Source organism: Haemaphysalis longicornis, unplaced genomic scaffold, assembly GCF_048455015.1.
Source record: "Haemaphysalis longicornis isolate Haplotype H1 unplaced genomic scaffold, Haemaphysalis longicornis Haplotype H1 scaffold_2, whole genome shotgun sequence".
Taxonomy (NCBI): domain Eukaryota; kingdom Metazoa; phylum Arthropoda; class Arachnida; order Ixodida; family Ixodidae; genus Haemaphysalis; species Haemaphysalis longicornis.
In genome coordinates, this window is record NW_027526295.1 from 224,832,220 (window position 1) to 224,903,063 (window position 70,844).

The following is a 70,844-nucleotide window of genomic DNA, read 5'->3' on the forward strand; positions in this document are numbered from 1 at the left end:
GAATGCGTTGTATCAGCAGATTCTTGACGTAGTTTGAATGAGTCAAGGATATAAGGCGCGTTCGTAGCCTTCCATTCTGTGTCGGCTTTGTGGCGCAGTGGGTAGAGCACCATGTACCTTGCGTTCCGCCCGCAGGGTCGTGGGATCGAAACCAGGCGCCGGTAACTATTATTTTTTTATATAGTGTAGGGGGAGGGGTGCGGACCTGTTGTTGAGAGCGAGGAGGGTAGCGTGATGCGGGAGAGGAGGAGCGGGGGAGAGGGAGCACCTGGAACGGCTGTTGCGGACGCCGAGGCACGCCGACAACGCCGGGTAACATCGTGAGTTAAAGAAATGCTCTGCATTTAAAACAATTAAAAAACCGCCGCTACTTAAAACTAAAAGAGGCGAACCAGGGGAAAAAACGCTTGTCGTAGTCGGAATCTAACGTGGGACCCTCGCGTCATGAAACTGGCTTCTGTGCGATTTCGTTCGTGGCATGATCTCTCGCGTGCCGTTCTCGCCAGTTCACGCGCGTTCGCGCCTGAAGTGGGGAGCACAGACGCCAAGTTCGCGCTACGGACGCCAACATAGCGACGCTGGTTACAGCGGCATGTAGCGCGTGCTAACGCGGTCTACTTTGGGGAGATGTGAAAGCGTGGGGACAAATCGATCCATGCCTGCCAGTCATGGAGAACTTTCAGCGCCAAGTTCGGAAATCTATGTGAAGTGCAACAGCTGGGTCTACGACGAAGGGAGAGGGTCCGCCAGCTCCGCTGTTTCCCCGGCCTTGCACGACTAGTGCAAGCTGCGCCCTTTTTTTTTTTAATGCAGAGCATTTCAGTAACTCAGGATGTCACCCGCGTTGACGTCCGTCGTAGTCCGCACCGTCGTTGTCCGCACCCCTCCCCCTACACTATATAAAAAAAATACTATCCGGCGCCTGGTTTCGATCCCTCGACCCTGCGGGCGGAACGCAATGTACATGGTGCTCTACCCACTGCGCCACAAAGCCGACACAGAATGGGAGGCTACGAACGCGCCTTATATCCTTGACTCATTCAAACTGTGTCAAGAAGCTGCTGATACAACGCATTCACTACCACCAACTCCCAAAACACTAAACGTTAACGCAATACACCCACCCCCTATGCGACGCATTTACTCGAGTCCCCCTCGCGGGGAGATGGGCCCAATCTTTTTTTTGTTCGCATCAGGCACAGTAATGCGGAAAAATTCTTTTTCTTACTCTATTATTTTACCCTTTTTTTTTTGATCGTGTGGTTTAACGCGCCGGCGCAACGCAGGCGATGAGGCACGCTGTAGTGGAGGGCTCCGGATTAATATTGACCATGTAGGGATCTTTAACGTGCGCCGAAATCTCGTACACACGGCCGTTTTTGCTTTTCGCCTCCATCAGAGAAACCACCGCCGCGGCGGCCGGGAATCGAGCCCGTGACCTCGTGCTGGGCAGCGCAACGTCTTAACCATTGAGCCACGGCGGCTGGTCCCTTTTTTGAGTATTACGTTTTATTCAGGTGGATTACCTTTTATTACTTTTGTATTACAGTTTATGCAGGCGAATGGCTACACCAAAATTGTCTGAGTTTTTGTTGTAATTTCGAACGGGCTTGTAGTAGAGTAGTTTGAAATATGGCTTAATATGACCTTTGGATTTCTGATATCTGCCTCGATTAGCTCTTTCTTCCTTACTATTTTTACATCCAAATTTCACCACATTTTTATACTTCTCATAAGACTGTAATTTTTATAGCCCTACAAATAGTGCTTCAAGCTGGGGTTACAATGTGCCCAATTCAACATTGATTTGTGTTTTGTTACTTATATTTTTTATGCTTTACCTTCGAACCGCGGTTCCTTTTCAATTTATTATATTGCTGTTTTCTCCACCACTTTGATGAGACCTTCGACTTTCAGAATTTGTTTTGAAAATCTCATTTTGATATATTTCAACACCGCTATTTCGGTTCTCTAAATCTTTCCAACTTCTGTATGTTTGGCTGAGAAAATATAGCGCAGTAAATAGAGGAAGGGCGCCAGCGGGGACATTACCGATCTTATTACTGTGTTCTTTCAGGCGCCCGTTCGACCATTTCAAGCAGGACCGTTTGAGCTTGTCGTGTAGCCCCCTGGTCTTTCATGCTTTTACTGAGCTAGTTCCAGTAAGTCAACATGTAGCTGCACGCCCAAGCATTTCCCCTTCGCGACTTTCATCCCGAATTCTGGAATTGTACATTGCATTGTTGTGATTTACCCCGAATGGATTTGTTCTGCTAATAAATGCATGTATGCCGGTTCAGCTTACCATTACAATCACAATTGCTGAATTGTAATGCAAGTATGCCGATTCAACAAGTATGCCGCTTCAGATTGTAATCCATTGTAATCTACCTTGGTTTCACCCTGCCTCGGCCCTTCGACGTAAAAATTATCAGCAATAGGGACCTCTCGTGTTGTGTGTGATTAGAAAGTCAGTTTTGGATAAATAATGAACCAGCATTTCTACGAGCCGCTGTGTAACTTTTTAACGTTGTTCTCGTGCTCTATTGAGCGCCGTCGAATTTGCGTTACAGAAGCCATTATTATTCCCAAATTATCCAAGCCTTGCCTCTCGTGGCTGGCCTGGGAACCTTGGCTTACCTTGTTCAAGCACTGTCGCTCACAGCTAAGCACCCAGACAATATTTGGGAACTGTTCAGTATACGGGTAATGTGCATGTTTTCTTTTTGCGTCGTGCGTCTTTTTGGACACTGATGGCGGGAAAATTAGCAGCTTAGGCTAAAATCCAGGCCAACATAGCAGTATACTCTGATGTACTTTCGAAGACGTGAGCTTACGTATATTCACTTCATGGCTCGGTACTCGTAGCTCCGAACCACGTAAAATAACTTTTTGTAACACATGGAGGTCCATGGCTTTAGGATATTTCTAGAGTTTGAGATACTTCTTGGTCCACTACCTGCGCATTTGTTTATTCTATGTTCGCCGTATCGAAGTCCCCTTCGATGAAGCAGCTGAAAGCAGACCCAAACCGCTGCGTGGCATATGTATAGCGTCTCTCGGATCCAGCCGTCCTCCGCCAAGGTCGTCTATAGTTCCCAAAGGAGAGCTTTCCTTCTGCTCTCAGAGCACGTAAAGCCAAGCCCTTTTCTGCATTCCGTTCTGCAGTTAGCGCGCCTCCGTGCAGCGTGCACCACTGTTTCTTTTGTGTGTACGTGCGTTTATATGAGACGAACTAAGAAAAACACTCGTTTTATTTAGACCGGGGGCGCAGCTATAAAGATGCTGTTGTGAAACCCACTCCCCTGGAATTTTAACAAAATCTCATATGAGAATACCGTTGGGAATCCTAGTTAAGTGTGATTCTAGTTCTGGTGATTCTAGTTGTGGTAGTGTGATTCTAGTTCTAGTAGGCTGGAACAGAGTTCCAGCCAGTGCACTATACTAAAATTAGATTTGAGGCGCTATTTTGTAATCCATTATCTGCTGCCGAATGTCCTTATCTCATCCCTTCACCAAGTTGCCGGTCTTCTTCCCCCACTAGTCCAGTACCTCGGTAGCCATTCCATTACAGGGGTGGTTCATTGTTGTCCCTCCGTTAGTCGTTTGTATCACATGACCTGCCCAACTCCCCTTCCATCTCTTACATTGTGCTTATATATCTTCTACAAGAGCTACCCATTAAAGGGCACCTTGAGGATTGTGCGTGCGTATGCCAGCCCGTGTTAATAGCTGTATCGGTCTATGCTTTGGGCGTGAAGGAAGAGTCCCAATCACATGAGTATGAAATAAACAAGTGCAATCGCGTTATTATGAGAGGGCTGGCTTCTCGAATAAGGTCCAGCGGACAATAGTAGGATGAAATAACATAAGATAAAGATCAAGTTTATTTGCACGTTAATACATGTGGAGGTCCGAGGAAAAAAATTACTCCATCTTCCCGTGGGGAACCCTGATGAGGATACGAAGCATCATGGCTGTTCCGTGTGGTTCCATTGTGTTGCCGTTATGTTGAGTTATCTGGTGTTTAGTAGCACCACAGGGAATTCCGCGTCTGGGTCCACACCGGTGGCAAAGGCTTGCAAGTACTGTTGTGTTACGGTGAGTAGGCGGTGGTTCTCGAGGCTCCGAAACTCGTCCATCATGTTCTTGTCGATGTTGTCGTCTCTGAGGTAGAATCGGTAGTCTCCGTCAGAGTTGGTGAGGTAAAGGTTGCTGACTTTGGTGCTCCGGCTGAGAGCAACGTACACGCCCTCCTCTTCGCAGTTTTGTCTTCTTCTCCTTCTTCTTCTTCAGCGGTTCTCCTACGGGAAGATGACGACGGTGGTTCAACGCGGAGCTATCTCGTGATGGATTCTTTGGTTGGCCAATCCCTAGGGGCATCCTGCCGCAATCGTCATCAGAGGCGCTGCGGACGGGGCGAGAGCAACGTACACGCCCTCCTCTTTGCAGCTTTGTCTTCTTCTCCTTCTTCTTCAGCGGTTCCCCTACGGGAAGATTACGACGTTGGTTGAACGCGAAGCTATCTCGTGATGGATTCTTTGGTTGGCCAATCCCTACGTGCATCCTGCCACAATCATCGTCAGAGGCGCTGCGGACGGGGCACGGACGTGGGACATCCCCCCGAGTAAAAGATGCTTCGCATCTAAAAATGGTAGCATCTCCACTCCATGGATGATGGCGAGGGTGCGCAGTACGGGGTCTCGAAATGATATCCAGGCTGCGCCCCGAAGGACATACGATTTGCGCCCCGAACGTCATTCGATTTGAGCCGTGAGTTGCACCTTGATTATTCCATAAATGAAACTGCAACTCACGACTCAAATCGAATTTCGCTTGATTTTCGCTTCATGGTGGTGTGCTCTCGGATGGACGCGGATGGACATTCGGAGGTCCTAAGATACTCCGCAGCGTTACAGGCGAGGTAGTAAGCCGTTTGACTCTCGGGTACTGAAGCATCACTGCGAGCCGGCCTAGTGCGATAAACCTTCAAAATGTCTCGGGTACTGACTCACGGTCGTAGCCCGATGGGTAAGATGACTGGCCCAAACTCTGTCTGGTCTACCAGACACAGGCTCGAATCCTGCCGGTGCCTGTGCAACTTTTTGCTATTATATATCCTAGGCGCACGGACGCGGACGGACATTGTGCGGTTTTAAGGTTCTCCGCACCTGAAACCGCCTACCACTAAACATTAAGTCTTCACATTCTATCACAGCTTTTAAAAAATCTCTAAAAAATGTTCTTCTAACCTGATATGTTTCCTTATTTCCTGGTTTTACTGGTTTGACTTTCGTCATTTGCTTGCGCAGTAGTTTTTTGTGTGCTTTTGTAAACCGTTAGTGTTTATTTTTGTATAATGATAATTTGCTTTTTGAATGCCTTTTTATGTACATAGCTTAATATTTTCGTAAACTCTATAGAAACCATGGAATACAGGTGCCTTCACATGTTTTATTGTACTTGTTTTCGCTTCCACTGCTGGTTCTGTAACCTTTTTCGTGTACTTCATCATCTAGGATCCCAGTGCAGTCGCTGACTTCGGGACCCTTGTCTGGGAAATGTTTTGTAACCGTTTTCTTTTGATGAATAAACTTCAACTTGACTTGACTAGAAAAAAAACAGCTTGGCGGGCCCACCAGCACGTTGGGCAAATGGCAGCAGTTGGCAATTAAATAGGAACCTGTAGTTGCAGGCTACTGCAACAACCTTGCTACGCACACACGCGAAAAGAAAGAGTTTGCGTGACATCACATACCATTTCGCGCATGAAAAACGCCGTACAGTTCAACTTAATCAACTGCGCAGTACATAGCAACCCGGAAAATAATATGCGCCAGAAACAAAGCTGACTTGACAGGCTGTGTCGGTAATGGAGATCGTATACGTAAAAATAAACATGGGGCCCTTGTGTCTACGGCACGTGGGAAGACACGTGGTACAAACGGTGGTCTGTCGCCGCAAGATATCGTAACCTCGTGGAACGGAAGGCGGTACTAGACCAGTGCAAGGGGTGGAAGCAGTGCTCGACGGAACTGGGATGCCAGACAGAGCATCCAGGCTTCGTAAAAGCACCCAGAAATGGTGGTCCGTGTATGGTATCTTTTCAAGCTTTTCTTTGCAAGCTTATACAAACGTAATTCGTCAGATCTGATGTCGAAAAATGCTGTCTGAAGCAAAAGGCATTAGAACTGGTGTAGGAGGAATTCCCGTCTTTGCACTTAAATATGAAGCACTTCATAATCTTCTATAAAACCATGTGCACACACTATTTTATTTCTAGAGCGCGGAAATGCATGACGCGCAAAGCCCAATAGCTATTTCATAACGGAGCGCAATAAAACATGCACGTTTTGGGTGACCTCGCGTCCCCATCTTTTACGAAACCTCTCTCCCGAGACCCGTTGGCGTAACGCCCCCTCAGCGTCATGTTGCGCTACCGCATGTCAGCAATGTGCGCGCAACAACCTTGTTCTTAATTGTGACCTCAAGACGCCTTACCCGATTTCTGAGCAAGTGAAGAGGCGTTCTCGAAATGTGTCGTCTTATTAATTGTCCACAATAGTCTATAGACATGGACCTGTTTCTTGCGCTTCTTGCCTATTTAAAGAGGAAGAAAAGTTCTTTGTGGTCCTTCTCTTGGTACGAAAAATGAAATGATGCTGCTATCCGTTACACTTGGGGTCAAAAAAGGCTGCACAGAATGTCAACAATTAAAGCATACCATAAATGCTTTCTTGGCTGCCTTTCCAGTAGTCTAAAAAATGTGTTCTTGAACTGCGTAAACCTGGTTAAAGCTGAATTGACATGATGTTAGCAAGTATATCTGATTTGTGGGCTTGGTGCCAAACCGATCACCTTGCCTAAGCCCCGTCAGCCTCTTTTGGAAGTTTGTGGCGGAGTGTACAGATGCAGAATACATTTATTCCTGGAAGTTAGAGAGTGCAGTCGGGCCCCTGACTTGAACACCGGAGGGTTAGCGCTCAAGCCGAGAAGAAGACGAGGGAGGATGCCGCTGCTCGTGCAAACTCAAAACATCACATTCAAATATATGCACGTGTATTTATTTTAAAATATCTTTCCAACAAAAACAACCAGTACATATGTCTTCTGCGTTAACAACGGAAGCAACAACCATTAGGACATTCTGCACTGCGCCCTGATAGGCCACACTTTGCTCCAAATCATTCACATCGCCTAACCTTTGAAAAGCCATTGCCGTGCACAAGGCATGTGCGTCCTTCTCTAGTTGCCGTCGTTTTGTTCAGGTTAGGAAGTTCGCTGTCTTAGGCGCTCTTTGCCTTGCCGACGGTGAAGGTGACCTGGGGGGCGAAGGCGACGGGGTGGGCGGCCACGAATTGAGCTGGGTGCACGGTGTGGACGGTCACTGGCTTGGCCACGACTGGGGCGGGGGCTGGGGCCACCTCGACGGCGCTGGACGTGTAGAGGACATCAGCGGGGCTGGAAGACTTGGTTCCAGGCTCGTTGGTCTCGACGGTGGCGTGGAAACCGGTGGCATCGGCGGTGTACTTCACGGTACGGGTTACCCCGGTGGCGTCGGTGTAGCTGTAGGATCCGACCTTGAAGTTGTTGGCGTCTCCGGTCTCCTCACGGGTCAGGCGGGTGCCGAACTCGTCGGTGTTGTCGTAGCTGAAGCTGTACGGCTGGGGAGGCTGCGGGAAATGCGAGCAATAGGTGTGTGGGCGGACATAGTTATTCTCTATTCATTCGCTCCAAAAATATTTCTCAGAGGGCGTTTACCTTTGCATCAGCTCGTGCTTGCACGTAAAGTCTTAGTAATGGCCACCTTAATCTCACTGCTCTCTTTCATGACACGACGCGTAGGTCGTGTCATCCACACAAAAAACCCTTGCGTTATAAAATATGGAGCAAATTTTCTGGGTATTCCTCTCTCGTAGATTTAGCATAAAATATCGTTGTATTGTGTTAAGTGAAACACACATAGCAATTAAATACAGGTGCAAGAATATTGGCGTCAACATTGCTTTCTTTTGATTAGTTCAAGTTTACTAGCCCCCTGGACTTACGAGGATAACGAGTCACCAGCCGCTGTTGCTTACTGCAGCTCTGGATTCTAAAAAAAAAAGGCTATTGATTAGACTCTATTCCAAAATATAACACGTTAACACTTTGTATTGGGAGGCTGGCAATAATAACGAACTATTTTCCTTATACCTGCTTGTCACAAGACGCTTACACCGTGACAGGGATGCCTCAATCGATTTGAATCATTTATATTCTTTTTTAGTTTTGACATATTTATAAACAAGGGAGCTGTTAATTGCAGTTGCTTTCTTCTTTGCTGCAATAGCCAGGAAATGGACAATTACAATGTCAAAAGTGTTATGCTCCAATACGTCCTCTACAGCCTTCCGTAACAGTGTTTTGCGCGGATGCTTTGGTTTAAATCGCATGGTGTGAGAAAATCGCCATCAAATCGCTGTTCATTTTCACAAGTATCCTAAGAATACCATACTTATAATAGATTCATTCGAATATTTTATCGCTACAAAATGCGTCACATCCTCCTATGCTTATGTTCGTCCACTTTGCGTCCATTTACAGGCGTGGCACGGATCTGGTTACATTCGCCTCTAATCTACAATACAGATGTGCTTGCTCCTTTTGCCATAAGCAGAAATCAGGCATTCAAGACGGAATGGCAAACTACGCCCGCACTAGTTACTGTTGTATTTAATCGTCGGTGGCAAGCGCTTGTGAAGTTTTATACATCACACGACAATTAATTGTCAGCAATATTTCCCGACAAAGCAAGACAGACGCCCCATGCGCTACAACAAGGCCTTCGTATTACTAGCCTCCCGGAAGATCACGAAATGGAGTGCAGCTTATTGTTGCGGGATATGTATTATAAAAGCTGCCAAAGCAGCATGGGTATCGCTCGTACGCTGGTCAAATTCCAACAATAACTTACGTATTCCTCAACTGGAGCCGCAGCAGCAACAGCGATGAGGCAGCACAGAAGAACCTGCAAACGGAATCCCGTGAAAAACCGTCAACTCTTCGATCGCCACGCTGGGAGCAACGAAATGGAGATGGACTGTCTCCCGGAACAGAACTTTCAAACAGCACCTTGGCGAACATGATTGCCGGTTGAGGGAGCGCTGTTTCTCGTAGCGAGATGAGAACAAGACTGGATTTCCACGCCTGGTGGGTTCGTTTTTATACAGCACCCGCGGCGTGTTCCCAGAGTGTTTTTTTAAGTATACTGGAGGTGGCAACCTATTAGGGGAAAGAAAAATTAATGATGGTCCCACTATGTCGGAGCAACTCTGCCACAATGCAGGTAAGAAGGTCCGGGGTATGGAACGTGCTTCGTATTGCAAGGCAACCGCTTCGCCCCAGGCGCATCGCCTGCAAGTGAAAGTCAATAGCCCTTCTATGGTCACCTCTGACTCCCTCTCCATCCGCGTCTTCTCTCCGCAATATTCGTTAAGTCGGTTCATTAACTTTTTTTGCTAAGTGCAGCCACAGGAAAACCTGAGTGCGCGTAAGCATGCATTGTAGTGCACGCGACCGGATTACTTTTATAGTATTTACGAAAATAACGCTAACAGATTTCGATTGTGTAGTCAATTTCTAAAAATGAAGTTTTCTTATTTCTCCAGTAAGAAACAGATATTTCATATGATTCTAGGGTATTTTCTGCCCCTGAGATCCTCCGGAACAGCGCGTAATTTTGGGAGTCTGTATAACTATAGCTAAAACTACGTAGGATGCGCATGTGACTATAACGCATTCCTGCTCGTTTACAGCAGACATTTCTTAAATAACCGCTTTCCAGCCATCCCGAAAGCAAGTTTTTTTTTTCTCGGATATAATCCGATGTGCAACGATGATATACAAGATTCAATATTTGGGCACCATTCTTTTTCGGAATTGGGGTGCACGTTCGAGACATTTATATTGCCGCGAACCATGCATTGGGTTTGTTTATTTGTGTTTTGCTTTTACCGCCCGGCTGCGCCGGTCTGTGTTATCTCCGTGCCAAGGGAAGCGCGTGTTCCATTCTTTCTTTCTGTGCCGCATGTGTTATCTGTTCTGATAAGGAGGGCATTCCGATTTAACGCGAACATCCCGGAATAATCTTCTTGCGTCTACAATGTTCTCGATGCGAATCGACGGTTCCAGAACCACGCGCGCCGAAAGATAAAAAGCCTGCAGAGCAAACGCCGGGGCATTCGATACGACGACACTCGCCTGTGCAAGTCACTTTGTTGACCGCTGCTTCGCCGCCTCTGTATTCTTTTGAGTTGTTAGGGGAGCACAAGTTCGCTCCAATAAACGTGTTTCTCATTCAAGACAACTGCATCGTTCTTGTCTTCGCGACATCTGGTGGAGGTGCGGGGTACTAAGTCTTTATGCCCTCTACGACATCTCGAAGCCGCCAAGCCAGTCCAAGCAGAGAAAGCCCCCGACTGCAAGGATTGCTACACGAGTTCGGTCTTCTGCCAGAAGGGCCCAAGAGAAGGAACGCTGCAACCAACACCATGGTGCAAGAAACAACGTCGCCAATCATCCTGCAGCAGCCCCGAGAACCGCCATCGTTCCGGGGAGCCCCCGCTGAAGACCCCGAAGAATGGTTGGAGAAGCTGGAGCGCGTCCGCATCTTCAACAGGTGGGACGACGAAGAAACTTTCCGGCATGTCTTCTTTTACTTAGAAGATGCTGCTCGAACTTGGTTCGAGAACCATGAGAGCTCTTTGACCGACTGGACTCAATTCAAGAGGGAGTTACTTAAGACCTTCACTACCGTGGTGAGAAAAGAGCGAGCTGCGCTTTTGCTTGAAACTCGAACGCAGCACCCCAACGAAGGAGTCGTGATTTTCGTTGAGGAGATGAAGCGACTTTTTCGTCGTGCAGACCCTGAAATGACTGAGGAAAAGAAGCTCAGGTTTCTAATGCGAGGAGTGAAGCAAGAACTTTTTGCTTGTCTAGTCCGTAACCCTCCGAAGACAGTGGCGGAATTCGCGTCTGAGGCGGCCGCGATGGAGAAGACGCTAGAAATTCGAACGAGGCAGTACGACCGCCCTGTCAACGCGCTGTTCTCGGAGACCATCGGTGCCGCAAATGGAAGCTCCGATACATTGCGAGAGACCATCCGAGCAGTGGTCAGGGAGGAGCTTCGGAAGCTTTTTCCAACGACGCCGCAACCTCAAGTGGCTTCCCTGACCGACGTAATCCGAGAAGTCCAAAACGCACTGGGAACTTCTACGCCATCGGAAGCACCCCGCGAACCACAAGCCATGACCTACTCCTCGGCTGTTCGTCAACAAGACAATCGCAGATATGCTGTCAATGTACGTTGACGTTGAACATAAGACTTGGGACGAAGTGCTCCCGTATGTCACGTTTGCGTACAACACGGCTATCCAGGAGACGACGCAGCTGACGCCGTTCGAGCTTGTCTACGGTAGAAGGCCGACTACGATGCTCGACGCCATGCTTCCGCATGTAGAAGACGACGACCTCAACGCCGACGTCCACGGATATCTTCAACGTGCGGAAGAGGCCCGCCAGCTCGCTCGAGTTCGTATAACGGACCAGCCGCTGGTGGATGCGGGCCGCTACAACCTCCGACGCCGAGACGCCGAGTACCAACCAGGGGATCGTGTGTGGGTTTGGACTCCCATCCGACGACGCGGACTCAATGAGAAGCTCCTGCGACGGTATTTCGGACCCTACCAGATTCTACGACGTGTCGGCCAACTTACCTACGAAGTGATCCCCGATGGTGACTCCGGCACATCACGACGACGTACGCGGCCCGAAGTCGTCCACGTGGTTCGCTTAAAACCTTTCTACGAACGATGACGAACTTTTATTTTCATTTTCGGACTGTCGCTTATGTTAGCATCGGGTCGATGCACTCTTGGAGGGGGGGGGGTAATGCTGCGAACCATGCATTGGGTTTGTTTATTTGTGTTTTGCTTTTACCGCCCGGCTGCGCCGGTCTGTGTTATCTCCGTGCCAAGGGAAGCGCGTGTTCCATTCTTTCTTTCTGTGCCGCATGTGTTATCTGTTCTGATAAGGAGGGCATTCCGATTTAACGCGAACATCCCGGAATAATCTTCTTGCGTCTACAATGTTCTCGATGCGAATCGACGGTTCCAGAACCACGCGCGCCGAAAGATAAAAAGCCTGCAGAGCAAACGCCGGGGCATTCGATACGACGACACTCGCCTGTGCAAGTCACTTTGTTGACCGCTGCTTCGCCGCCTCTGTATTCTTTTGAGTTGTTAGGGGAGCACAAGTTCGCTCCAATAAACGTGTTTCTCATTCAAGACAACTGCATCGTTCTTGTCTTCGCGACAATATTACTAATTCAGAATTTCTTGGCCTCTGTTTGTTTACGGTGCCAGTTTTTCTTACCTTCCTGCTAACTACTCCTTTAAGGAATTTATCACGCGTATTCAGGTGGGTATGAAACCAGCACGCAATAACGAAACATTACGGTTGTGGGCACCGTCGAGAAGCTTCTTTACCCTTTAAGGTTGCTAAACGGCATGCCATTATGCGCCAAAAGATTGACATTTCGTTTTGTTTATTGAAGGAGGCTTCGAAAGCAAAGTGCCTTCCTCGTGGTCGGCCAAAAAAAAATTCTCCCAGACACCATCCCGCAGCCGTTAACAAACGGCGATTTTAACAGAAAGAAGGCAGTCAGTTCCCAATAAATAAGGTGTAAGAATAATTCATCAATGTTTATAGATTTGGCCTCCACTGAATATAGCTAGCGAAAGAAGCATATCTTTGCTAGATTAACCCGTAGTGTCCCAAGTGTCGAGAACAGAAGGCTGCGCAAGGTCGAGGTCCGTACTGCCGCAAACTGCGCATACGCGTGGGGGCGGTTTATCAATTCCTAATAGAAAATTTATTCTTAGAGAGCTTTGGACGGCAACCTGGTGTGGAGAAAAAAAATGATGCAGTTCCACTAAATGTGAAAGGTGTCGGAAGTGCAGAGCCATTATGAATATATAAACTGCTTGGCTTTCGAAGCTTCTGTGGGACTTCGCAACGACAGCCGCTACGACGGAACGCCGTTTGCCTCTACTTGGGTCGAGCGAGCGAGCTACGACGAAAAGGCGAGCACCCAAAGTGTTCTGCCCTTAAATACTTTTTACAACCACGTACCCACAGGTGGTAAATGTGCGTGAAGGGGGACCGTCAATGTTCCATAGGGACGGCGGCAACGTCCTAGGAATGCCAGCTAACGTTCCAACACAGAAGGTTGCAAGTGTGTACGGCGTGGGGTCAGCCTTACAACGTGATATTGGGCCCTTATAGAAAACTTAAGGGAACCGCAAGAGCGGCGTTTGTTTGGTGCCTGTTTAGGCTGCGGTTTAAGCGCTGCATTAATGAGGGTTGCAGTGCAGTGACTCTTGAATAACTGCGTCTTCCTCGTAATGCGAGTCGGGAATGTCTGAGATTTCTTTAGAAAACCATCAAGAAATCAATCGAACGAAAAATGATGCACCCCTCCGTCTAACGACGACGATCGTTGAACGCGGAGCTTTCTTGTGACGCATTCCTTGGTTTTCGTCTGGGTTTGTACTTTTTACTCGCAGTTTATACTTTTGATCGCAGCGGCTTTGACCTTGACCCTTCGCCATTTGATTTCGCAAGAAGAAAGCTTCGCGTCCAACCATCATCGTCGTTAGATGGATCGTTAGGTGCATCATTTTTTCTCATTTTGCACGTCCATGCTCCCGTCTCCAAATCCATACTGCCTTAACCGTGTCAGAATGGCGCAATTGGATAGAAGTCGGCTTCATAACGCCAGGGACCCAGGTTTAATTCCGTCCGAAGGAAGCGTTTTTTTCTTCCACTTAACCCGGGATCATCATCATCATCGTCAGAGAAAGTTCGCTTTTCTGCAGTGCGGTTTCGACGCGACAGACGCCATCGGTGAGACATAGAAAGTTACACTTTAAAATAGTGGGTAGTGTTCAAGCCCTGAAAGTGGGTCAATTCGTTTTTCTCCCTCTTGGAGAAAAGCACAAGCCGACTCCGAGAGTTTCTACGGGTCTACCTCAGTCATTTGTCGTGTGCCAAAGATGGGTGTATGCATTGGTCCTTGCGTAGCACCGATTGAGAGAGACATTGTATGGACCAGTTTGGTCTGCGCCATTGTCATTAACCTTCAGAGCTTAAACTTAAATAGGCGTTTTTTGCTGTGTTGGTGGATTCTTGAAGGTCTTTGTTTCCCCGTAAGACTTGTGTCGTAAGCATGTGACCGATATTTTTTCTATATTTAACGATACCTCTGTCAAGTACACCTTAAGCCGAGAAATGTCCGATTCCCAGTTGAGGTTCCTTCATCGAATGCTTTTTATCCAAGCCAAGCCCGTTTTCTGGCAATGTTCCTCACGCTCAAGAAAGAGCATGCTGCCTTTCACATCTACACCCTCGAAAGTTGTCAAAACAAGTGTTGCTCTCTCCGCCATGATAAATTTATTGATTGGGTCCTGTGCGCGCACGGTGAGCCACAGCCTTCTGAAATAAAGTTAAAAAGTAGCGTGCAGCTGGTTATTCCGACGGGCTACTCAAGGGTCTCGCAGAAGTATTGTTGTCAGTGTTCCGCGAGGGTGCTACGAGCAGACCCAACCTGAAGAACCTGGTCATGGAGCAGCAGTTATTACATACATGCACATCAGATGTCGCAGGGAATTAAGAGAGGGACTGCGCTTGTGGGAGTGCGTATGGTTTTCTCCGCACCGTATACAAGCTAGGTGGGTAGTGCTCCGTCATAAATGATAGAGGGAGAAAAGCCATTTGCATTAAAAGCACGCTAACCTAACGTTGGCTGCATTGCTCCTGTGGTGTAGCAAATCAAACTGTTATGCAGCCGGTCCGATATAGGTCAAACAGGTCGGTGTATCAACGATCGCCTAAGGGAACACAGTATCGCCTAAGCTCGGGATTGGTATTGAACTTGCTCTGCACTGTTCGAATGACCGCGCTTGCTTTCCGGCTTTGGATAAAGTTGTCATTTTGAGGTGATAACGCGACCAATGCGCACAAAAAACATTTGAAGCACTAGCCATCACAAAAAAGACAAATGCGTCAGCTCGCCATCTTTGGATTTACTGGTGAAAGAGATGAAGTATCTCAATACACAGTAGCTTGCTCGGTTATTTTCTTTTAATGTGTTGTCCAGTACACGTGTAAAAAATCATATTTTTTTATGCAGAAATGCATTATAGTCGGGGGTTGTCGTGCGCCCCTTGGCCGGCGTGCGCAGCGCGTCTGATGATGATTGTGGCATGATGCCCCTAGGGATTCGCCAACCAAACAATCCATCACGAGATAGCTTCGCGTTCAACCACCATCGTCATCTTCCCGTAGGGGAACCGCTGAAGAAGAAGGAGAAGAAGACAAAGCTGCGAAGAGGAGGGCTGCGTGAGTTTTGGCTACCGTTATCCTCCTCGGCCGGCGCATCTTCCCGATCTGAACCCGGTCGAAGAGCGGCGCAGCGCGTCTGATGATGATTGTGGCTGATGCCCCTAGGGATTGGCCAACCAAACAATCCATCACGAGATACCTTCGCGTTCAACCACCATCGTCATCTTCCCGTAGGGGAACCGCTGAAGAAGAAGAAGGAGAAGAAGACAAAGCTGCGAAGAGGAGGGCTGCGTGAGTTTTGGCTACCGTTATCCTCCTCGGCCGGCGCATCTTCCCGATCTGAACCCGGTCGAAGAGTGGCGCAGCGCGTCTGATGATGATTGTGGCATGATGCCCCTAGGGATTGGCCAACCAAACAATCCATCACGAGATAGCTTCGCGTTCAACCACCATCGTCATCTTCCCGTAGGGGAACCGCTGAAGAAGTAGAAGGAGAAGAAGACAAAGCTGCGAAGAGGAGGGCTGCGTAAGTTTTGGCTACCGTTATCCTCCTCGGCCGGCGTATCTTCCCGATCTGAACCCGGTCGAAGAGCGGCTCATCGCGCCTCGACTCCCCTTCATGAGCTTCAGGCGGCTGACTCGAGGCAACGGGCAGTTTGGAATCAAGGGACAGGCGGTGAACGTGCCCATCGACGTATCGAAGGTTGTGCGGTGCCTTCCTCGCATGGTACCCGAGGACGTTGCGTTCGACGTTCGCATTTCTGCATCCTCACAATCCCCCTCGGGGAGGTGCGGTGGAATTTTTTTCTTACGAAAACTTTCAGCTGGCAGCCAGCGCTGCGTGGAGTGTCGTCTTCCTTATTCCCGTCTCTTGCGCTGTTTTTCCATCAAAGCACAGTGCCACCCCCCCATTGGCCCCACGGAATATAAATACACTCTTCCCAATAACCTTTCAATAAATTGCAGGAAGAACCGACATGCGCCCCTGCTGTTATGAGAACATAACAGAGAGTATTAGCTGACCATTTTTGACGGTCCGCTCTTTTCTCGACGGCCCGCTCAGCACAACCGGAGCGTTAGCAGCGTTAGCAGCAGAAAGGCTTTTAGCTAACCGATAACTGAATCTCCCTCAACGGGGAAACATTCGCGATACTAGTCGTGCCCTTTGCGTTAGAAAATCAAGAGTTCATCCAAAAGGAACTATAATAATTTACATTTTTGGTCACTATAATAAGGCAGAATACCGTGTTTATCGGCCTTTTTACCTTCTTAGGTAATTTAGCCGCTGACACGTAATAATATTCTTGAAAATTTTAAAAAAGCCGTTCAGTTTTCCAATAGCCGAGACAAGGCTGTCTTCCTGGTAGCTGCATAGACGTAGGCTCGCGCTTCGGTCTACGGTTTTCGCTTCCGTTGTAAACCTCTTTGAGCTGTGTGACATCTTTGCCTATTCAGGAGCATTTTCTCCATTTCGTCGCTTATGTTCAACTCAAGCTTCGCTGGGGCCAGCAATGTTGGAATTCCACGCTGTAGCGTAACCTGCCGCGACGGTCCACTCAGCGTACGCGGAGAGCTGAGCAGGACCCCCTCCGGTGACGCCGCTTGCGCCGAAGTGTGACACGCATGCGCAATGGCACTCCCGCTTGCAATCGGAACGGAGTGGGCGGTCGAAAACGGTCAGCTAAAACTCTGTATTGTCAATATAGGCGGTGCTGAATGTATATGAATTTTTTTTTAAATGTTGAATGTTTTTTTTCTGTTGCATAGAAATGGTTTCAAGGAGAGTGGGGTACACTTAGCAACATGTAAACCACTTCCCACCTTTCCGAATCATTCACAAATTGTGTCGACCACGGTCGCTCCCACTAATTTCTTGGAGAACATGAAAAAAACTAAGCACACTTCATTTTTAAAATAAAACAACCTCTGTACGTTGTAGGATTCCTCATTTCAGGATCCTGTTGGAGCTTAATGCCTTCTCCGTGCGTTCCACTAACCGAAGCTGAGTTTCGCGAATTGAGCTGGGCAGTGCTTCCTCCCACTGCTCATGGTAAAGGTTAGAGATTGGATAAGTTCTGGGTTTCCTTTGTGGGCCCGCACCATGTGGCAGAGCGTACCGACCCTATTGCAGCAAGGTCAGGTGGGGTTATAGAGGGTGTGATTGATGGAGTAAGGTTTAGATAGAAGGAGGGAATGGGGGGGGAGGGGGGGCGTGTTTGCGAAAGCGAAGTTTTTCTCCTAGTCCTTGGCGAGTGGTTGGTGCGCAGGAGAATATTGTTGCCTATCACACCTGTAGTGTAATGATGTTCTGCTACGTGACTAGGGAGTGAGCTACCGGCAGCCAGACGTCTTACTGTGGCCAGTCCGCTAATTCAAAGGCTATTTTCCGAGCCATGGCAATGCTGCGAAAGCCCGAGTGGACAGGAGCCAAAACCAGACGGATCTTCTGTTGAGCGGGTAGCTCGAGAAAAATCTTTGCAGTCGGTCTTGATATTTGTCCCGTAAAGAAGCTATGACACGCTGCTTTAATGTCTGTGATGATTGTATGTGACTAAGTGGGGGCGATAGCAAGAGTGATGGCTGCTTCCTCCGCTGGGAGAGTGCTGATGCTGGCAAGGATAATACTAGCAATGTGTTCGTCGCAGTTGGTAACGATAGCTGCCATTGTACTCATACAACCGTAGTCTGCAGCGCAAGAGTACGTGGTAGTGGGGTATCGTAAGTGGGCAGGGTAGGAGTGTATTCATTGTTCATTACGACTATACATGTAAAGTTGCAGCGAAAATTGGCACCTAATTCATTTTTGCGCTATAAACACGTAACTACATTTGCACATTCTGTAGTGCCACGGACTTTGCAATCACATTCCAGCAAAAAGAAACATTTTTTGATAAAAACATTGGTTGCTCCTGCGTGGGAGGATCATCTGCCCCCCCCCCCCCTTCCCTCCGATATCTTTAATTTGTGTTTGTAAATACTCCAGTCTCTCTCAAGACTTTTCCAGGGTGGGTACAGGTAAGTAAATGCAAATACATACAAAATAAGCCAACAAACAATTTTCACTGCCATACCACCACTCCATCGGTCCTTGCACGCCTTGTTTAGTGGTGCCCAGCATTTTCCAGCCACCGCACGTTCACATTCCCACAACCACACCACGATCGACAACAAATATATGCACAACTGTTATCAGAAATTTCAATTTACTCAGTTCAAAGCGGTCTTACACGGGTTGTTTGAGTAGGTCCTCCGTGGATCGGACTGGCGAATCCGTTACCATGAACTGGCCCATTAACTGCACATTCCAAGAAGTGGCCCATTGAGCCAATGAACTGAGAACTACCAGCATTTGTTTTTATCCCTTACCGTCCCTCCCCATCCCTCTCTTCCATCGTGACGGGGGGTCCTCCTTTTCTCATAAAGGTTCCCTACTACTACTACCCAGTGTGCACGCTGAATATATCAGTCTTGCAAATAAAACCCAACACCAATCAGGGCACATCGGGAATGCCTGAGACCGGGATACAGGATAAATCGCCGGGGCCAATTTATCTATAGGAGTCAATTCAGAAATAGGCTCTAGGTTTTAGCAACGGGAACTAGATTTGAGAGGAAATTACAGAAGCTACTGAAATGTTGGTTTTAATATAAGAATTGTGCTTTTATGTTTGTTTCCATGTTTTTGTGTTTCTGTATTTTATGTTTCCATATTTCTTTTCTGTTTCTATGCTTTTATGGTCATGTGTGAGAAACACGGGGAGAAAAGAAGAGGGGACGACGCACGAAACAGATCAGGGGACGACGCATGGCACTGTGCGTCGTCCCCTCTACTTTTGTCCCTGTGTTTCTTGCTCTGTTTTTCAACTAGACCCTTTTCCCTCCTACTTTTATTTCTCTGCTCGTTGGGAGGGAGGGGCACGCAGGGGGTGGAGTGGAGAAGATGCTTTTTTAGTCTAGGAGACTAAAAATTTAGGAGGGAGTCAAAGTTTACTGACTTTTTTTTTTTGCTTCGACACAATGTATTTCTTTACTTCAACGCCGCGTAGTGTGAACGAGGAGATTGCAATAACAAACAAATCAGGCACCCCAAAAGGATTCCCCCACCTATGCCGGACCACAGTAACGGCAATAACAATCTATATTACAGCGAAGTTGTCTGTGACTAATATCCAGCCTCTCCTCTCCGGCGATAGACCAAGCATAACCAACAATTTTCAGCGCATGGAAAAAAAAATCCTTTAAAAATATACGTGCTGGGGCCTCACCATTTTGGTATAAAACGGCTTGTATTGCTCTTAGAAAATGTCGTTTTAGCAATGCATTTCTCTTTAGGAATGACGCCGACGTTGAGGAGATCAGTGTAGGCTTGAGCTTTGCAGGCTGGCTTTCCCACATTCTGGGTCGCACAGTGAAGCAAGACCATCTACGAAGGGAGTATGGTTACAGGCCCGCTTTATACTCCTCTTCACCGCTGCTGCCTCTTTTCCTAGTCGTGTGTACTCCTCGCCACACGCTGTGTCTTCCTCCCCCTTGATATTGCGCAGTGCCGCGCTCTCTTACGCGGCCACCTGTGCGGCACACTGGAGACGTCGTTTTCTCTACTCACCCCTTGTCAGTGGCCTTTGTTGGTGACGTAGAGATCACGCCACTAAATATTTTATGTTCTTTTTAACTTGCCTCACAATATCCATGTCCTTATAATTGGACATACCAAATACCCACCAGGGGCGTAGCCAGGGGGGTGATTTGGTATCAGAACACCTGACAAAATTTTGAGTGCGGCATTTCCTCCCCAATTGGAGGGATTTTCTTCTACTCTATGTACAGAGGGCAACACCCTTGTCTATAACACAGGTTTTGTACTTATAGCTTTATCTTGCCTCAGCCGGAAAACATTTGAAGAAAACTATTGTGTCATTCTGAAGTCTTGACAATTTATTTTGACCTCAACGTCTTTTGTGACAAGTTTGAGTCCTCAGTTTTGAGAGGTAACCAGTTGAGGTTGAACTCAGTGTTATAGACAAGGGTGTTGCGCACCGTACAATCGCATTAATAAATTACAAAGCAAAAACGAAAACAAAAAAGGCCGTTGCTTTCTTGACCAAAATCATTCCTCACAGACCTGTGTACACTCGTATTGTTAGTAGATATTACAGGGAACAAAACAACTAGCCGTTCGGCTTAATTTAGAAAAATGGCTAAGATATTGTTCAAGGGCATATTATCTTTTGTTTTACTTTTGACCGGTAGCGTATAACATTCCCCGAAAAACATTTCTGGCTCTGCTCCCCACTATAACTAATTCGATAACTAATCCCACTATTTCTGCTCCCCACTATAACTAAACGCCAACAGAAGGCCATGGTAAGGGGTGGAAGCCGTCTTCGGCATCACTGCATTGAAAACCGGGCAGCCACGCAGCCAAAAACACGTCAAAATGGAGGCCAATGCTTGGTGTGTTTATTATAGCCTTCGCAACTAGCTCGGCCAAAGCGCTTTCCTTACTTGTGAGGTCCGATATTGTCGCCTGAAAAAAATAGTGGGGGGGGGAGAGAATTCTCATCTTTACATTTAAGTGCGCAGCATTTGCTGCTTTAGTATCAAAGCATTTTCATTATCGCATCCAGTGCACAGAGATTCGTGAGGCGCAAAAACTAATATTCATTTTGTAACAAAACGCGAAGCAACTATCGTGATTTGTATTTCCCGGTATTCCAATCTAGCTATGTAGCCTCTCTCCAGGGGTGACTTGGCTTATCGTCACCACAGCGTCACATTGTCAGGATGTCGCAATTCGGCAAAGATGTCAAATCTTTTGTCGAATAGGGTCGCCGAGATGGTTATTTATTTTTTTGTCCAACTAAATTTTGTTCTGTGAAAGTGTCGTCTCATTAATCTGTCCTTCTTTTATGAATATTAACTTGTATTTTGCGTTTCTTGTCTGTTTCATAAGGCAAAAAATTTTTCCACGTTCTTTTGATATTAAAAAGAAAACGAACCCTCCCACTGCTACCTCGGGGCCAGGAAGCAGTGAACTGAGCGAAAGCCATTAAAGCATAGCAAGAGTGCTTGTACAGTGACACTTCTAATTAGTCTAAAAAATAGTTATATGAACCTCGTGAGCCAGCTTCCGGCTGGATTAACGTGATGTTAGCCGGGAAAATTGATCTGTGTGCCTGATGCGAAAGAGTTGTGGGAATTGAGAGGAAAATGACCGCGTCGCAGGGTAGGTGTGTGATCCCAAAGCAATTTTTAATGAACAGGGCTAAGCCCACTTCAGCATTTATTGCGAGGTTCTGATGGAGTGTAGTAGCAGAATTGGTTAAAAATTGATGTCCGTCAGACCTCCTCAGCTCGATCACCCATCCCAGATAAGGATGTCTCCATTAGCAGATCTCGGAAGGACTTGGTTGCGTGTATGAATTCAGAACATCGCATCTAAACCAAAACAAACGTATTTATTTTAAAATATTTTTCCAACGCAAATATATATTTGATGTATATCTCTTTAAGAATTAACAAAGAAAGCAACAAAACAAGAGCATTCTGCATTAGGATCTGATCACCTGAATGTTGTTCTAACTCGTCCACGCCATCGCACCTGTGGAAGGTCATTACCATCGCGTTGCGATCATTTTGCTCCGGCTATGAAGTTTGCGCTCCTAGGCGCTCTTGGCCTTCCCGACGGTGAAGGTGACCTGGGGGGCGAAGGCGACGGGGCGGGCGACCACGAATGGAGCTGGGTGCACGGCGGTAACGGTCACTGGCTTGGCCACGACTGGGGCGGGGGCTGGGGCCACCTCGACGGCGCTGGAAGTGTAGAGGACATCAGCGGGGCTGGAGGACTTGGTTCCGGGCTCGTTGGTTTCGACGGTGGCGTGGAAGCCGTCGGCGTCGGCGGTGTACTTCACGGTGCGGGTGACCCCGGTGGCGTCGGTGTAGCTGTATGACCCGACCTTGAAGTTGTTGGCGTCTCCGGTCTCCTCACGGGTCAGGCGGGTTCCAAACTCGTCGGTGTTGTCGTAGCTGAAGCTGTACGGCTGGGGAGGCTGCGGAAAAATTAAAGAAATACGTGTGTGGGTGGACAAAGTTATCAGCCATTCATTCCTTCAAAATAATTGTCTCGGTGGGCGTTTACTTTTGGATCCTTTCGTTCTGACACGCAAAGGTTTAGTATTGGCTGGCCTCGTTATTGCCTAGTCAGTGCGCTCTTTCAAGACACGAAATCTAGGTCTCTTATTAGCTGCATAAATACTGTAACGTTAACGTCTCGCAGTGTATACTTCCTCTCCACTTCATGTTCATATATTTAGCGTACATATACATTATATTGTGTTTTGTGAAACCCGCGTAGTATTTTTATACAAGGGTAAGAATTTTGGCGTCAGCATAGCCTTTTGTGGTTAGTTAAGAGTCACTGAGTGCGTAAAGTTGCGGGTAGAAGCTATCCAGACACTGTTCTTAAAGCATCCCCAAATTAAAAAAAAAAGGATGGCGTTCTGGTGAGCTCACATTGTTTGAAATATCAGAACTTGCACTTCACATTTAGAGGCAAACTATAAAAGGTAATTTTCCCCTTGTGCCTGCGAGTCTGAAACATTCACGTCGGGACAAGGATGCTTCAGTTGATGTGAATAATCATGGAGAATTTGAATAATCATGGAGACTGGGGCGTTGTGCATCGTGACTGCTTTCGTCCTTGTTGTAACAATTGAACTTAGTGACAATATGAAGCCACATGCGCCGATGCTTTCTCAATAACACTGTGTAATACTTTTACTGCGTTTGAGTTTTGGTTTTGTTGTTAAAATGTGGTCAAATCAATGTCACGTCTCTGGTAGCAGGTACATGTAGATCCCATTGCTTATAAAAATATTTCGAGTAGCTGCTCTCTTCAAAACGCGTTTTTCTTACTTTCTTCAAGATGGGATAAGGTGGAACAGTCCGAGGCATAGATCAGGTAATATTCGCAGCTATGCTGTAATTGTGAAGAACAATGCAGACGTTCTTGCTTCTTATGCCATTCGTTAAAGTAGGTGTTATTTTTCCATTCAAAACAGAATGGCCAACTGTGCGAGTAGTTCTTACTGTTGTGTTTAGATGCCTATTGTGTGTTTGATTGTTTATACTTGGCATGAGAGTGCATTGTTACCGATCCTTCTCGACCAAAGCCCGATATAGGTCCAATGTTCTAGTTCTTGGACAAAATTAACGGTTACGGCTTATATCTAATGAAGGCTACAATGGCAAGATGGCTATGGATATTACTTTGGCCTATAACAAACTACAACTCACGTATTCCTCAACTGGAGCCGAAGCAGCAATAGCGACGAGGCAGCACAGCAGGACCTGCGAAAGGAAGCCCGTGCAAAACTGTCACCTCCATGACTGTTACGCCATGTGCAACAAAATAAAGATGGTTTGTCTCCCGGGACAGAACCTTAACACAGCACCTTGGCGAACATGATTGCCGGTTGAGGGAGCGTTGTTCCTCGTAGCGAGATGAGAACAAGACTGAATTTCCACACCGAGCACCCGCGTTTTTATACCGCTTCCACGGCGTGTTCCCAAAGTGTTTAATGTGCACTGAAGGTGTCAGTGTACAATGGGAAGGAAAAATTAATGACAAGGCCCAGAATTTAGGAGGAACTTTATCACTATACAGGCGAGGAGGTCCTTGGTCTGGAACGTGCTTGGTATTGCAAGGCTACCGCTTCGCCTCAGGCGCCCCGCCTGCAAGTGAAAGTAAGCAGCCCGTCTTCAGCCAGCTCTCACAAACCCTCGCATATCTTCTTTCCCCTGCAATAACAGCGATCCCTTTAAGCACATCATTTATTTTCTTTAATACGATTGCCACCAGGACACTAACTGGGAAGCGGGAGTGCGCGAAAGCCCACGTGTAGTGCACGCAACCTCATTCCTCCTGTGTAATTGACCCAAATGAACACTGAGAGATATTAATTTGCTTGTGTTATCTGCCTTCAAAAATAAGCTTTGCTGGTTTCTGCAGTAACAGAAAAAACGTTCTTTTTGGTATTAGAGCATACAACCTCCTTTTGGACAGCCTCTGCAACAATGCAGCTTTCTGAGTCATTATAATTATAAATACGCAGGATTAATATACGAATGCACTCCAGCCTCTGACAAACCCCGAAAAGCAAAATTGTTTTCTGATACAACTTATTCTGTTATGATATAAAACTATGGTGTAGGTATTTCATCTTTCGGCATTATTTTGGTACTTTTAAGTATTTGTTGGGTGAAGAAGGGGTAACGCGCTTATCGGCATTTATACAAATCAACAAATTCAGCATTTATCTACAGCACCAGACTTTTTAAATTTCTGGGTAGGGATTAGCTTGAATATATAATTTTTTTTATTTCTTCAGGTACCCCTAAAGGCCCTCCAAAAGATGGAATTACATAGGGGGGAGCATGCGCATACATCAAACATAACATGAATGGGTGGTAACAGAATCACAAATAACAGACGTAGAAAAATATGCAAGCAGTAAGAACTTTTCAAACATATATGCAGAAAGAAAGATAAAATATCCATAAAAAACATAAAGATAAAATATCCCGCGTATTCTGCTTAAGCAACAACCGGCAGTCAAGAATGAAACTTTATTCTCGTGAACTGCGCTGAGAAAATGACGCTGTGTATTCCTGTGTAACAGCATTTTATTTATTTATTCACAATACCCCTAAAAGCCCTCTCGCACGGGGTATAACGGAGGGGGGGGGCAGTTACAAATACAGTATTACAAATAATTAACGACGCACAAACTACAGAAACCTGTAAAACTAACACACAATTAAGGCCTAATATACTTGTCGTATAATTAATAATAATCAGGAGTGTACAAAATAGAATATGAGTCAGCGGCACACAAAAAAGAATGTAATCTCGCTTACACAGAGCAAACCCGAACTTACTTTTCGCATATAATGAAACAGCACATAACAAAACCACGTGGAAAAAAGGTAAGGAAGTTAAAGCAACCATTAGGAACCGGAACCACCAAAATAGACATGTTGCACTGAAGCCACACACCAATTTATCGACACCATTTGTAGAATAAAAAGGAACGAAAAGAGAGAGACGTGGCATAAAGGGCTTACGTACTAATTCCATTCATTATCAGTAGCGTCTGTGCACCCAATGTCCCAAAGTTTCATTCCCCGTTAGTTCTTTATTGGTGATTCTCTTCAAAAGGAAGCAGCACCGCACGTGCACAGCGGAATAAAAAGAAATCAGATGGTCGTTGTACCAATTGAACCCGTATTTTCCGCGAGCGTGCTGTCTCACATTTCTCCCGTCGTTGCTTAATAAGTATTAAAGGTGTTAGTCTTTCTCGAACTACATAAACGTGAAAATGTTGGTCGGTCTGCCTGTCTGTCTACCTGTATCTCCATCTGTTACTCGGATCAACCACCCAGTCAAAGAATAGATAAACGAATGCTCCAGAACACGAAAAATTTGTAGGCGAGATCGTTCCACATTACTAAAACGATTCCATGGCTCAGTGTGGCGTGCCCTCCACAACACAAAATGCGAGAGAAGGCAAAAGTTAGTTAGGTTGTTTTCCGATAGCAAATTTAAAAAAAACGCATAAAAAAGCGGCCGATTAGAGGCAGGATGGAGGCAACCACTAAAAAAAAACGATGCCGTCTCGAGCTCTTTCAAGCAGAACACAAACAAAAGGTCCCAGACGATGACGGCAGAGCAGTGCGAACGTGGAAAATTTGAAGTGACTAGAGAAAACCTCCAATGCATTCATCATAGATGGGACGAGACGGGTGAATATGAGGGAGGAGGAGAGATGTCGGGGTCTTTTGTGGCAGTGCCAGCAAGACACTCTGGTCTTTTAATTGTTTATGTTATTGTTTGTCTACTTCTTTTGTATTTTAGCATACTTTAGGACATCACAGTGTCACGCCCATTACTCCGCCGTGAAAGCATTGCCCCTGACCTTATTCTTGGCGCTGTGCCAACTTTTATCCCTTTACTACGCATGTCCCACTGTGCATGTCCCACCGCTAAGGTCACGTGACTTTTGGTACCCATCGTTCTGACGCCGGCGAAGATGATGACTGTTCGCGTTTCATGAAACATTGAAGGCTTTCGCCTTAATATTTAAGGCCAAGGTGTATACGTTAACGCGTAAAATTGAAAATCGTTTTGCTACTCTGTATACGAGAGGATATGCTCGAACGGGAGAAGCACCGCTTGGTTAATTCGGATAGCGGACGGCACGCCTCGAGCTTTCCAGCCTGCAGCGCGACGCACCGACTATCCTGGGTGTTAGCAAGGCGTTTTTAGATGCAGAGCATTTCATTCACTCGCCTTCTCCCTCCGGCGTCGTCGGCGTTGTCCGCCCCTCCCCCATTCTCCTCGCTGCGCCAGCTGCGCTCTCCGCCGCTCACCCCCTCTCCTCTCCGATAGCGAACACTCTCTCGCGAGGGGCATTGGATTAGATTCGATTGGTTTGGCTTGGCTTGGCTTGGCTTGGCTTGGCTTGAATTGGATTGGATTGGATTTGGATTGGATTGGATTTGGATTGGATTGGATTAAAGTAGATTGTGTTGGATTGTGCTGCGTCATAGCCACGGCACGTTGCGTCATAGCCGCGGCAGACGCACTGGGGCCGGCGCAGGTGCAGTACTCTCTCTTCCGCGGTTTCCTCTCCTTCGGGCGCGCTGCGCATATAACTGGTGTGCCGTTCTCCGGCGAAGCAACATCCACGCTTGGCTCAAACATTTAGAGTCCACGCCGCTTTACAAGTACGCCAATGTCGTCATCGACTGGGACCGGTTTACGCAGTCCCCTCAACGTTATGCGCGCTATAAAACGCGGTCCCTTCGCCGCTCCGCCTATGCGTCGCATCTACACAAGGGTTCCCGCGAGGGGAGGTGGGAGGTTTTTCTTGATTCGGCGGCATTATTTTCCTTTATGACACTCCGACAGAACGACGCTGACTAGCCAAGTTCTTTCTTGGCTTCTTGGCAGATACCGACACATGCCGGTGGCTTTAAACACTGGCCTATTCATTTTCCATTTCCCCGTTCCCTTGAGATTGATTAATTGATTGATTGGCTGATCGATTTATTGATTGGTTGGTTGGTTGACTGATTGTTTGGTTTATTTGCAATGGATTGGTTTAGTGGGTATAAATAATTATTTATTGATTTGTTTGTTTGATTGATTGATTGATTGATTGATTGATTGATTGATTGATTGATTGATTGATTGATTGATCGATCGATCGATCGATCGATTGATTGACCGATTGATTGATTGACCGATTGATTGATTGATTGATTGATTGATTGATTGATTGATTGATTGATTGATTGATTGATTGATTGATTGATTGATTGATTGATTGATTGATTGATTGATTGCACCTGTTGACTGACTGAAATGGTTGAGATAGACGGAAAGAATAAACCTTTTTATTGACAACACTATAGATGCCTCGGGGTTGTAGTCCAGAATACATTGACCAGTTGATTACCTATTTTGCAAAATACATTGTCCAATACAGCTCAGCAGCTAAGACGTGGTGCTGCATAGCCCAAGGGCGCTGGTTTTATACAGGCCACGGCTGTCGTTTTTCTGATGGAGGCGAAACCCGAAAACATCTGTGGGCAGAGATTTCGGTCCAGGTTAAAGATTCCGCTGTGTCTAAAGGTACGTCGGACGTACCCGCAAAATTTCTTAAAGATACGTCGGACGTACCCGCAATATTTCTTAAAGATACGTCGGACGTACCCGCAAAATTTCTTAAAGATACGTCGGACGTACCCGCAAGATTTCTTAAAGATACGTCGGACGTACAGGGCCCAGAGTGGCTCGAAAGCGGCGTTGCTCAAAACTAGCGTGGTTATCTCGAACCATCGACGGCAAAACCATCACGCGTTTGCTGTATATATGCCAAGAATCTGATGCCTAACCTGACGCAGAATGTATTTTTTCCCCTCGTGTTCTCTAGTTGGACCTTATTTGAAGGGGCGGTTAGAGCCTTCGCTGAGGTCAGAGATCGAATGCGGACTACTACGGAGTCACGCGAAGTCGCGCGCCAGTCGCTGCGTCGGCGGGCGTTGCTGGACACGTATGCCATCCTGTTGAAGTCGTTTATGAGCAGTTATTGTCGCTTCTTGAACTGCAATTATCAAGACTTTAGCTTTAGCAAGAAAAAAAAATCACTTGGCGTCTTTACTTATTGCTATGTTGGCGGGCAAATATTCAAATGCTGCGAAATGTATCTCGAGCCATCACGGTCAAATCTAGCGTCACTAAATAAACAAAATAAGATAGAATGATAAACGAAGACGCACCTCGAACAACTGCTTTACTTGCTACTTGATTTAACCTTCATGTTGCGTACCGACTAAGCAAAACAAATTGCAGCGCTGCCTTGATACTGAGGTTACCGTCGAACGTCATTTGTTGGTTGAAAGGCAAGGTACTCTGGCACCCTGTCTGTACCGTGTAAAAAACAGCTGATCAAACCCTCGCCGCAAAAAAAAAATGGATTTGCCGGGATTCGAACCATATACTTCAAAACAGTAGGCCGGCTCTCAACCGCTCGACCACGGGAGGAGACGAGGAGTTACGAAGAATTTGATGTACCAACTGAGGCTGCCCACGAATAGTGTCGTGTGTGTGCTTTCTTTTGGTCGTATTTGAGAGATTGGAGCAGTGGTAACGCTTGCTTCTTGCGCACCGATCTTGAAGCCGATGACAATAATGATAGTGCTACAAGCAATGTAACCACAGCTCCCTTATTTGAGCCAACAAAAGCTATCGCACATCCCCGGTCTCCCCTGCGCAAGCCACGGGAGCTACGAATGGAATGGAATGCGCCAGAATTCTGGCGTTGATAACGCTTGCTCGTCACGCACCGATCTTGCTGACAAGCCACATTATGCTAATACTGGATGTGATGTAACCAGAGCTCCCTCATTTAACTCACACAAAGCTATCGCAGATCCCCGATCTCCCCGATGAAAGCCGAACAAGCCACAAATGGATGAGCGCTTGCGAACAGAAATAGCTTGCAATTTGTCTCAAGGCAACCGATTACCGTAAGTTAAAAAGAAATTGATTGTTTTCTGCTGAAAGGAACGACCCCAAACCACGCGAAGACGGACGCTGCCGCTCGCTTTCCGATGCTCTCTCGCGCTGCGTCGACGCCGATATCTGGCGAGTGAAGATATCGGCGTCGCTCCAGTTTCAGCTAGCGTCGCCGTGCATTTCTGGCAACGCGACGTCGACGCGAGAAAACGCTGAACGTACGCTGCATGTTTGGGCTGAGTGAAACCGAATACACCGACGTACTTAACAAAGTTTCGTGGATGCGTCCGAAGTATATCTTACGTCCGACGTATCTTTAAGAAATTTTGCGGGTACGTCCGACGTATCTTTAAGAAATTTTGCGAATACGTCCGACGTATCTTTAAAAAATTTTGCGGGTACGTCCGACGTACCTTTAGACACAGCGTAAAGATTCCCATACTACAGCGTGCCGCATATCCGAGGTGTAGCTTTGGTGCGAAAAACTTTTTCCTAGAAAAACGAAATTAAAATACAGCTCTGCGTGTATCCGATATCCCATGGGACACAGTGCCAGGCATGAAACACCAGCATATTCAGTTTCCGATGCCACGCGCCCTTCATTGACAGACTTCATACACTGTGGCATTAGTATTTAAGGGTGGAAATATGAGCTCACACAAGGCCTAGGTTAAATCGCGCGTATAAGTGCTTCATGTGCTTCATGGCGCACTGTTTCAAAAAAAGATGCCCATGCATTGTCGGCAGTTCCCAGCTTTGCCGCTCAGAGACGTCGCATAACAATTGCATGGATATTCTCCGCGATATCCGAAGTGGTAACTTCAAATGGTCCTCACAGCACAGGCGCTTCACACTGAGTTGACGTGCACTCGCGTTAAAATTCGCTGATTCAAAAACAATCTGTCCTCAGCAATGTTGCACTGTCCGGGCGGCATTCGACTAGCTCGTCTTTCATGTGCGCAGCCGCTCACTTCTTTAAAGATGTTTTATCACTGCACGGAAGTCGCCTCACTCCATTTTAGTGACGTGCGCTCATCTTTTTCGCTTTAAATGTATGCAGTCAAGGACAAATGAACGCTTACACGAAAATGTGAACCAGAACACACAAATAACGCGATTTCTTTCCATGAAAGTCAAATTGTCGCGTGGCTTTATTACAATTAGAAACTTTGGAAACGTGTATTTCCAAATATACCAGTAAAGGGTCGTTATTCGATCTCCCCTATCCACATTTTTTGTATTGTGTGTGCTCCGGTTCATATTTTCGTATTTTCATTTCATTCGTCCATGACTGTACGTCGGTCGTGATCCACACCGCGCCTTTCGATTATATCTGGCATGAGCTAGACTGAAAAGTGATATAGTTGAACCTCGTTATAACGAACAATGATACAGCGAATTATCGGCTATACCGAACTAAATACGAACTTGGGTTGGCCACGCTTTATTTCTGTGACATGGTCTCATGTTTTAGGTCCATTTCATTCGAAATGCCACAAGGAACCCGCCGCGGTGGCTCAGTGGCTAAGGCGTTATGCTGCTGAGCCCGAGGACGCGGGTGAGATTCCCGACCGCGGTGGCCGTTTTTCTGATGGAGGCGCAAAGAAAAAACGCCCACGTGTTCGAGATTTCGGAGCACGTAAAAGATCCCCAGGTGGTCAAAATTAATGCGAAGGCTTCCACTATCGGCGCGTCTCATCCCCTGTGAAGCGTAGGCGCGTTAAACCCCATGATCAATCGAAATTCCACAGGGAGACCGGTAAGTATTACTTCGTTTAAAGGGACACTGAAGTGAATTTGTCAAGCTCCGATTTTTGCTTGCACTGCGTAGACTGGCTCAAATTAGCACACTTTCAATCGTTTATCCGGTTGACAAATCGGTAATTATTTTACAAAGCGCGAAAGAAGAAAAACTACCATGCGTGGTTTGCGGCGGCCGCACCAACTAAGCTGTGACGTTGGGAGGAGGGGGCACCGTGATTGGATGACGCCCAAGGTTAGCAATCAAACAAGTTTCGGTTTCGGATTCGGTTCTGTAAAACAACACGTTTGACATCCGATGGCGTCATTGGATGGGCATTCTCAATATCCCAGTAATCGTAGTACCACGCTTCTGCCATGTTGTCGGCTGTAAAATGCATAAGATAAGCCTCCCAGGAGGGCTTGGAATCGTAGCATTCACTAGCCGAGGCCTACGCAGTGCATGAACGCCCTCCGCGTCCCCGCAGACGCGCAAATGCATGCGCTTTTCCCCCATATTTGGAGCTTGCCTCACTTATGCCTGTATCGTAAAAAGCGTGTTCGCACCAGGCCAAGGGTCTGTTGATTCTGGCCTGTGCCCACTACCCGCAAGCAGTCGGTGCTTATGGCAACAGCACGCCAACGAGAACTCGCTTGCGCGCCAGTGCCAGGCTGCGCGAGTTCTGCGGACTAGTTCGTGGAGCAGTGAACGTTGCAGCCCAAAAAAATGTGAACGCAGTATAGAAAACATCGGCGAAAAACGAAAAAGTTACCTTATATAAAAAAAAGCTTGTACGTGCGCGGATTCGAACTTGTGACGGGCAAAACACTTGCGATGTTATACCTAGCGCTCCAAACCACACGGCCACAAGCGAGAGCGCTGCAGGCAATGGAAATATAAGGTATATAATGTATAACCAGTTTACACTTTTATTTAGTTGTAGTATTTCAAGCAGCTTAGGTGACTATTTGTTGTATTGCGCTCGTGTAGTAAGCGTCCCCCGAGTTTCTACAATAGCTCACGTCTAGCAATTGCATTTCTTAGACGGAAAAGCGTTCGCAGATGCGTAATCGTGCTGCTGACCGCTGTGCTTGTTCGCCCAGCGCAAAAAAAGTGCTTCCCGCACCCTAGTTTACGCTGTACGGTAAGAATATCAGTTGATTTTATTTCCTTAGTATCTGTATTGACTTCGCTGACTCTTCTACCCCTTCAAGAGTCCTTATATTTTCCTATGGCGTACCAGTCAGCGAAGCTTCACATGTGCGCTCGTGCAGCGCTTGTGTGAAGCGACCTTGACTTGGAGCTAGATACAGAGTACAAACTAACGAAGTAAAGAAAGGCACATTCTTCCATTCACAAACGTGTTGTGGCTTAGTTTCAACTGATCGAGCGAATTGCCATGACCCGTCGGCGGCCGACGGACTAAACGTTGGGCCGACTGACTCGGTCGCGGAAGGTCGGCGAGCCGTGCAGTAGCGCAGCCAATTGCCAGCTCCTCTCCTGCTGACGTCACACGAAAACGCAAAAAAAAAATGGGCGAGAGTGCAGAGAGCAGGACAGCATTTTCGAATTGATTTTTCTACTAAATAAATTCGCGTAAACGCGCTCAGAGTGGTCGAAACAGGACCTAGGGACTCCGGACTACAATTTGCGCTCGTAATCCCGTATTGTTTACAAATCACTTCAGTGTCCCTTTAAACTGGGTTCGAAGCCTAGAATAATGTATCTTTGATGTATCTTTTGTATCTTTGATTTTTGCGCGAGCCAGATGACGATTTGTTAGAGCCGATTACTACCTCTACTGTCACAACGAATATCGGATATAACGAACTTATTTGCTGTCCCGAAACCACTTCGTTATGACGAGCTTCGACTACTCTCTAAGCCACGACGTCGCTGCACACATTGGGACATCTTTTTAAAAGAATATATAAAACTTATCAAAAGACCGTCTTAGAATAGGACGCCTAGAAACAGGTATTAAGACAAAAACGTCTTGACGTCTGAGAGTAATAACAGCACTTGGAACGGGACGGGAACAGTTCACCTGAGCTCTCCTATAGAGCCCCTTAACAGGTGACTCCATATATGATGGCACCAGAAGGAAGTATATGATCATTCTCACCATAAGCATACAAGCACCAAACACCAATTCTTTCACCAGTTTTATTATGTCCCCACCCCCTACTCCCGTCGCCCTTTGACAGCCGTCTAGTCCTATGGCGCAAAGGTGTGGGGTTTCTGAACATTGTTCAGAGCGGAGGAAGTAGAAACGCACTCTTTGACTTTGAATGCATAGCGTTTACAAAGCTGCCCGCCGGGAAGTCGTTGTGCATATGTAAGGGTGATTGGGCCTTAATAGAATGGTGGAAGAATTCACTCCAAATGGAAACATCGGTGGGAAACCGCCAAAACGATCTCTATTCACCTGCGTTGTATCTAAGATCGGGCTTAAGCGAAATCCCCTGTATTTGCGAAAGCGCTTTGTTGAACATTACTAAATCATACGCTGTATATTTGGGCGGGGAACATATTTTAAGCGCAAATGCAAAACAGACACTGTCGACGGACCTTGCAACTTTGCGCAGTAATGGCAAGTTCGCTCCCCAAAGCGCGGTTTGGGTTTTCACGTAACCCTGTCCCTCGTAATGTGCGGCGAGCGATTTCTTTGAGTCTGAAATTTGCCAACTATAGCCTCAACACAATCCCTTCTTACTTTGACAATTGTGATTTTAACAGACGCCGGCATGCAGCGGTGTGCATCAGCAAACTCTGGTAAAACACGTAGGTGTAACTTTTACAATAATTAGCAGTCTTTATTAGCCGACAGTGGGTTATCTATGCTTTTCCGGTCATCTCGGAACGGTTCGAACCCTCCAGAATCCTCCGCCTGGCTCCGTGGATCCCATATAGGAATCCGACGGAATAAATCCCTTTCCCCTGGCCGATTCGGGTTAGCTCACTGCGTACGTCGGATTTTGTTTAGTTTTCTGGATCTCTTAGGCACTACCACACGTGCCGCACTAAACTTTCCATTAGCCAACATGGCAAACCAGAAAGCTGAAAAGGAATCAAGTGGCCTTCCCTTTAAAGCATCGGCTAGCGGTTGGCTGTGTACATTAAATATGAAATAAAAAAAATGTACGCAAGCAAAAGGTTTGTAAAAAGGAACAATCAGTACAAAAGGCGGTACGATTATTTAAAATGATATATTTATTTATATTCCTTTCTCCAACAGTAACATCAGATAAAATTCCTCCAAACTGTTCAACAGGATGCACCAGCAACTACTGATTCTTTTTAGAGGTCAGACGCAAGGAAGAAATCCTGTTGTGACCTACAAGCTATTTGACAACTGAGGTGTTTATAATGAGTTCTTGGTTGGTTTCTGTCACTTCGTCTTGAAGGCCTACGAGGTTACACTTCTCAGGCGCTCTTGGCTTTTCCGAAAGGGTAGGCCCCGACGGGGACTGGGACCACGCGGTGAGCGAAGGCGACAGGTCGGGCGGCTACGGTCGCAATGGGGACAGCCTGGACGGCGTGAGTGGGGTAGGAAGCGGCGACGGGCACAGGCCTAACGGCAGTGACGGGCACGGACTTCACTGGGGCTACCACGGCCACGGGCTTGGCGACGACCGGGGTGGGCACGGGGGCGACCTCCACGGCGCTAGAGCTGTACAGGGCATCGGCGGCGCCGGAGGTCTTGGTTCCGGGCTCGTTGGTCTCGACGGTGGCGTGGAAGCCGTCGGCGTCGGCGGTGTATCTGACAGTACGGGTGACGCCGGTAGCGTCGACGTAGCTGTAGGAGCCGACCTTGAAGTTGTTGGCGTCGCTTGTCTCCTCGCGGGTCAACCGGGTGCCGAATTCGTCGGTGTTGTCGAAGCTGAAGCTGTACGGCTGGGGAGGCTGCGAAGAATAGACGGAAATTGTGCAGTGAGCAGCTGCGGCTGTTTTTTACGAGCCGGTCGTTTAGCATGTCGTTGTTTTTTTTTTTTTTTACCGATCTTTCCTTTACGCGTGCCACTTTTTAACATTTTTTCTGTAATGCTAAGGTCACCTAAGGCCTAACTTTCACCTTGTGTCATTACATGCTTTGAGATTTATATTTCAGACCTTTTTGTGTATTTTAATGTTTCATTTTTGTGTTTGGTGCGCTATGTCGACTTGTTGCTTCCAGTTTAGAGTGAGTAAAAAGTATACTTAGTAATCTTCGGCATGGAAACCCCCTCAAGGCAAGCGTCATTTTGCTAGCTAAAGCTTTGCAATATATAGATTCAGCTGGACTGGAAAGCTCAATCGTGCTCAACTAGGACGAGTCGATGGAGTCCGCAACATAGAACCACCAAATTTATCTTAGAATTCTTAATAAAACTGTCGCACAATAGTCAGAAAGTATACGTAGGTTTAGTAATGATTACATCTAAAGTTCTCAACGTCTCAACTAGAAAAAGGGATTTGAAGAATAACTGAATGTATTGAAAGGACGCAAACATTTTCAAAACTTTTCCTCTGAAAGGACTTACAAGAAATGTCGTGCTCGTTAATACCGCAACTTTTATTCCCGGCGTAAATTTTCAGTCAAAGCTTCTCACCCACATTAACAAGTCTCGAAGGAAAACTAAGAAATTTATTTAAAGCGAGTAGAAAAACACGCGTAATTCAGTTCTGAATTTGTGATATTATATTCCTGTTTCTGAGCAACTTGATGGCCGTTCGTCTCGTCATGGTGGGCTCATGTCACAAGTGTTAAAGGAAAAACAGGCAATATTATCGTCAGTGGGAGACAAGAAGTGATACAGCCAAATACAGTGACCGTTCTGTAAGCGTCAGGGATTTAACTCCTTGCCATCTTTTCCCCCCTATTTCAACTACCAATGTCCAGTTTCAACAAAATGTGTTACTTCTACAATTTAAGTTCTTGCTAATTACTAATTAACCACTAGCACCAGCATGGAATAAAAAAATTAACTAGACAAAAACAGGTTGAAAACTAGGCTTCTGAATAGATCGTTCGGCCTGTCTTGAAAACTACCGGCTAACCCTCGAAACACGAGCAAAAAAAATACGACTTCTAGGCAAATGGTAATTTATTCCGCCATAGATAAACAAAAACCAAACTAATATAACAAAATAAATTTTAAGTCTCCCTACATTACTGTACACAACATGTTTGAATGTTAGGTACTTTGTTCGAAACACTTTCGAATTGTTCGAATTATTTGAAACACTTTCGTGAGTGTCCTTTCCCCATTCAGGATGAAACGGCTTACAGAAACCTGCGCTATACGAAATATACTTAAAGTCAGCATCCGTAAGAGCACATACTTCCAAAGAAAGCTTACCCATCCTCGTAACAACAAAAAAATAACGCAGGACTTTACCTCGGAGCACTACGGCACGTATTAGAGACAACCAGTTGGACTTACATATTCCTCAACTGGGGCCGAGGCAGCGATAGCAGCGAGGCAGCAGAGAAGGACCTTAAAATAAATGTCGAGACATCAACCATCACGACATCATCAGTGGTTGCGGTAATAAAAGTCTCCAGCGCGTCACCGTACCTTAGCAAACATGGTGATGTTCCTCTTGGCGAGATGAGCTAAAGAGTGATTTTCTGCTCGTGAGCAAAGGCGTTTTTATACCAGGCGAAATATGCGTCGTCCAGATGCCTCAAGCATGCCTAGAAGAACTTGGTATTCGTGGAGGAAAAACAAACTTTGGCGGCGAGTCGAAAGCGCCGTGTTTATCACACCACGGGGGAGGGTTCCCGTCAGTAGCGCGCGTGTGTCGTGTGTTATGTCCTACCGCAGGCACAAGCTGGCTTGAGTGAAAGTCACTGACACCTGTTTGGACAGTTCTCACGCCTGCCTTTTGCTGATTTTTGCCCGCGATAGAAGCGTGGCTATTTCCGGCACTCGACTGATCTTATTTATACCCATTAACGGGCGTGCGACCTCGACGGGCACTCTTAAGTCGGGCTGAAGGAATTTCTCATCATGGAGGGTCCACGAGATACACTGAGATGTAAAAACCTGAGTGGTCGGGGTTTTTTCACAGAGGGTAGTTAGGTCTGTCTGTCTGTCTGTCTGTCTGTCTGTCTGTCTGTCTGTCTGTCTGTCTGTCTGTCTGTCTGTCTGTCTGTCTGTATGCATGTATGTATGTCCTTCCATCCCTGTAATTACCAACCTGCCCAAATAGCACATGACAGAATGCTTGAAGACAATATATTTATAGACAAAACCATTCCAAATGATCAAGACGCTGCCATGTTCAACGCAACGAAAACATCAAGCGCATTTGAGGCAATATATAAATTGATACCCGAGACTATGAATAGCAATGAGAGAGAGCTCATTAATTTAGTTATACACATTGGGTTGGGTTTATTGCGAAGGCATTAGTTAACTATGTACGTCGAAAGACAAGCCTCCAAGGCACAGAAATGGCTGACCAAGGCAACTTAAAATGGCATGTGCTCAAAGAATTAAAACCAGGTCAGTGAATGGTGAGAATGACGGCACATTTCTCAGAAAAGCTCCTGTATACGAAACAGCTGAACTGAGAAGAAAATTGCGCACAATTCCTGTCGGTTGGATTCGAATCAGAGTCCTCCGAAACGCGAGGCCAGCACGGAGCACTTGGGCCATCACAGCGCGGATATTCTAGCTGACTGAACGTGAACATAGTGAAATGGTTGCGGCCTTCGACATAACAACTTGCGTTAAAGATATGCACTGTGGCCTACAAGAGTAGCTTCAGCGTTATAAATACAGAAGTGGCAATTAGGGGACTAGCGAAGCCGGTGTCCGTTGATAGCGCTACCAAAGGAGATTGGGCCTCTCAGCCGTAGTAACGAAGAGAGAAACAAAACAAAACGCGCCGATGGTAAAAATGATCTTAATGATGAAAGTGCATCGTAGCAACGCTGAAACCCGGCCGTCGAAGCGGATATGGAGAAAGCGGCGCCACTGTAGGCACGACATTGTGACTGTGCATAAAATGCGCGAACTGGCTTTTACTTTTCTTTGAATCTCATCGGGGTGGTGTTTACGGTGATGGACACTCAACCATCTACATCATCACCAGCAGCTCTAAAACATGGTCGCCCGCGACAAGCGGCGCTGGCGAAGAGAGCCAAAACAGAAATTAACCTTGCTCCAAGGGACGCAACATCGTCCACCATAAAGAAAATCGAGAATGGAGCCGCGGAGGCGGCGGGAAGGGGAAACATGGAGGTTCGAGAGAGAAGCTGAAGCTTCTGCAATGGACTACGAGGCGTCTATCCCCATAGCAGCAACCAATGCATCTTCACGCGAGAAGTAGAGGGTAGGGGAAGAGCCTGAGGTTTGGGAGGGGGACAGAAGAGGCTGTGTTATGTGCCAGAGGGGGCAGAAGGGGAGGCAGAAGAGTGTCGCCTTCCAACAACGTTTGCAGTGAAGCAAGGAGACCCGGGGAAATTTTTTCGTTATAGACATTTCCAGGGTTTACCATTACCAAACATTGCATGCAGCGCCGTCATCCATCGTCAAGTAGCGATCCAGAATATTGCAGTAGCTGTCATACCTAACCTAGCTAATAGTGTTTACCGCACAAAATATCTTGCTTCAGTATTCGTGCCTGTATATCTATCGGTATGCCGAAGTCTGCCAAGAATGCATCTGGTTTCCCTTAAAACAAAATAAAAAGCCCGTATAAATCACGCGTTTACGTTTCTCATAAATCCAGGCGTGCGGTCGCTCAAACTAAGTGTAAATTTACAATTCTGAGCTCTTATGACGTTACCTTTCTCGTCTGCCTGTATACACCAATTCATAAATCGATCCATGCATCATCATCATCATCATCATCACAATCACCAACAGTCTATTTCACCCACGGCAGGACGCAGACCTCTCCCACATTCCTCCAACCACTCCTGTAATGCGCGATACGAGCCCATTCTTTCCGCGAATTTCCTTATTTCGTCTCTCCATCAACTATCGGTTTGGATTCCTGATGCACGTTAGGAATTTCTGCTTATCATTTTAATAGTTTTTTCTGCACGTCGACTAAAGTGTCAATATTATTTTAATCAAATATTAGTCATAAATGTATGTTTACATAAGTGGTTGGCGTGGGTCTTTCGAGGAACCAAAGATTTCTCGGAAGCGGCATTTGAAGTACGCGTCAAAACGTGTCCGCACTCCCTCATGTTTCAAGTGGGAGATATGAATAGATGAAGAAGGAGATGGTGGGGGCTGCCCGCTCAGCCTGACCCCTTCTCCATTCTCAAGCAATTACAAGTGTAGTGGCATTTTACACGTCACCAATGTCTGGAATACTGCTTGGTGAGGTGTAAATAATAACATTCGTTTCAGGTGAGGCTTAACTAGATGGGTGCCAGCATTTTGAGGCGGCTTTATCAAACAAAAACAGCCCACCCTCACCAGAACAGAAATCCTGGTTGAGTATTCTGGGAAAACCACCCATATCGGGAGAGGCCTTCGTTTTACAAAGGACATAGACAGGCGTATGCTGTCGGGGGTGGGTGATTATTTATTTATTTATTTATTTATTTATTTATTTATTGGCCGTGTGCCGTGTGCACACCGCACACGGCCAAAGCCACTCCTAATCACCGGTCCTACGCTTCGCTACTCCAACAAACACAAACGCACAGCTGAAATGACCGAGCGGTTTCCACACGGCGCTGTTTATACCGACGCCACTTGGGACCCAACCACGAATACTGCTGGATTAGCGGCTATTCACTCGACATTTCAAGCCGCCTGTCAACAAGAATATCCAACAGCGCCATCGTCTACCCACCTCCAACTCGAAGCGATATTACTGGCTGTCCGACAACTTCAAATTTCTCACTGGCCTACCAACCAGCCTCATGCAACTATCTTCACAGCCAGCCAGGAGGCGTTCCGCGCGTTGCGCCGGGTGCCTTATCAGAATTCTATCTGTGCGTCCATCAAGATGCTTGCCCGAAGGCTACATTGTACAACAGGACTACAAATCCGGGTAGACTGGGTGCCAGGGCACTGCGTTAACTCCTCCAAGGAGGCCGCGCGCGCCCTGGCGAGCGATGTTCTTTCCACCCGCTCCCACCCAGTTTTGCCTCATCAAGACCCCAACTTGGACCCCTTTGAAGCCCGTGCCACCTAACAGAGATGGGCTAGAGCTCGACTCCGCAGCCACATCCCTTCCAATGACTACCTGTTACCTACAGGACTGCCACGTGGCCTTCAGGTTCTGATCCACAAGGCTCGTGCTAGGGCGGCGCTTACAGAGGACATCCTTTTCAAGTGGCGCTCTTACATACCAAAGAAAGGGAGGCCACCCGTTCTCCCGGGCACTACCGCAAGCAATTCACCTCCGCCAGCCGTGACACCACCCACATGCGTGACGTGCTCTTTAGGAGCCACACCGAGCATTGAACATCTCCTCTGAACGTGTCCAGGACTGCACGCCGAGCGCACCTCTTGCAAACACAGCAGCATTACGTGTTTGGCGGACTGGCTCTACCCACCCGCAGCCACAGCCACGTAGGTGTTTGCCTCCTTGTTGGACTTCGCTCTCGCTACTAGCGTTCATCTGAGAATGTAAAGTTTTCCCGAATTGACACCACACTCCCCACCCGCCCCCACATAGGCCGAGTCGCCATCCTTGTGTCAATAAAGCTTCATTCATTCATTCATTCATTCATTCATTCATTCATTCATTCATTCATTCATTATTTATTTATTTATTTATTTATTTATTTATTTATTTATTTATTTATTTATTTATTTATTTATTTATACCCTTAGGGCCACAGGAAGTGTTACCGTAGGGAGGGGCTACAATAATAGTAGAATACAAAGCACGTAAACAAGGAGCACAAAGAAATAAACCAATAACAAGAAGGCATGAGTCAAGACACTCATGTAACGGTACAATAACAAGTATACAGGGAATATAAGCAAGAACTGACAAATACATTGCTATAAAAAAAATTCTGAGTTGGTTTCAGTGCGTGTGCATTACGTCACCATCATAAAGGACGAAAAAAAGAACTTAAGCGGATACGGCTGAGAGGTGAGATAACGTTTGAAAGTACCACGCAAAAATGATAAGTGTCTGTGTAGTGACCATTGACGCAGGCAGATGATTCCAATCAACGCAAGTCTTCAGAAGAAATGAGTTACTGTGTGTTGTTGCGTGTTGAAATGGAATGCGAACTTTATGATGGGGTCTATACGTGTAGAAGTATAAGAAGAGCATTCACTGAAACGCGAACGCCGCGGATGTTTATGGTAATATATCCTGTGAAAAAGGCACAGTCGACGGAGCTTTCTCCAAGAGGCAAGAGAGGCCTTCATGTTAGTAACGCTTGCGGTGCAACACGTGCATTCATTGCATGTTTACCGTAAAGTTCCAAAAAAACGCCCACCCAAATTTTAGATATATCAAATTAAAAAAAAAAGTCACCATCCTCCCGTGGTGGGAACCCTCAGGAGAATGCGAAGCAGCAGTGGGGGTTGATTGGTGTGAAAGTAGAGTTGAAGTAAGTAGTGTGAGTAGAGTTGGTAGAGACGCGTGGGTAGGGTGAGGAGGAGAAGGGAGTAGAGACGCGCATGCGCACTGGAGTAGCGCGCAGAGCGTGTGCACACCTGGTTCATACGGCTGTGAGGAGGAGAATGGAGGAGAGACGCGCATGCGCAGTGGAGGTGTGGACGGCGCAACAACAAGGGTGGAGAGGCATTAAAGAGAGAGAGAGAGAGAGAGAGAGAGAGAGAGAGAGAGAGAGAGAGAGAGAGAGACGATGTACGTGGTATGAGTTTGTCTTTATTTAGGCATTGTCATCATCATGTTCAACGTAGGTGCCGTCGAGCTGTGGTTGGCGTTCCACTTTGATTATGACCGCCTTATGGTCTCTTAAATGTAAAGTAAAGGGCTGTTGTAGTGAATGAGCCCTAAAGTTGCTGAAGATGAGGTCGATGCACGTTCCCCGGATGGTTGTGGGCTGCTTGTAATCACGGCCCGCCGAGACTCGCCGACGCACGTCGACGATGAAACGTCGAAGGCGCGTGAAGCGTGCTCGTCTCGTGCCGGCCCAGGAAGACACCGGCAACACTGTCGTTCCAGGAGCCCTTAAAGGGGAAGCGTGCTCGTCTCGTGCCTGCCCACGAAGACATCGGCAACACTGTCTCTCCAGGAGCCATTAACGCGTAAGGCACCACCGGGCGTTCAGCAAGCCGAGAATGCGCAGTGGGGGTGTGGACGGCGCAACAACAACAAGGGAGGGACATGGCCCGGACCATGAGATGGTCCGCATCTAATAAGGGGGTGGGGGTTGGGGGCGAACTTTCGGATCAGGTGGGAACAACTTCAAAAAGTGGCCGCACCGCCAACCAAAACTGTGGAGATATCAAGTTAAAACTACGATATGGGGAACTTTGAGGTCAAATACTTAAAGGAAAAATATGGTACCGCATGGACCCGTAAATACATGATTCGCCTTTATTTTGTTCACTCATCGTAGTTAAAGGCATGGAACGATGCGCCACTTTCAGAGTCGAACACGAGCTGCATCGCTTCGCCCACCATGTTGTCGCGAGCTCCGAGACCCTCGCCGGTTCCGTGCTCGGAGAGCAACCAGTCGTCGGTTGAACTCGTCGGCTTCACAACCATCATGGTTTGTATAGATGCCGCACAACTTAAGCGATGCCAAGACGGCCTCTCCCCGCACTTTTAAAGACGATATTCTTTCTTGGGCTACTTAAACCCAGACATTTTGGTCTGTCTGTCTGTCTGTCTGTCTGTCTGTCTGTGTGTCTGTGACTCGATTCAGCCACCCGCCCAAAGTAAAACAAGGCCTGCGAATAGTCTTATATAGTCACAGCTAAATCTACTCGTCTAAGTCCGGTGTAATGTCCATACTTGCCAACATTTTGAAGAAGAACAAGCCATTATGCAAATATAAGACAACAAATTATTACAGAAGTCATATTTGCAGTGTTCCTTTATAAAAAATTATACATGTTTGATTTCTGCGAAATTAAATACTTCATCAACTGCAGAAAAAAATTCACTCCGCCGTCGCCTGCTGTCACCCGCGCCACTATAGCTTCTGGCGCCATTTTAAGAAATTAACCGGCAACAGTTACGAGAGGTTCCACTAGATAGGTTCCGCGTTCTGCTTGGAACACACGTGGAGTAGGGCAACGCGGTTCTATCAACGTTGAAGTAGGGCACCTCGATTCGCGTGCGTCTCCGACGTACGGCAGCGTTGCCATCGAGAAACCCGTCCTGGAGCAGGGGAACGCGGTAAATTTAAAATGATTTAAACAATACTTTGGTGTCTTTACCTTGGGAGGAGCTCGACGCAAGAGGAACAACATGAGATGTGAGAGGGAAAGCGAAGGGAGGCATTTAATTGGCAAAAGTCGATAGACTATCGTCTTTTGTCGACATTTGCAACGAAAGGAGCAGATACGCGGTCAATTTTTTGTCTTCCCATCTACTGCCTATTCCTCCTTTTGTTGCCTGCCAAACTGGGCACGTTGTGCCAATTTCTTCGAAATTGAGACATCGACGGTGTTCGTGGCAGAAGAACGTTTTCGAAGGGGGAGCTTTCTGGGCTTTCGAAGGCGTCGAAGCTAGCGCGATTTTAGGGATGCGCGATCTTTTGAGCGTCTTAGTAAATTCAACATTTCACTTTTAAAGGCAGGTGGGTGGCGTGTCGGGGGAGGGCGTTCTCTCGGGAACTTTACTGCACATATATTATCTGGAAATCTCTGCACAGCCAAAAGTTATCGCAGTAATATAGTGCTCTTTACTAGCAAGTTTGCCAAACGTGCGGAATGAAATCTACCCAGGCTGGGGACGCGCACCAAAAATTAATAATTTTGGTGCGCTTTACCCCAAAGCATCTGTATAATTATTAGGTGCGTGTAGGAGATAATCTGACAAGTAGTGACGCCCGGCATATGATTTAACTAAAAAAAATCTGTCGTGCAGTTTCACGTGATGGAATGCAAAATGTTTCGTTCGCATTGCATAGCATTGTGACCGCACGGACCACATTATGGGCGTCGTTATTCTCCCACCTTTCCCCGACTTATTGTAAAGATAGGCCAACAAGCTGACCAGCGGGGCTTGCTAGAAGGACAGGAGTCTTCAATTATTTGTATCTTTGAGTTCAACCAAGAACACCTCTCCCAGATTACGAAATGGTGTTTGCGTTATTTATGTGCGAAACAATACTTATTTAAATGGATATGCAAATATGTAATATCTTATTTCGAATGAAAACAAATTTGTACGACCGAGGTTCAGGCAGAACTGTGGTTGCTGGTTACTTTTCTGCAGTTCCGTTCTTTAGCGCACAATATTTAAACTAATTTTGAAATAGCTTTACACTTTCAATTACTGAGGGTGGGTCGCAGATAGTGTAAAACAAGCAATTAGTGGCCCAACAGGAACAAATAAGGGCATAACAGTTTTTAACTCATCAAAGCAACAAAGGTTGAAGTAATGATCAGCTGCAGAAATAATCTGCCCTGGCTAATTGTTGCAAAATATTCTTTTATTAATTTTCAAGTACACGCGTTGCCATTTAAGTGTTCACTCCGATGTCTGTTCAGCCCAAGTGGCACACTATATCTTAGAAACTGCAGCACATACCCTGTGCACAGGCGTTAAACCAGCCACATGTCGCCGCCATCTCTTCGATAGTTGCGCTTAGAGTTGCGCAACAATGAATGAAATCTACGTGACACGTGGTGCAGGCTCGTTAGCTTGCTTTCCTGCTTCTTAGACTCGCGTCTTAGATAGTTGCCTTCCACCCGGGGAAGGAAGCTTGAGTGTGGTGCTTAGTTGCCCCCTGACTTAGCTCATCTACTCTCTAATTCTCCTCCAAGTTTCGCCACGCGAGACGAGATGGCATTTCAGGGATGGGCAGAGTTCTTTATCTTTATCAGTGTCAACAACGGAGTGGAGAGGTGACTGACGAAGGTGAGGAACAATCCAACCGTCGCCGCATCATTTTGTCTCTGAAATCATCAGCTGTATTGCAGGAAGAGACACCTTTCAGTTCCCATCATACACCAAGGAAATTGAACTTCGCCTACGACATATAGCGCACTCATTTCATGCTCGCATGGCGCGTGTGGAAGATGCCAGTTGGTTAGCCCGCATTGCTATTCCTTTTCTTACGTTTGTCTCTCTGAGCTTTAAGAAAAGTAATCGGTGCTCTTAAATACGTAGATTTTCAAAAAAAGCAGGATGGTGGTATAGTTTGAACCAAGCGTTACTTCAAGTAACGTTTGGTAACAGAATTCGCATTGAGCGAATGAATTATTGTTCACTGGCCTCCTGGCTTCAGACATCCTGATAGAAATAACACATAATGAGAATGACTATTATGACTTTTGAATCCTTTAAATTAGGCTGTATTTCCTGCATATCCTGCATTTCCGCAGCCAAGTATATTATTAATCACCAAATAATTCGGAAAACTTGATATGATATCCCGCAATATTCGGCAGAAAAGAAAGGCAAAAAAGTCAGACACACAAAAAACGAGAGAGAGCAAAGCCGAAACAAGGACAAAATTTATACTGCAAATGTAAAGTAACCTTCTGTACCTCTTGGGCATGTTCTGCATTGACTACCCATTCCCTAGTTATTTTTCTTTGCTAAATGGCGGACCATCGTGGTAAGAGTAGACACCAAAGTAGGTAAATTTTCGCGTCTAGCTTGCTAAAGGAAACTAATTATCGATAGTCGTTATTTGATGGAACGGACGTGTAGGCCAGCCACACCTGCGGCAACAAAATTTCACTGGGAAGGGGGTTGCCGCGTCGTTGTCATCACAACCCCCTAACTACGCCAACTACAACTGCCACCATTGGCAATGTCAGATATAGAAAAGAATTAGAGACGTCGACACCATTTGCTCCGCTTAATGAGATTCTGTTTATTTAAACCTGTATTTCAACAAAAACAACGCATAGAGTTCTTCATTCCTTAACAGCATCATCGAAAAATTACGACGTTTTAGAGTTGTTTGCTCCGGAGGTCAGGTACAGCTCCAAATTCTTCCGGCACTGGAGGTTCGATATGATGGTCCACAAGATCCCGGTCTCAATTCAAGCATGACTAATTGCGCGTCCGCGTGCAATTTTCCACTTAGGCCTTGCCGTAGGTGTAGGCGTAGGGGTGAGCAGCCACGGGAACGGGGATCACGCGGTGGCCGTAGACGGGATAACCTCCCACGGTAGAGTAGGGCGACGTGTGGACGGTGTGCACCACTGGCACTGGACCGGCGTGCACGGCCGCCACGGGAATGGGCCTCACGGCAGCCACGGCTACGGGCTTCACTGCAGCGACCGGAACGGCCTTCACGGGAGTGACGGCTACTGGAACTGCCTTCACGGGAGCAACAGCGACGGGCCTGGCGGCTACAATAGTCACTGGCTTGGCCACGACTGGGGTTGGCGCGGGGGCGACCTCGACGGCGCTGGAGGAGTAGAGAGCGTCGGCGGGGCTGGAGGTCTTGGTGCCGGGCTCGTTCGTCTCAACGGTGGCGTGGAAGCCAGTGGCATCAGCAGTGTATCTGACGGTACGGGTGATACCGGTGGCGTCGACGTAGCTGTAGGAGCCGACCTTGTAGTTGTTCTCGTCTCCGGTCTCCTCACGGGTCAGCCGGGTGCCGAATTCATCGGTGTTGTCGTAGCTGAAGCTGTAGGGCTGCGGCGGCTGCAAGGTACAAACGGTGCAGATATATACGATGCTTCTAGGGAAGTAGATTCCTCTTTTTTAAGGCTTAAAAGTTTTGTTGGTGTGCATTCACGTAATGTTTTGCTTTGCTTTCTTCACAAGTTTGCTCATAGATAATTTTTTACCAAAGAACCATGAAGAAGCTGCTTCACAACATTTGAAGCAAAAATGCAATCGTCTTGCGTTGACTCTTATTATATCTTGACATTCTAACCGAAAAAAGGTCACAAGGCCAATACAAACATCAACTTTGCATTAGCGATCTTCAACCATGTTTCGCCCTTCTTTCGGTCTACAGAACCGGCCGAAATACGCCATTTCTCTAACACGCATAGCTGCTGTGGAATCTTTCGCAATGCGACGAGCAGAAAAAACTGCAACTCACGTATTGTTCAACGGTAGCCGAGGCAGCAATAGCGGCGAGGCAGCACAGAAGGATCTGTGGACAAATTACGGCACAGAAAGAGTCAGCCTCCTGTTTAGTTGTCTCTGATGGAACTACGGAATAAAGAACAATCCTTTACAATACCTTGGCGAACATTTTGGTTCGTGGAGGGACGGGAGCTACTCTTGTCCAGATGAGAACGAGACTGACTTTTTTTCGCCCAGCGGGCGTCTTTTTATACCTGGCCCAAAGCGCGAGTACGATACATTATCACTTCCATTTATCGACATAAGCAATAAAAAATCGATGCTTGAAACAGTAACAGCAGGGGTGAGGGCAGCCACATTATCGCGCGTCTGCGGTTCTGCCGGTCAGCGTAGTTATCTCACCAGTCATCGCAGTGTCAGCGACTCTTGTTTGGACAACTTTCTCCGCGGTATCTTCTCCCCGTTCACCGTGGCTCAATTACAATTTTTCATTTATATGTTTTCCCCCAGACCCCGTCCTGAGATCGGCAAATGGAATGTCGACTAATGTGTCTGGGCTGTTGAGCAAAAAGTGGTTGTTTTTTGCGTGGACTTCGTCGAAGACGACTCAAGCCTTCCCTCTCGAAAAAATGCAATACTTGAGAAGCTCTTGATTGACCTCGTTACGCATTCTTGAGCTGAGCCGCAATTTGTTTGTTAATACAGTATTAGCGGTGCCTGACGTATTGATGCATCCGTACCATCATTGTCGTCATTCGTTCGATGACCCCTGACGGGTAAAGACCTTCCGCAGAAAATTTCTACCCCTGCAACTCTGCTCTACCAGAATCATTAGTACTTTGTGCACGTACCTTCTTATACCATTTTGGCAGGTAATCGTATCTGTCACTCAACCTTAAATAGACTCCCTTATCAATGCAGGAGCCCTCGCCTGGGTTCAGTGTCCGTCAGCTATTACCTCTTAACTAGAAATCCCCACTTCACAGCAGATTCAGACACATCTATTTATAATGCTTACTAACAGTGACATTTGTCGCAGGAGTGGTCATTTTAACTATTAAATTTCTGATTCTGCCAGTATTTTAGAGACGCCCAAGCAGTAGTCTGTTTGCTGCAGTTTTATTTGCGCACAGAGGTTCTGGAAAGTATTTATGTATGATCGCATATGAACGCTGAGCAATCTTATTTCTGTACCCCTGTAAGGCGTGTCCTGAGCGAAATCTTCAGAAAGAAAGGGCCTGTGACTGGGAGATTTGAACCTGTGGGACGTAGATCCACATTAAGCAAAAATTCTGCGGAAATTCTGAAAATTATCTACTAACGCGTGGTATTCTTATGCCGCTTGTCTTAAGTGTGAGTTTTTTGCAGTCAAATTTTTTGGGTTTCAAAATTCTGTCCGACCAATTATCTCCATTTACGCTATTATACATACTACAGATGGAATTTACGTTTCCTGAGTGAAACGAACTTGCGTGAAAGACTATAGTGCCCGAAATGGGACTAGAGTGCGCGCTTTCCCACTCCTATCTCTTCCTCTTCTCCCCCCCTTTTTATTCCCTGAACCCAATTCCCCCAGTGCAGGGTAGCAAACCAGGCTCTACACCTGGTCGACCTCCCGGCCTTTCCTTTCTTTTTTTCTTCTTCTTCGAGGAATCTGCATTATTGTGGAAATGCCATGCGTTGTACGTTTGCAATTTTCCGTAATTTTTGATATTCTTCTATTTTTTTAGTTTTTTAGAATTTTGTCCGAAAATTATCTCCATTCACGTTATTATATTGATTACATTTGGAACTTTCGCGAAATCTGCATTATTGTGGAAATGCAGGGTGTTACACGGTTCGCCATTTTTCGTAAATATTTTGTATATTTATTTTTACGTATTCAAAATTTCGTTCCAGCAATTATCTCCATTCACGCTAATGTAACTATTACAGGTGAAACTCTAGCGAAATCGACATTATCGTGAAATGCCATGCGTTATACGTTTGGCCATTTTCTGTATTTTTATATTTGCTTTATTTTTAGTGTTACAAAATTTCGTCCTACCAATTATCGAAATATACGTTATTATAACTATTACATTTGAAACTTTCGCGAAATCTGGATTATTGTGCAAACGCAGGGCGCTACACGGTTCGCCATTTTCCGCAATCATTTTATATTTCTCAGTTTTTAGTTTTTCAAAATTTCCTGCGACCGCTTATCTTCATTTACGCTATTATAGCGATTACAGGTTGAACTCCCGCGATCTCTGCATTTTTGTGGAAAGGCAGGGCGTTAAGTGATCCTGTCTGTGGGGGTACTCGGCAAAGAATGCTACGCATTGAAATTTCATACCCCAACGAATACGTATGTGATTCTTGAGTGCTGGGCGTGGGCATGTTTTCAGGCCACAGACAAGCGTTGTGCATTCGGGGATACAAATTGCATTTCAAGCTGTGATAGCACTAATCTGTTACGCATATACGGTGTATCCATTTCTTCGATATTTTAGAAAATTTAACCCTGCTATAGGATGTACGTTTTTATTAAAAGATAACAATGATCTAGTTGGAAGTAAGTGGACTTTTAGTAACGTTTAGTAATTGAACTCAGGCCAAGCAAATAATAATTCAGTGCCCTTCCATAAAAGCACAACAATGATCTAGCTGGGAGTAAGCGGAATTTGACGCAATGTCTAGGAATTGAACTCAGGCCAAGCGAATAATTATTCATTGCCCTTCCACTATGGGGAGAAGGATGACCAGCGGAGCTGTGGTGAGCATAGTCGTCTTACGTTATAGTCGTCTTAGTGGCTAGTTGTCATGTAATTGGTTTCCAAACAGTTCCTGTAAAACAACAGTTACAGCCGTTTTCTGTAACCATACCCCCTTTTGAGATGCAGATGTATTGACAGCAGACAGGAAGTGCAAATTTACTGCGCAATAATTTTTACAGGTAAATGAAACTCGGCGTGATGGCACAATCGTCGTAGCGGCTAATTTTCATATAATTTGTCTCGCGATACTTTCCACGAGACAGAGTTGGAGCCGTTTTCTTTAAACATACTCCCTTGGTAGATGAACCTTCTTTACTGTGCAACACACCATGTGAAAAAGCTCGCTTACGAAGACCACGCTTACACGAAACTTCCCAAGGTTGGTTATACCTCTAAACACAAATTCATTGCTGGGAAGGCATTTTTTAGGGGCAATATATTAATAAGTCATGAAATATTATGCTAGCAGTAACTAGTGACCGGCAATGCAAGATTGGGCCGTTTACTTATGACTAGAGGCCAGATTTTTAAGCATTAAAAAGCGTGTTTTACGCGACAAAAATAGGCAGGCAAAACCACGTTTGAAGCCACCAAAATCGTAAATAAAGTCGCAATAAATCTTTACATAGATTATAATGATTTAAAACGAAGATTTGCGCGACCTGTATCTACGACAAGAAAACCAAAAATGTTATTGTTTATGTTAGCACAAATGCCCCACCAGTTTAGCATAGCCGTCCCACAAAACTACTAGCTTAATTCACTGGCTTAATTCAATAAGCGCACTGCTCACTTTCACGCTCAATTGCTAGTGTCACTTGCTAGGACGCCGCATATAGTGAAGCAGGCATGAAAAATATATTTGAAAGCTGGAAATACTGATTAAAAACAGGGGTACCTTATTGTGACACAACAAAAACAGACCTAAATAATAAACACGAGAGACACGTCGATTTATCAAGAAGTTTACATTGCTAAGTAACTCTCTAGCAATTTGCGCATATGCGATGATATTATCCGCATTGTTCAGAGAGGACGTCCCACCTTTACCAAATGCATTTCCACGCATTCGAAGAGTATTTTTCAAAAGGTACTTAGCAGCCGAACGGATTTTTCATAGAAAAGCATGTTTTAGATCCTGCCATAAGTGTAAATTATAAGCCGCGAGGAAATCCGGCTGCTGAGTGGGGATCCGTCATTGGTTCTTTAGTATACGACTGATCTGCTAAGGAAGGCGGGTTCCGCTCTCATCCGAAGCGTTAAAAATTGATTTAGATTTGAGTATGCTTTTAGAAACGAGAATGTGATTGCGCACATTTAAAGAAATTTGTTTGGAGAGCAGGCGAAAATTAGATGAAGAATCTCTGTGAAAATTGTAGAAACAATAGTGAACTACCACCATCTCCAGATTTTCGCATACAAAATGGTGCCTCTTGTCATTGAGAATGAGCTTCCCTTTCAACTGCTGCTACCAGTTCTTTTTAGGGAGTTGGTTCAACTAGAGGACTAGCATGAGCCCCATAGAGTTGTGAATAGTTCATGCTGACCATTAACATGAATAACGATCTCAAACTGCACTCGAAAGTGAAACTTGAAACTAATAAGTGTTCATATAGGCGCTTATTTCGAAAAAAAAAACATTTGCAAGCATTTATAGATAGTTAGCCCCGAACGCCAAAATAGGCTATTATAGGCACTACATAAACACTGTAACAGCGCTTCTTAATCTTTAATTCGTGCTGCTATATCAAAATGGGGCCATAGCAACGCCACGAACAAAATATGCATTTGCCTAAAATCCGGTCTCTACTAATAATACTAATGTGTATTGATGCATGGCATTCTTTCCCGAGTACTCCCAAAGCCAGGACAGTGTAACGCCCTGCGTTTCCACAAATATGCAAATATCGCGGAAGTTCGACCTGTAATCGCTATAATGGCGTAAATGAAGATTACTGATCTCAAGAAATTTTGAAGAACTAAAAAATAAAAAATTTAAAAAAGTTACGGAAAATTGAGAAATGTGTAACCCCCTGCATTTCCACAATAGTGCAGATTTCGTGAAAGTTCCACCTGCAACCGTTTTAATAGCGTAAAGAAGAATAATTGATCGAACGAAATTTTGAAAAACTAAAGAAATAAGAAAGCTATCAAATATTTACGGCAAATGGGCAACTGTGTAACGCCCTACATTGCTACAATAATGCAGATTTCGCGAAAGTTCCGCATGTAATCGTTGTAATAACGAAAACGAAAAGAATTGGTTTAATGAAATTTCGAAAAACTTAAAAAATAAGAAAAGTATGAAATATTTACAGTTTGTTTGCGAAAGATTGCCCTACGGCATAAGAAAATATTTTCATATGTACAACTTTGCACCCGTAATGCGCAAAAATTCAAGAGACCGGTGCTGGGCCCCAATATCCAGCGCTTTAGATCTGGCGTTCTGCCAGTAGGGAGTCCTGTGCCTCGGAGGTGTTGCGTTCGGGCGTCTGTAAGGCCTGGCCAAGTCCACAGCAAATGTTCAACGTCAGCGTCTGACGCAGAAAACACACAGAAGGGGCAAGTGTCCACAAACGGCGCGTGATAGCGGGCAGGCCACTGCGTGATAGCGGGCAGGCCAGACAACTGCTAGGGATAGCGCCACCTCAACCCGAAGCCTCCGCAGCCCGAACTCCTCCCAACGAGCAAGCCCTTTGGGGAGATCAGTTCCCCGCGGTGGAAGTAAAGCACGCGTGGCGCGACGGAGGGTTTCTTTTTCCACCAGCAGTTCTTCTATCGTGATACAGAAAGAAGTGGTCGAGGCCGTGGGAGGTCCCTGTGACAGTCGCGATCCGCCACTGTGTGGGCAGGAGCATGTCTCGGCGAATCCTCGAAGCGCGGACAGGGCATGAATAAGTGTCCATAATCTCGTGAATGCGTGCGGCCAGGCTTGTACAACGCGCAACGCGATGCAAATCCCGAATTGCTGCCGTTGAGTCCGTGTAAAGTTCCAGCTTGTCCCCAGTAGTCAAAGTCGATGCAAGTGCCTGCAGGCCATCCTTAATGGCAGTATGTTCTGCTATCAGGCTTGGGAGTGCACGGAGTGACTCGTACGCACCATCTTCGGTACCAAGATGAAGCCTGAATCCGATTTGCGCCGGATGATACCATTGAAAAGTATCAAGCCACCACTGAAGACGTGTGGCAAGCATCATCTCTAACAGCTAGCACAGCGTAGCTGTCAAAGCGACTGGCCGCAAGTAGCGAAGTTCGTGTGGTGGTTTCCCGGGCTTTGGGATCGGAACAACATCCGCCCGAAGCCAGGATTCAGGGAGTGGACCAGATAGCCACACCTGATTTACGGAGTCCAGAAGCATCGGGAGAGCTGGGTCGTCAATATTTTTGTATTCCTCATAAGTAATGCCATCGGAACCCGGAGCAGTCCGCAGTTTAGCTAGATCGATCGCCGCCAAGAATTCAGCCATTGTGAACGGTAACTGATTTCCAGAAATGGCATCATGAGTTGGCGGTAAGCCCACACTGCTCGGAAGGGGGAACGGAACCGGCATTGCCCCTGGCACAGCGTCAAATGCAGGAAACAAAGCCCAGGCAACGTCGTTGGCGAATGGTGCCGGATCCTTGTTTGATGCAAGGCAAGCACTGGCTTTGGCTTCCGAAGGGCGACTGCCGGATTCCATGGCGCGAAAGGTGCGCCAGACAGACGCCGTAGAAGATGACGGACCAAGAGAAGCGCACCAGTCAATCCAGCGCTGCTTCGACAGTCCTTTCTCGTGCCGTCTAGTAGCAGCGGTGAGGCGCTGATACTGCAGGTCGGCAGGTACCAGCGAAGGGTCCCGGGTGGCAATTACTTCAGCTTGCTTACGTTGGCGCAGAGCTGCAGGAGCCGGAGATCGAGCTTTGGGCGGGTCTTCTTTACCCACGTATGCTGGCAGGCATCCGCAAGAACACGGCGAAGCAGATCGGTGGGGTCTGAAAATGGCGAGCCGTGTAACGCCCTGCATTTCGACAATAATGCATATTTCTCGAAAGTTCCGCCTGTAATCGTTATAATAGCGTAAATGAAGATAATCGGTCGAACGAAATTTTGAAAATCTAAAAAAATAAGAAAAATTTGAAATAATTACGGAAAATGGCGAACCGTGTAGCGCCCTGCATTTCCACAGTAATGAAGATTTCGCAAACGTTTCACCTGTAATCGTTATAACAGCGTAACTGGAGATAATTGGTCGGACAGGAATTAGAAAAAAAAATTGATAGGAAAAAAACTCACACTCAAAACAGGCGGCATAAGAATGCTACGCATTAGTCGCTAATTCTCCTACTTCCTGGAGAATTTTTAGGTGTGCTGATTTATTTCTTACTTGTCATAATTAGTTCGTTCGCTGATTAGTTGTACATGATTGAGAACTCTCGCCTGCTATCAATACATGAGCTCCTACTGGAAGCGTGTGATTATGGGGAACGACTGGAACTCGTGAGTTGTTGGAACTATCCCGTAACAAATTCTAGAAAGATAGCGTGCTCGAATGACTGCTTATCCATTGAAAGTGTGTCTCAGTAGGAGATAGTAGGACATAGTTTGGTAGTAAATAACATGGGATCCTACAGGAGGCGTGTAACTGCAGAAAGTCCATGCAGATTGCGACTATTCGAAAGCGGAAAAATAAATTTATTCCAGTTCCTCATAGGTGTAATTTTAAAAAATCCTGCTCGCCTATTTATACGCTTTTTAGTTTTTGGAGAATTGTATAGGCAGCATTTGCAAACAAAAACGAAGTGAGTATGTTAACAGGTTGAGTAGCTTTGTGGAAATCTGTTAAAACAAGTACGTTACCCAAAATTCTGAATGCCCCTACAAGTGCTTGTTATAGAAAAATCTTTTGAAGGATTTTTAGATATACGCATGAGTTATATATATAAACAAAAACGTGTTCCAAGTCGTCGCACCTGCGATAAAAATATGAACTTCTAAAAATATATTTTACCACTTTTATCTTTATCAGGTGTGTAAGTTCTAAAAAAATTAAGCAATATTGAGCTCCTACAGCATAATAGGGATGTGCTCCTGTAATTTAAAGCCTTTTCAAATAGAAGTTTGGTTGGGCCTTAATATCCCGTGTTAGGCTTTTTCAACCTGTCAGAAGTGCAATTTCACAAAATATTTTTTTCCCGTCGAGTGGACCTCCAGAACATTATCCTTAAAATTAGACTTGTACATTTGTATGAGTAACAGTTATCAGCAGAACCCAATCGGCAGTACCAAACAGTAAAGTATATATTGGGTGATCTATAGAGAGACCCAATAAGCTCCGAATTTCAAATTCGCGCCGTTAGGGTTGATTAGGGGAAAACCGTAAAACAAACTTTCAGAGATTTTTACAGGCTCAACATATCACTGTAAAGCCCTTCGATATCTTAAATGGTGCGTTAGATAATTACGAAATTTGGAATTCACAATTTCCCGATTTTCTCCTGTTAGAGACGTAATTTCCGAAAAAGCCCCTACAACATGAGAGAAATATTCTTACGAAGTTTCAATTCTATGGGTACTATAGTTTTGGCTGGGCTTCAATGAATCCGTCAGTCAGTCAGTCAGTCAGTCAGTCAGTCAGTCAGTCAGTCAGTCAGTCAGTCAGTCAGTCAGTCCGGCACTTCATTTTATAGGTATGAATAACGGCCCTAGGACATTTCTTTATCAATTTTTTTTCGATACCTGGAACCGGTTTTGCGGGGTGGTAAAACTTGGCCTGGGGGAAGCGTGACATGATTGTTGTGAAATGAGTAGGTAAGCTTGTCTCGTGCGTGCTATCATCATCAGAAGTGTGTTCGATTAGAGCGCATCGGGAGGGGTCTCCGCGGCTCGTCCCTTTCCCTACATATTTTGGTGCCGAGAAGCCCGGGAGAAGGGACCTCCAAGGGTGAGCGAAAGCACTTCTGTTCGACCGCCTTCTCACCTCTGGAGATCGGTGATGAAGCCTCACAAGGAAGAAGCCGATTGGGGGAAGAGCGGGGCAGCCCAAGAAGAAGAAGAAGAATGAACGAACCCAGCCGTAAGAAGTATCTGCCCGACACAGCACGAGATGCCCGTGAGCGGTGACAAGACCAGTTCAGAGACGACAGCGACGGCTTCATGCTGACCCCGGTCGCTAGCTATTACAATCGACGTGACGCTGGACCGGACCATGCAGGCCCTTCTCTAAAGGCGGCGCATCGTCCGACTAAACATCCCGACAATCATCGACAAATTTGAAGACCTCCTCCCAATAACACGACCACCAATACGTGAGTTGACTGATCTTGCTAATAAGTTGACAGAACATCATGATATACTACGCAAGATTAACCGAGAAGTGGAAAAAACTGTAGACATTGATCATCTGGAAGCCGAGCTTGAAGATGCACTCAACTTTGACGACCTAGATTGTGGGACAAAAGCCAAGCTTGAAGTTAAGATGGTTAAAACAAAGCTCGAAAAAACCTAATTGAATCCACCAAAGAATCCATTCGTGCAAAACATAAGGAACGCCGCGCGAACCAGACCAGGTATTTGGAAAATAACAAGACCTCAAATGCAAATCACACTCATGGAGCGGAAAAACATGAAGGCCGACATACAAGGAAACTGTATTCTCAAGATATAAGCCCTTGAACACCATCGGTCTTGTGAATTCTCCCGACAAAACTGAATGCGAGGAAGGGACCACTACCACTACATTCTTGGAGCGAAGGGAGATGATTTCTACCAGGACAGGACTTGTGCAAACTAAGAAAACCACCGAAGACTTTGACAGCGATGGTTTGACGTCAAAGGTGCCTCACGAGAAGTCTTGTAAAGGTGAAAGCAATAATGGAGAGTGCAATAGTATACATACTGTGATATCTGACACTGATTATCCTGGCGAAAATAAAAGGAAATGTTCGTTACAATATGACGTACTTAGTCCTCCATTGTCCAAAAGTAAGGCACTGAGACAGCACTACGTGCGAAAGAAAGACGGCACTGCTAAAAGGAACCGTTCAAGGACAGATGACCTGAAAGATGGCTGTACTCATAATTCGCCACAGTTAAAAAGTAATCACCAGTGCCAGTAAATGTTAAAAAAACGAAGAAAGCATCTCCACTTTCTAACAAGACAGCGTACTGTACACTTCGATTCCAAATACTTCGCTGGAACAGTACCGAACTCTATAAACCGAACCGTGAAGTTTGAGAAGAGCCGCAACTAGAATACGGCCCACGTGCATCCGGCTGCAACAAACAAATGATGCGTTGCGGAAACAGACAGAAACACCTGCAACCAGTTTGGACCCACCAAAACCAAGACATTGTTACCATCAAGGGAGGTGGAAGCCGCCATTTGCTATACTATGTTGCCTCGTCCGGACTCTAAATCGGCTCTCCTTGGACAAAACAATTTTCTCGACATGGACTGTACTAATTCATTGCTGCTCGGGGGAGGATGTTGTAAAATAAGCAGATATGCTTCTCTCCCGTGGGCTATCATCATGAGAACTATGTTCGATTAAAGACAGCATCGGGAGGGGTCTCCGCGGTTTTCTCCACAATGATACCAAGAGATAATGCCATCAAGACCAGGCTTAGTCGTCCAACCTCGTGGCTTCAGACATGCCGACCGGCGTACTAAATATTGATAATACCGTTAATCATAGCCATGGAATGCTTTAAATTAGGCTTTACTATTTCCTCTATACCATTCATTTTTGCAGCAAATCAAGGCATTATGTAGCTGATAATTCTTAGTTTCTCATAATATATGCACACTGTTAGTTTACAAGATACTGGCAAAAAAAACAAGGAGTCAATAAAAAACAAAGAGCAGAAGCCGAAACAAAGAATCAATTTAAAATCAACTACAAGTTCTCCATGCCGTGGGCATGTTTGGTATGAACCGCTTCTCTTGTTCATTTCGTCTTCAGGGCAGTGCTAAATGGCTGAACGTCGCGGCGAGAGCAGACATTGAAGTCGCTAAATGTTGCGTCTCGCTTGCTAAAGAAAACTAATTATCGATAGTCGTTATTTGATGCCACGGACGTCAATGCCAGCCACACCTGGGGTAATAAAATTTCACTGGGAAAGAATGTGCGGCGTCGTTCTCATCATAACCAACTAAGAACGCCAACGACGACTGCCATTATTGGCAATGTCTGATATACAAAAAAATTAGAAGCATCGACACCATTTGCTCCGCTTAATGAGATTCTGTTTATTTAAAACCTGTATTTCAACAAAAACAAAGCATAGAGTTCTTCATTCCTTAACAGCATCATAAAAAAATTACGACGTTTTAGAGTTGTTTGCTCCGGAGGTCAGGTACAGCTCCAAATTCTTCCGGCACTGGAGGTTCGATGTGATGTTCTGCAAGATCCCGGTCTCAATTCAAGCGTAACTAATTGCGTGTCCGCGTGCGATTTCCCACTTAGGCCTTGCCGTAGGTGTAGGCGTAGGGGTGAGCAGCCACGGGAACGGGGATCACGCGGTGGCCGTAGACGGGATGGACTCCCACGGTAGAGTAAGGCGACGCGTGGACGGTGTGCACCACTGGCACTGGGCCGGCGTGCACGGCAGCCACGGGATAGGGCCTCACGGCAGCGACCGGAACGGCCTTCACGGGAGCGACAGCGACTGGAACTGCCTTCACGGGAGCAACAGCGACGGGCCTGGCGGCTACAACAGTCACTGGCTTGGCCACGACTGGGGTTGGCGCGGGGGCGACCTCGACGGCGCTAGAGGAGTAGAGTGCGTCGGCGGGGCTGGAGGTCTTGGTGCCGGGCTCGTTCGTCTCAACGGTGGCGTGGAAGCCAGTGGCATCAGCAGTGTATCTGACGGTACGGGTGATGCCGGTGGCGTCGACGTAGCTGTAGGAGCCGACCTTGTAGTTGTTCTCGTCTCCGGTCTCCTCACGGGTCAGCCGGGTGCCGAATTCATCGGTGTTGTCGTAGCTGAAGCTGTAGGGCTGCGGCGGCTGCAAGGAACAAACGGTGCACAGATTGTTTATGCTTCTAGGGATGTAGATTACTCTTTTTAAGGCCTAAAAGTTTTGTTGGTGTTCATTCACGTAATCTTTTGCTTTGGCTTTTTCACAAGTTTGCTCGTAGATATTTTTTTTCCCAAAGAACTATGATGCACGTTCTTTGCTACACTGGAAGCCAAAATGCAATCGTCTTGCGTATGACGCTGTACCCCACCTTTAAATTCCAAAGTAAAAAACTCATAACACCAAAACAAACATTAACTTGGCATTAGGCATCTTCAACCAATTTTCGCTATTCTTGAGGTGTACGGAGGCTCCTGAAATGTACAATTTCTCTAACACGCATAGCCGCTGTGAAATCTTTTGTAATGGAACGAACAGAAAAAACTGCAACTCACGTATTGTTCGACGGTAGCCGAGGCAGCAATAGCGGCGAGGCAGCACAGAAGGACCTGCGGACAAAATACGACACAGAAAGAGTCAGCCTCCTGTTTAGTTGTCTCTGATGGAAGTACGGAATAAAGAGCAATCCTTTACAGTACCTTGGCGAACATTTTGCTTTGTGGAAGGACGGGAGCTACTCTTGTCCAGATGAGAACGAGACTGACTTTTTTCGCCCAGCGGGCGTCTTTTTATACCTGGCCCAAAGCGCGAGTACGATACATTCTCAATTTCATTTATCGATATAAGCAATAAAAATTGTTGCCTGAAACAGTAACAGCAGGGGTGAGGGCAGCCGCACTATCGCACGTCTGTGGTACTGCCGGTCAGCGTAGTTATCTCGCCAGGCATCGCAGTGTCAGCGACTCTTGTTTGGACAAGTTTCACCCCCGCATCTTCTCCCCTTTCACCATGGTTCATTCAAGATCTTTCATTTATGTGTTTTCCCACAGACCCCTGCGGAGATCAGCTAGATGGAATGCCGACTAATGTACTCGCCGCTCGCGCTTGAAGAGATTTGTTTTGCTTTAACTTCGTCGGCGAGGAATCCAGCCTTTTTTCTCGAAAAAACATTACTTGAGATGCTGTTGTGTGCCATAATTATGCAGCCGTTCGCTCAACCGAACGTTGGTGGTTTAGTGTGGATCGCCGATTTTTGACTCGTTGGTCGCCCGCACCATCGTTGCCATAATCGGTTCAAGGACTCTTGAAGGGGGAACAGCCCTTAGATTTGTAGCACGAGGAACATCCATTTCACAGCATATTCGGAAATATGTTCTCAGTAGTGTTTGTAAACAAAAATCAGTAACGCATATTGACAGGACCGAATAACTCAAACAATGTAGATCTTGAACTTTGGCCCTGAAATCCAACTCTCTAAAAATACGTAACGTTTTTTTTTAAATGGGACTTTTTAGGCATCCAGATAAACGTCTGACCCCCCGGCGTCCTTGACGAAACAGCAACTAGTTGTGATAATACTGCATGAGATGGAGGGGTGAACATTTAAAAAAATAACCAATATACCATTTGCGATTCCTGTATTGTTTAGACGGGCTGAGGTCATCTTGTGTATGCTGAAATTTGGTTTGTGCCCAAAAGTTGGGGAAAGTATTCCCGTAGCTTGGCACCTGGATGAATCGCAATCTATTCCCTGTCCTACTGTAAGACGCTTTCTGAACGCGCTGTGCAAACCATACTATTCAGAAAGCAAGGCATACATAATCTGGGGATTTCAACTTACAGTGCTTAAGTTGGCATACCATAAAACTTTCATCCTCTTGATAAGTAGTGATTCTAGAGCCCAGGGCGTAGATCGGCTATCTGACCACAAACAGCGGTAGTGCATTCAAAAACTGCGGGCACAGGGTCACAAGTTGAATTTCCGTATTTTTATACTAGTAATCTGTATGGTATGGCGCATGAAACGAAATCTTCGAAAATAAAATATTGCATAACACTTTATTCTTGCGTGCCATTAATTGTCCAGAGGACCTGATTTGAAAACTCAGCGAAGTTTAAGACCAAAATACAAGTTCGGTTGCCAGAAAGATTGGAGTATCAGAATCAAAATCGTGCCAAATGTTACACAAGCTTCGGCAAATTATGAGACTTGATGACAAGGCAAACATATTAAATAGTGTTTCATCAACCATTACTTGCTCAAACTGCCGCATGATGCCCAAAGAACTAGATTGTGTGATTGGTTGTCACCAATAAAAGACGCCAACGAACAAACATATTTGTGTTACTGTAATGGCAACCTGAATGGCTTTGTTTCTTGGTTTGTTTGTTTGTTTTTATGTTCGTTTTTAGTTTTTTGTTGTTTGTTTGTTTGTACACCTGCGGAACTCCACTATTTTAGTGCAGAAAGGGAACTATCACACCACATACAACATTATACAAAATGGGCTTATCGTCCAACTGTAACACCGGCGTAAAACTGACACACTTATTACCCTGCTTTTTTTCGACGACGTCACTGCCAACGCTGCTTAGGACGATATTTCGAAGTTTGTGGATGTTTTGGGGAAAAACAACGTCCCACGCTGCCGCAACGTAGGTAAGTGAAGTGTTAAAAATATTTCGGAGTAAAACAAGAAGACACATTGTCTTCGTGGTCTTTACGGCAAACGAAAATTGCAGGACCATGCATAGTCAGCTATATGGCCCATGCTTGAGATAGGGAAGTTAAATCGCCGCGAATATGATACGTGTCCCGTATTTGGAAACAGTTAAGGCCGCCAAAGATAGCGCATTACATTAAGCCAGAGCAAGTCTTATCCAGGAATTAAACCCACGACGGACGCTCTCGCAAAGAGCGTTGCCGATTTCACTAAGCATGGTTCACTATGCTGTAGGGGATTCTAACGCGTTCGTGCGAAGGGTAGGTGATTAGCGTGAACTGAACATTCAATGGAAAAAAGAAAACAAAATTTTTGGCGGCTGCAAAGATGTGTAGCAACGAATCTCGAACATGGTGTGGTAGAACAAAAGGACGCTAATAAAAAATAGAACAAAAGGAATAGTGACAGGCAGTACTACTTCATTATTTCATTTTACTATGAAGTTCAAACATGCGATTCATTTATTTATTTATTTGCTTTTATTTGCCCGGATGTATCGCCTAGCCATCGATCAGGAGCCCTCGGTCCCTGGCGGCGGTTGTGATCATCTGGACGAGCCAGGTCTCCATACCCAGGTCGGAGCTGAACGGCGTGGTCTCCCACCGCTTATTTGCATTTATGTTGAGTAAAGGCTGTCCTGCCTAAATGTGGGTAATTCGCGGATGATTTTTCGCAGAGGTCAGGACCATGTCATGTGGTGTAGGCCATCCATGTCACCGCACGGCTTGCATTCATCTGTATAGAGCTCTGGGTAACATCGGCTGTAAGCCACTGTATTAGGGAAACAATCGGTGTGCAGCCGTCGCCACGCAACCGACTTCTATTTGCTCAGTGCCTTGTCTGGGGCTGGGTATCATGCCCTTTATGCCTACAGTTGTCAATTATATCGCTATGCGATCTTTTTTTTTTTTCTTTTGCGATCAGAGAGTTGGATCTTGTGTGGAGCCTAACGTCCACTGAAACGCTTTATATGCGAAGCACATCCCGGTGCACCCTGCCAGATTTCTTGGCATCCTTCGGGTTGTGGGCGGCGCCATATCCAGCTCATGCAATTTAATGGGGCCGTACCGACGCGAAAACGCCGCCGTGTCTATAATTGCAAACGGTGTGCGCAAGCGTGCGGGAGAAAGTTCATGCACGACAGCTCTCTCGAGCCTTCTTTTTTTAGAATTTATTTTTGTGAACACCGGTTTAGCTCATGGTTGCGTATAGTTGCTGAAGCACATTTAGCCTTGTAAAACTGCCCGGGTTCCAAGCGCCAGAAAACAGTTCATGAATGTTGTTGTTGTTTATAACGTTTATTGGAGCCGAAAAAAATTAAGAAGAAAGAAAGAATTACGGAATAAAGAAGTTCATGAATGGATTGGATTGGAAAACATTTAATGAGCATAAAAGTGGGTGGCTTTCTCAGTCCAGATAGCCGCGAGCTAGCGCAGCTATTTGGGCGCGAGTGATGAGGCGTTCTTGGTCCTCGCACCGTGAGCTGGCCAGCTCGCGCTCCCACTGCTCAGGGGATGGGGAAGGGAGGGGGTTTGGCGCGTAGGGGCATTCCCAGACTAGGTGGTAGGTAGTGTTTGGGACGGAGCAAGAAGGGCAGTTGTAGGGGTAAGTGGAGGGAGATATGTGGTGGAGTATCGTGGTGTTGTAGAATGTGTTTGTCTGCAGTCGACGCCAAATGCGAGCCGCCTGTGTGCTGAGGGATGGGTGAGGAGGAGGGTATTGAAGCCGCAGTAAACATTTTTTTCATTGCCAAATAATATTTGGTTTTACTTGAAGCTAGTACATGTTCATTACACATGCGCGCGGAATTGTGCTAATAATTGGTAGTTTGTAGTATGAAATTCTAATCGAGCATAGTTGGTGTATATATAAGCTGAATTGAAATTTCCTGGCGCCTAATAAAATTCGTTCGCATCAGCTGGAAGCGTGTGCTCCGAGAAAGAGCTGCACCTAATTGTTCTTGCTCCCGGGCGCGGCGTTCTGGGTCATCTGCTTTGATGTGACAGGAGTGCTGCGCAGGAACTCAAAGAGATGTACAGAGGCTGCCCTGCTCGAAGTCACTGGCTTCCCGCGGCACTCAATCATGACGTGCACCGGAACACACATACTTCGTGGTGCGACTTGTCCACAATCGACACGAGTATCAAAAGTCGGGTGCATGGGGCAAAGGAGCCTGGCCTAATCAGTTGGAAAGGCATTTGTGCTCTTCGCACCCTGGAAAGATGAACTGATCACGGAGACTAAACGCCTTCCCTATTAGAAGGACAGAAAAAAAATGAGCAGTGGCTTAGCTCGGTTATGCCAGGATATAAGTAGCGTGAGCTAAGGTTCAGCTGGTTATTCTTAGCTTTCCTCGTTGTCTATGATTAGCTTTTTTATAATGCTTACTGCTGCTTCGATGACACACTCATAATATACGCATTATGTGACACATGTATCAAGCGTCTCCGACGCGGCGTCACGAATGGCCCCAGAGCTAAGCTGGTCCCACAAGCGCACACCGGTGTTGTTGCGACGCACGAGCCATCGGTTTCACGCCCGGCCACCCCTCGCATGATCATCAAGTGGACCGGGCCGGAACGTGGGGAGCGGAGGTCGGCGAAGACGCTGGGCGCGTGGGGTGTGTGAGAGACGCCGGGCAGCCAGCAACGTTCTGTGTACCATGTGACGTCACTGCTCTTCGCGCATGCACAGCATGGCTCTCCAGGAGCCACGCGAAACTGCTCAACCTCGGCCAGTGTAGCTCACGCTACAAATCACAGCCCATTTCTTAAGAGAAAGATGGTTAAAACGGGAGGCTTTCTTTCATGCAACCTGAGTCAAAGTCCAAGCCCAAAATCCGAACTGCTTCGACCGTGTCGAAATGGCGCGATCTAATAGACGTCGGCTTCATGACGCGAGGAACCCAAGTTCCATTCCAACAGGAAGCGTTTCCTTTTTCTTGAGACGCTTGTTGTGGTTTTGGGGAAACCTATTGTGTAAGTTGGCTTTTCTGCCGTGCATTTTGGGCGCAGCGATGGAAATAGAAAGCTCCGCTTTGAATTAAAGAATCACTGACTCTGAATGCTCTTCATGGGATTATGTCATAAATGTTCGCGCCCGGTTTTGTTTTTTCTTCTAATGTGCGCTGCTTTTACCAGGTTTAGCTTTTAATTAGTTAAAACTTGCTAGAGATGTTTTTGAGGGCAGTTCAGAAGGTGCTGAGCATTTCTTTACTCGATTTCGTATAGCCACTCGCTGTGAGTGATCGTTTGTCCTGTTTGGTGCATCAAGGGTTCACCATATGAATAGTACAAGTTTCTTTCCACGATCCTCCCTTCACGTCGAAATGTCATGACGCCAAGCGAATGAGACGGGCGGGCAAGTACAAAGCGATCAACCGGGCGCAGTCAACGGTACACACGCGTAACATCCGAAACCACCGAATGGTATCCTTGGGTCGGGAAAATTAGACGCCAGCAGCGTGGTCCGCGTAAAAACGCTTTACGGCCTCGTCTTCTTTCTTCATTTCTTTTTTCCCCAAATTAAACCAAACAAACTAAACTCGTTTATTTAGTTAAAGAACTAAAAACCTGTCTAGTTGTTTAGTTTTGTAAAGTAAAGGATTTTCCACGATTGCTGTTGAGATTCCTGCGTCGTGCGCTACGATCAGTCACAGTCACAGTCGCTGGACGTCACAAACTCAGCACAAACTCGGTCACAGGACGTCATCTATAGTGACGGAGCTGGCCGCCCTGCGTGCGGCTCTTAAATACATCCCCAAACCGCCAGCCACCCAATAGGCCATTTTTACAGACTCTCCCGTGGCCCTTCAATCCCTTCAGTCTTTTTCTAATAAGTAGCTGGTCTTGGACATTCGGTTTTTAGATTACCAAGCCTTCAGAGTTCTCCCTTTTATCGAACTCCAGTGAATACCGACAAACTGTGGTGTATCGGGCAATTCTACCGTAGACGCTATAACTTCCGAAGCTCACAATACCCGGGTTCCTATAGGTGCCACACCGTTCACCAGGAATAATGCGGCTGCACTTTCGTCCCGTGTTGCGCGGCAGATCCAGCTTTGCGTATGGGAAAATCAAGCACGTCGCTATGCACTGCCGTACTCCCTCGATCATGTACTTTCAGCTTGCCACCTGGTCTCACCAAACAGACGAAACTGTAACACACCCAAGACGCCTGAACGTCGCCCACGCACGGCTTTTCCGTTTCAAGCTTCAGAAGACCAGCTCACCCTTTTGTCAAGACTGCGGCTGTGAAGATATTGAACATGTCATATGCGTGTGTAAACGATGCAATTTTGGGCAAGCTACCTATACCGCGTCTTACGTTGCGTGATGTTCTTGGCCCACGGACATGTGCAAAAATGGCTCCACGTTCGACGAGAGCCTTTCTCAACTTGCTCTGCAGTTCAGGCGTACTCAATATTATTTAATAGCGTTGAACATTGCTGCTACGTCCGCTACAGGACCGTGTTTCTCATCTTTCAACTTTCCAACTCTTCGGCATGTAAAAGTGAACATTTCGGGTGTCTGTCCAGCATGTCTGTTATGCTAGCGCTGAACGTGCCGTACTAGCGTGTGGTTACTCCGCGGTTTCATAACTCCGCTTAACTTGAAAGCGAAGATCATATCGAGTATGTTTTACCATTTATTTTTTACACCGAACTATTGAACAATCTCTCCAGACCTCAACTCGGTTCATCCCTCTCTTTTCTTTTTTCTTTCTTTCGATCTTTTTTCTTTCATTCTTTTCTTCTCTCTTCCTTTCCTTTATTTTTTTCACTAACTCGTCTCATCTGTCACGTGAAGCAGAATGTTAGGCTCTCTGCTGCACTGAACTCGTCAGTATCAATAAACTGCATTCTCTCCCTTTTGGACAGGTACTTGGTGCTTCTGTGAGCCTCGCTTTTATGCGGCCATTGTATGCCCGCCTCTTTCATCTTTCTTCTTTTTTCCTGCTACAACGACTGTTTTATTTTAGACCCAAACAGAGGGGTTTTATTTTCTTATTATAAAAAAGTCCACTGTGCATTTTTCGTTAGGGTACCACTTTTCCCAGTAATATGTATGGCAGTGTCTTGCTTTAAACGGGCACATGGAATTTCTTTTCGCTAACCCCTGTTGTCATGTACGAACCATTCCATCGCTGCTAATAGTACGGAAAATTGTTTGCCCATATATACCCTGTCGTCATGCACGCCGTTGCGGGTAGATGTGTATTTTTTTAGCGGTTCAGTCCCAGTGAAGTGATTCGACTTCAAAAGCCCGAAAAATAAACGATGTCAAACGTCTAGCCTGTTTGCTACGACATGCTTCGCCTACGGAAAAAACACGAATTTTCGGGAGCATTGTTGAATTGTAGCTTTAATGGCGTATTTATTTTGTGCTTGTTTTTTATTGCCATCAATAACTTCAACTCTCATGAGGTGTACGCGGTTATAAAGGTGTATTCTGAGGTATTTGTAGGTTATTTTGTACATCGACAACCATTGGTACGAGGAACAGACACTGTATTTATTGATCAGAAAGCTTTTCAAACCTAAACACCCGCACAAAAGTAATAAAAGTTGTGTTTTCGTTAACTTAAAATTGTGAGCGCAGAGAGCTAGATCAAGTACATTCATGAGCGCGCGTGGAAATGCACACATTCTAATTAACATAATGTCTTTCGCCCTCAGTCTTTCGTGCAGAATACCCGCGAGAGTTTGCAATTTCTTGCTAGCAGAGCCTTACCCCCAAAATATTAACTGTCATGATAGCACGCGTAACAGAAACTGAATACAGTATGTAGGCAACATTACCAGGCTCTACACGGTAAAGGCTGGATTCTTCTGGTATTTTTGTTCCCATTTTTTTCTACACCTCCCAGTTGCAGTGGGCAGTTCATTCTAAGTAAAATATATTATTTATTTCTTCAAAAGTTTATTTTCGCACTGACGTAACACATAACGGGAAGAAACAGATAGGAGGGAACAAAAATGAAGCCATGTTATTTTTTAAATTAGCCCATTTCCCGAGAAGACGCCACAGTCAATATAACAGAGAAAAGGGGATAAGGGAAGTAATGTGTTGCTTACAAGCTAGAACAAGCAAGGACTTCTTGGCTTTTTTGATCGTATCAAAGTTTCGTGGAATACTACCCACCTTACCAGCCCTAGATAAGGTTAGTAGCTTCAGAAGTTAGCCGCTAAGGTGCACAAAGAAAGAAAGAAAGGAAGAAAAAAAGAAATAAAGAAAGAAAGAAAGGAGGAAAGGAAGCAAAAAAGAAAGAAAGAAAGAAAAAGGGAAGAAAGTAAGAAAGATAAAAGGAAACAAAGAAAGAAGGAAGGAAAAAGAAAGAAAGAAAGAAAGAAAGAAAGAAAGAAAGAAAGAAAGAAAGAAAGAAAGAAACAAGCAGCCTCAGAAGTTAGCAGGTCGCACAAACGAACAAGCAAACACACAAACAAACGAATAAACGAACAAACAAACGAAGGAACCGACAAACAAACAAGCAAACATACAAACGAAAAGGGAGAAATTTAAAAGAAACACGCAATTTTTTTCTGCACCGAGTATTAGCGGTGCTATTTATCGTTCCTGGCAACAAGCTCGTCGAAATTTCAACTCCCCTGTTGTGTCCTCAGCACCGAAAGACCTTCAGAAACGCGGTGGTGAGCGCAAGGGACATACCGTAATTACCCGATTCTAACGCGCACCTTTTTTCCGGAAAAATAGGTCGAAAAATCGCATGCGCGTTAGAATCGGATACGAAACCAAAACTGCCGAAACAACGGAAATTTAGTCTCGCCCATCGCCATCTCAAGATGGCGCCAAAGCTTTTAGCAACAATTTTTCGGGCGCAGGAAGCATAGGCGCTCAGGCTTTTCTATCGGCGTTCACACAAATCGTCAAATCGTTCCACTTGCGCACTTGATAACAGCAATGGCAGCAGCGGCTCTCGCGCGTTCAAAACGAGTGGTCGGCTGAAGCGTGCGCCTCTGGAGAAGTTCGCAGGATGGGCGTGCGAGGCGTGGGCAACGATCCCATCGATCATGGTTGAACGTTCGTTATGAAGTTTGGCATCGCGAACACGCTTGACGGCACCGAGGACGAGAGGTTGTGGTCAGCGGAGAGCGACGAGGAGGGAGATGGGTGGCATTACTTCGAGAAATAAATCGCCTGTTCATCTCGCATTCGTTTTTCTTGCTCACAAAGTTCCCTGCGCATTACAATCGGAAGTGCAAGTTCTTTCGGTTTTTTTGCTAGGAAAATAGGGTGCGCGTTAGAATTGGGGGCGCGTTAGAATCGGGTAATTACGGTAAGTGTGTAATGCATGTTTGGTGTGCTTGTGGATATATGAGTGTGATACATGTTTGGTGGGCTTGTTTGGGCTTGTGAAGCAGATTGTTGTTCTAGTTAGTCCGTGAATGTCAATAAAGCCAGTGTGATACGACTCAGCATGAGGAATCAAAAAGACGAAGCCGGTCACTCGTTGCCGTTGGTGTCGTTCTTGCGCTTAATTTTGCAGCCTTTCCGGCTCGTATAATTGAGAGCTTGGGTTAGTGATTGAGCACATGTATGCCTACTGCAAAGCGTCTAACACTTTGCAAGCTTTAAGCCTCTTCTGCTTCTAACATTTAGACTTAGAAGCTTCAAAGTTAGAAAGCGAGATTCACAAGGGTCCCAAGTGAAGCAACTTACACGACAGATATTAGAAAAAGAACAAAAAATCGGAATACGAGTTTTAGAGTATCAGGACACGTGACAAGACGCGGGAAAATACACAAAGTACGTCTAAACAAGGGAAGGGTAAAGACAACGGCATAGGTAAACCCGCATGACTGTGACATGCTGTTAGCGGTGTTTCGATGTTTTAAGGAGCGGAGTGTATTTGAGCGTGACATACAAGGAAACCAATCGGGGGAATCAACTTTAAGAATGTGGTTGGAAAGCGGGTCATGCCTCACGTCGTCGTGTTTCAACGCCTACTCTTGGCGCGACCCAGGGTCACAGGAACCGCATGGTGAGCCTCCGCAAACGTGACGGGGGCCGCGTGCAAAGCCACTGGTGCGCCGTGAACAGCGTGAACAGCAACCGGCGCTCCGTGAGCGGCTACCGGCGTTCCGTGAATGGCCACTGGTTCAGCGTGAACGGCGTGCACCGCTACCGGGGCGTGCACGGCGGCCGCGGCGGTGGGCGGCGGTTCGACGGCCGACGACGTGATCGTCGCGTCGGCCGGGTTCGAGGTGCGTGTGCCGGGCTCGTTGGTCTCGATGGTGGCGTGGAAACCGCTGGCGTCGGCCACGTACCGAACGGTACGCGAGATGCCGTAGGCGTCCGTGAAGCTGTACGAGCCGACCTTGTTGTTGTTTTCATCGCTCGTCTCTTCGCGCGTAGTCCTCGTGCCGAATTCGTCGGTGTGGTCGTAGCTGAAGCTGTACGGCTGCGGGGGCTCATCCACGTGCACGGGCTGAGGAGAGAAGCGCAGGAAGCACCTGGTGGTCATTACACGCATCCCGGTTTTACGTGGGTACTGGGTTGCCATCTCGAGAAAAGGGGAGGATTCAAATTCGGAAGGCCACCGTTTACAAAAAGGTCGAAACACAATGTTGCAATACTTTGTTCAATCATTTGAGCTTTTTCCCCTGTTTTCTCTCTATTCTTTTCGACAAAACAGCGCGAGTTTTAGGTGATACATTTGAAAAACAACGGCATCGTACCTAAATTCTGGCGTTCTCCTATATGAACTCACGTATACAGCATGCTACGAAACCCAGCAATAAAATCCGCACATCCTGCTTCGACAAACTGCTGTTATCACATGCCGCGGTGGCTCAGTAGTCATGGCGTTGCGCTGCTGGGCCCGAGGACACGGGTTCGATTCCCGGCCGCGATGGCCGCTTTCCTGTTGAAATGGGGAAAAGCGACAACGCCGTGTGTTCGAGATTTTGGCGCAGGTAAACGATCCCCAGGGGGTCAAAATTTATACGGAGCCCTCCACTGCGGCGCGCCTCATCGCCTGTGCAGCGTCGGCGCGTTAAAACCCACTATCAATCAATCAACACTGCTGTTATCCGTACTTTGGCCTCGACTCGGATACTCGTTCATCGCCGGTTTTTTGCATCTAGTAGGCACGGTTGCGTATGAAATTCAGAATTCTTGTTTGAAACGATCAGGTTATGTCTAGCCTACCAGGTGTTTTTACAGTGAG

At 46.3% G+C, this 70,844-nt stretch overlaps 5 protein-coding genes across 5 annotated transcripts in view; all 5 read right to left on the reverse strand.

Annotated features, from left to right (window-relative positions):
* Positions 1-7,042: 7,042 nt before the first annotated feature.
* On the reverse strand, positions 7,043-9,195 carry LOC144167654 (cuticle protein 10.9-like). Its single transcript, XM_077696843.1, has 3 exons — positions 9,115-9,195; positions 8,957-9,010; positions 7,043-7,673 (listed from the first exon to the last, which is right to left on the reverse strand). Exons 1-3 carry the CDS (start codon positions 9,124-9,126, stop codon positions 7,287-7,289), a joined length of 453 nt encoding a protein of 150 aa, XP_077552969.1. The 5' UTR covers positions 9,127-9,195; the 3' UTR covers positions 7,043-7,286.
* Positions 9,196-21,879: 12,684 nt separating this feature from the next.
* Positions 21,880-23,883, reverse strand: LOC144167655 (cuticle protein 10.9-like). Its single transcript, XM_077696845.1, has 3 exons — positions 23,838-23,883; positions 23,680-23,733; positions 21,880-22,433 (listed from the first exon to the last, which is right to left on the reverse strand). The coding sequence occupies exons 1-3, from the start codon at positions 23,847-23,849 to the stop codon at positions 22,047-22,049; spliced, it is 453 nt and encodes a 150-aa protein (XP_077552971.1). The 5' UTR covers positions 23,850-23,883; the 3' UTR covers positions 21,880-22,046.
* Positions 23,884-34,634: 10,751 nt separating this feature from the next.
* LOC144168525 (uncharacterized) lies at positions 34,635-47,534 on the reverse strand. Its single transcript, XM_077697490.1, has 5 exons — positions 47,491-47,534; positions 47,347-47,400; positions 46,382-46,940; positions 36,635-36,696; positions 34,635-35,114 (listed from the first exon to the last, which is right to left on the reverse strand). The coding sequence occupies exons 1-5, from the start codon at positions 47,500-47,502 to the stop codon at positions 34,635-34,637; spliced, it is 1,167 nt and encodes a 388-aa protein (XP_077553616.1). The 5' UTR covers positions 47,503-47,534.
* A 10,773-nt stretch (positions 47,535-58,307) lies between these two features.
* LOC144167656 (uncharacterized) lies at positions 58,308-59,681 on the reverse strand. The gene is made up of 3 exons (XM_077696846.1): positions 59,631-59,681; positions 59,487-59,540; positions 58,308-59,079 (listed from the first exon to the last, which is right to left on the reverse strand). Exons 1-3 carry the CDS (start codon positions 59,640-59,642, stop codon positions 58,534-58,536), a joined length of 612 nt encoding a protein of 203 aa, XP_077552972.1. The 5' UTR covers positions 59,643-59,681; the 3' UTR covers positions 58,308-58,533.
* A 9,277-nt stretch (positions 59,682-68,958) lies between these two features.
* Positions 68,959-70,844, reverse strand: part of LOC144167657 (cuticle protein 16.8-like) — a 2,674-nt gene continuing 788 nt past the window's right edge. Inside the window, exon 3 of the mRNA XM_077696847.1 lies at positions 68,959-70,103. Within this exon, the coding sequence (XP_077552973.1) occupies positions 69,612-70,103 (492 nt within the window). The 3' untranslated portion in view covers positions 68,959-69,611. The remainder of the gene's footprint in view (positions 70,104-70,844) is intronic.

Bases quoted from the DNA above. Each gene is read 5' to 3' on its own strand.
- LOC144167654 (XM_077696843.1), bottom strand. The intron at 7,674-8,956 runs GTAAGTTATTGT...CATTTCCCGCAG, and splicing joins CGGCTCCAGTTGAGGAATAC to CCTCCCCAGCCGTACAGCTT.
- LOC144167655 (XM_077696845.1), bottom strand. The intron at 22,434-23,679 runs GTGAGTTGTAGT...ATTTTTCCGCAG, and splicing joins CGGCTCCAGTTGAGGAATAC to CCTCCCCAGCCGTACAGCTT.
- LOC144168525 (XM_077697490.1), bottom strand. The intron at 46,941-47,346 runs GTGAGTTGCAGT...TGTACCTTGCAG, and splicing joins CGGCTACCGTTGAACAATAC to CCGCCGCAGCCCTACAGCTT. The intron at 35,115-36,634 runs GTAAGTCCAACT...TATTCTTCGCAG, and splicing joins CGGCCCCAGTTGAGGAATAT to CCTCCCCAGCCGTACAGCTT.
- LOC144167656 (XM_077696846.1), bottom strand. The intron at 59,080-59,486 runs GTGAGTTGCAGT...TGTTCCTTGCAG, and splicing joins CGGCTACCGTCGAACAATAC to CCGCCGCAGCCCTACAGCTT.